Here is a 72,089-nt window from a genome sequence, read left to right as displayed (position 1 = left end):
TGTTTTACTGTGGATATAGATACTTTTGTACCTTCACAAGGTCCTTTACTGTTGTTCTGGGATTGATTTGCACTTTTCACACCAAAGTACGTTCATCTCTAGGAGACAGGAACGCATCTCCTTCCTGAGCGGTATGACGGCTGCGTGGTCCCATTGCGTACTATTGTTTGTACAGACGAACGTGGTACCTTCAGGCGTTTGGAAATTGCTCCCAAGGATGAACCAGACTTGTGGAGGTCTACAATTTTTTTCTGAGGTCTTGCCTGATTTCTTTTCATTTTCCCTTGATGTCAAGCAAAGAGGCACTGAGTTTGAAGGAAGGCACTGAAATACATCCACAGGTACACCTCCAATTGACTCAAATTATGTCAATTAGCCTAACAGAAGCTTCTAAAGCCATGACATAATTTTCTAGAATTTTCCAAGCTGTTTAAAGGCACAGTCAACTTAGTGTATGTAAACGTCTGACCCACTGGAATTGTGATACAGTGAAATAATCTGTCTGTAAACAATTGTTGGAAAAATTACTTGTGGCATGCACACAGTAGATGTCCTAACCGACTTGCCAACACTGTAGTTTGTTAACAAGAAATTTGTGGAGTGGTTGAAAAACGAGTTTTAATGACTCCAACCTAAGTGTATGTAAACAGCAGCCGAGATTTTGATATACCCACCAGATCCTACAGAGTGAAGAAAGTGTATATGAAAAATAAAATTTTATTTCCATGAATACATATATCAATATATGTCATATACCTACAGAGTAAAGAACAAGTGTACAAACCATAATATATCATTATCATTTGTTTTACCTAGTTGGCTCTGGGATTTGAACCAGCATCATGTCATTTGCTGACCCAACAGTCTTATCCACTAGGCTACCTGCCCCCTAGTACATGTCATATACTCTTTATAGACCAACCCGAAGCCCCCGCAAGGCCCCCCAGATAGTGTATGAACACGTCATAAGCCATGAACAGCCATAAAATGTATCTCAGCCTCATGGCAAAATGTGTAGAATAACAGCAACATTTTCTCTCAGCCTCATGGCAGAATGTGTGAAATAGCATGAGAGTAGTTATAAAGCTGCGCAGGGGCCCTCGCTACACTGGCTCAGTTGATTGGATAGTAACATAATTCTCCTCTGTGCCTATAAGCATTTTTCTCACGACAGACTGCCTACTCAGTAATTCACTGCCAACCATCCAGCTGACTGTGTTTGCATCCCAAATGGCCCCCTGTTCCCTATATAGTGCACTACCCTGGTCAAAAGTAATGCACTATATAGGGTGCTGTACAGGACACAACCTGTGTGAAGGAGAGGTGGAGAATTGCAGGCATCAACAATAAAGACAAGATGTCCTATAAAAGTACAAAGAGACCAGCGTGAGGATGATAGCTGTGAAGAGAGGAATGAAGAGGGGACTGGAGGAAGAGATTAGAAGGAGGAGAAGATGGAGAGAGGGATTCCTTCAGTAGTACTTGACGCTTGAAGCACAGGGAGTACTGATCTACATATAAATGTAAGAATATGATAAACTGGCTTGAGAGAGATTGCGAAACTACAGTTCCTCAAAGTGTAAGACAGACAGGTAACAATAATCATCTCTTTTGAAGATGAACAAAACTAAAATCATCACTTCTGAAGATGAATTATATAGAAAAACTAACAGGAAACAGTGAAAATCATTGTTCTCCCAGCTAGCACTGTATCCATCCATCCCTGCTTTCCATTGTTCCAACCATCTTTTATAGTAAAACCACAATATAAAATACAACACTGTATCCTAATTGAGCCTGCATAGAAACACCCTGGACTCAAAAAGAGGGCAAAACAATCAAAACGGATGCAGCAATGAAACATAACATCAACTGCTGTCTTTGTTTGCGTCCCAAATGCCACTCGTCCCAAATGCCACTCTAGTCCCTATATAGTGCACTGCATTTGTATAGAACCTTATGGGCCCTATTCTAAAGTACTGCAATATAAAGGGAATGGGGTGCCATTTGAGACGGTCCCTTTTTATGTTCTGTAATCCTCTATCTCTGCCCCGGGCTAACACAGCAAACTGGAAGTAATATCCCTAGATGCTCAAAAGACAACAAAGAGAGAGAGAGAGAGAGAGAGAGAGAGAGAGAGAGGCCTCCCTTCCCATTCAGTTTCCCTCCTTTTCATTCCCCCTCTCTATATATTAATCGTGATACTCCAAACCCATTGTGACACAAATGAGAAGAGAAAAATACAGTTATTACTGGGATAATCATCTCAAGAACAATAGTTTCAGAGAGCAGATGTTTGGAACATCCCCTAAAGTTAGAGACAGAGGATATTGTGTGCAAATCTGTGATCAAGGTCTCTCTATCGCTCCTCTCCTCTCTCTCTCTTTGTCTATATGTCTCTCTCGCTCCTCTCTCTCCCGCTCTTGCTCTGTGTGTTTGTATGTCTCTCTCTCATTCTCTATTTTTCCCTTCTCTCTCAATTCAATTCAAAGGGGCTTTATTGACATGTGAAAAATGTTTAAATCAAATCAAATGTTATGGTACATGGGCCGAAAACCCCAAGCAAAAAAAATAGTATACTTAAATGTACCAAAAAATTATAATATTATACTTCAAATACGAGATGTACTTTTCTAGTATATCTTAACTATACTATAAATATAATATCATTACACTTCAACACACTCTCAATAGCAAGGCTATGCTCACTGAGTGTGAGTACATAGTCAAGGTTTTTCTCTCTCCCTCTGCCCCCCTCTCTCTCATTCTCTTACTAAGTAATGAGCCAAGCTCTTCTCCTACAGTAACCTGTTATAATCTTCCTCTATCAGAATCTATTGTAAGGAATGACAGTGAAATCACACTTAATTCCTATGTTGTGCCATTTAGAAACGAAGCATGTCCCCAGAACAGAACAGAACAGAACAGAAGCCCTTTAGTCACATACAGTTGAAGTCGGAAGTTTACATACACTTAGGTTGGAGTCATTAAAACTCGGTTTTCAACCACTCCACACATTTCTTGTTAACAAACTATAGTTTTGGCAAGTCGGTTAGGACATCTACTTTGAGCATGACACAAGTAATTTTTCCAGCGAATTGTTTACAGACAGATTATTTCACTTATAATTCACTGTATCACAATTCCAATGGGTCAGAAGTTTAAATACACTAAGTTGACTGTGCCTTTAAACAGCTTGGAAAATTCTAGAAAATGATGTCATGGCTTTAGAAGCTTCTGATAGGCTAATTGACATAATTTGAGTCAATTGGGGGTGTACCTGTGGATGTATTTCAAAGCCTACCTTCAAACTCAGTGCCTCTTTGCTTGACATCAAGGGAAAATCAAAAGAAATCAGCCAAGACCTCAGAAAAAGAATTGTAGACCTCCGCAAGTCTGGTTCATCCTTGGGAGCAATTTCCAAATGCCTGAAGGTACCACGTTCATCTGTACAAACAATAGTACACAAGTATAAACACCATGGGACCACGCAGCCGTCATACCGCTCAGGAAGGAGATGCATTCTGTCTCCTAGAGAGGAACGTACTTTGGTGTAAAAAGTGCAAATTAATCCCAGAACAACAGCAAAGGACCTTGTGAAGATACTGGAGGAAACGGGTACGAAAATATCTATATCCACAGTTAAACGAGTCATATATCGACATAACCTGAAAGGCCGCTCAGCAAGGAAGAAGCCACTGCTCAAAGACTGCCATAAAAAAGCCAGACTACAGTTTGTAACTGCACATACTTTTTGGAAAAATGTCCTCAGGTCTGATGAAACAAAAATAGAATTGTTTGGCCATAATGACCATCGTTATGTTTGGAGGAAAAAGGGGGAGGCTTGCAAGCCGAAGAACACCATCCCAACCGTGAAGCACGGGGGTAGTAGCATCATGTCGTGGGGGTGCTTTGCTGCAGGAGGGACTGGTGCACGTCACAAAATAGATGGCATCATGAGGCAGGAAAATGATGTGGATATATTGAAGCAACATCTCAAGACATCAGTCAGGAAGTTAAAGCTTGGTCGCAAATGGGTCTTCCAAATGGACAATGACCCCAAGCATACTTCCAAAGTTGTGGCAAAATGGCTTAAGGACAACAAAGTCAAGGTATTGGAGCGGCCATCACAAAGCCCTGACCTCAATCCTATAGAACATTTGTGGGCAGAACTGAAAAAGCGTGTGCGAGCAAGGAGGCCTACAAACCTGATCCCGTTACACCAGCTCTGTCAGGAGGAATGGGCCAAAATTCGCCCAACTTATTGTGGGAAGCTTGTGGAAGGCTACCCAAAATGTTTGACCAAAGTTAAACAATTTAAAGGCAATGCTATTAAATACTAATTGAGTGTATGTAAACTTCTGACCCACTGGGAATGTGATGAAAGAAATAAAAGCTGAAATAAATAATTCTCTCTACTTTTATTCTGACATTTCACATTCTTAAAATTAAGTGGGGATCCTAACTGACCTAAAACAGTGAATTTTTACAAGGATTAAATGTCAGGAATTGTGGAAAACTGAGTTTAAATGTATTTGGCTAAGGTGTATGTAAACTTTCGACTTCAACTGTACCTATCAGTCTCTCACAGGAAACTCTTATCTCAGTTGTCAACACATTGACCTTAGGCTCTCCAAACACTAACAGAATAATGCAGATTTTAATCTGATATACATAGCACTTTGCTGCATACACAGCTGTTTTTCTAAGAATTAAGCTGTTTTGATTGGCTACAATGGCCATATAATTATTTATTGATTTGTTGATTTGATTAATAAGAACCTGATTGGTCAGCACTCAGTAATTGTGTCATTACAACCAGTTTTCAACCTGAATATATTGTCACATGGGTTGGATGTAATATGGTTGCTGACATCATTACAACCTGTTTACAACCTGAATGTATTGTCACATGGTTGGTGTTGTAACGGCTCTCTTTCGGTGAGTGAGTAGACCAAGGCGCAGCGGGTGATGAATACATAATGACTTTATTGTAAGACGAAGACAGACACGAAATACACTTGACTAAATACACAAAATAACAAAACGAACTAGACAGACCTAAACTACGAACTTACATGAAACGAAGAACACATGAACAGGAACGACTGAATGAACGAGACAAGACGAGACAGTACCGTGTGGTGCAACAAACACAGACACAGCGACAATCACCCACCAACAAACAGTGAGAACAACCTACCTTAATATGACTCTCAATTAGAGGAAAACGTAAAACACCTGCCTCTAATTAAGAGCCATACCAGGCAACCCAAAACCAACATAGAAACAGCAAACATAGACTGCCCACCCAAAACTCACGCCCTGACCATCACACACATACAAAACAACAGAAAACAGGTCAGGAACGTGACAGAACCCCCCCCTCAAGGTGCGAACGCCGGGCGCACCAGCACAAAGTCCAGGGGAGGGTCTGGGTGGGCATCTGACCACGGTGGTGGCTCAGGCTCCGGACGCTGTCCCCACACCACCATAGTCACTCCCCGCTTCTGTATCCCCCTCCCAATGACCACCCTCCAACTAAAACCACCTAAATGAAGGGGCAGCACCGGGATAAGGGGCAGCACTGGGATAAGGGGCAGCACCGGGATAAGGGGCGGCAGGTCCTGGCTGAGGAACTCTGGCAGGTCCTGGCTGAGGGACTCTGGCAGGTCCTGGCTGAGGGACTCTGGCAGGTCCTGGCTGAGGGACTCTGGCAGGTCCTGGCTGAGGGACTCTGGCAGGTCCGGGCTGAGGGACTCTGGCAGGTCCGGGCTGAGGGACTCTGGCAGGTCCGGGCTGAGGGACTCTGGCAGGTCCGGGCTGAGGGACTCTGGCAGGTCCGGGCTGTAGGGCAGCTCATGACTGTAGGGCAGCTCATGACTGTAGGGCAGCTCATGACTGTAGGGCAGCTCATGACTGTAGGGCAGCTCATGACTGTAGGGCAGCTCATGACTGTAGGGCAGCTCATGACTGTAAGGCAGCTCATGACTGTAGGGCAGCTCATGACTGTAGGGCAGCTCATGACTGTAGGGCAGCTCTGGACGCTCATGGCTGGCTGACGGCTCTGGACGCTCATGGCTCGCTGACGGCTCTGGACGGTCATGGCTCGCTGACGGCTCTGGACGGTCATGGCTCGCTGACGGCTCTGGACGGTCATGGCTCGCTGACGGCTCTGGACGGTCATGGCTCGCTGACGGCTCTGGACGGTCATGGCTCGCTGATGGCTCTGGCAGATCCTGTCTGGTTGGCGGCTCTGGCAGATCCAGTCTGGTTGGCGGCTCTGGCAGATCCTGTCTGGTTGGCGGCTCTGGCAGATCCTGTCTGGTTGGCGGCTCTGGCAGATCCTGTCTGGTTGGCGGCTCTGGCAGATCCTGTCTGGTTGGCGGCTCTGGCAGATCCTGTCTGGTTGGCGGCTCTGGCAGATCCTGTCTGGTTGGCGGCTCTGGCAGATCCTGTCTGGTTGGCGGCTCTGGCAGATCCTGTCTGGTTGGCGGCTCTGGCAGATCCTGTCTGACGAATGGCTCTAGCGGCTCCTGACTGACTATCAGCTCTGACGGCTCGGGACAGACGGGCGGCTCTAATGGCTCGGGACAGACGGATGGCTCAGATGGCGCTGGGGAGACGGATGGCTCAGATGGCGCTGGGGAGACGGATGGCTCAGATGGCGCTGGGGAGACGGATGGCTCAGATGGCGCTGGGGAGACGGATGGCTCAGATGGCGCTGGGGAGACGGATGGCTCAGATGGCGCTGCGGAGACGGATGGCTCAGATGGCGCTGCGGAGACGGATGGCTCTGGCTGATCCTGTCTGGCGGAAGGCTTTGGCTGCTCCTGTCTGGCGGAAGGCTCTAGCGGCTCCTGTCTGGCGGAAGGCTCTGTAGGCTCATGGCAGACGGGCGGCTTTGCAGGCTCATGGCAGACGGGCAGTTCATGCGGCGCTTGGCAGACGGACAGTTCAGGCGCCGTTGAGCAGACGGCAGACTCTGGCCGGCTGAGACGCACTGTAGGCCTGGTACGTGGTGCCGGAACTGGAGGCACCGGACTGGAGACACGCACCTCAAGCCTAGTGCGGGGAGCAGGGACAGGGCACACTGACCTCTCGAAGCGCACTATGGGCCTGGTGCGTGGTACCGGCACTGGTGGCACCGGGCTGAGTGCACGCACATCAGGACGAGTACGGGGACAAGGAACAGTGCGTACAGGGCTCTGGAGATGCACAGGAGGCTTAGTGCGTGTTGTCGGAACTGGAGGCACCGAACTGGATACACGCACCATAGGAAAAGTGCGTGGAGGAGGAACAGGGCTCTGGAGACGCACTGGAAACCTGGTGCGTAGTGGAGGCACTGGTGGTACTGGGCTGGGGCGGGGAGGTAGCGCCGGAAATACCGGACCGTGCAAGCGTACTGGCTCTCTTGAGCATTGAGCCTGCCCAACCTTACCTGGTTGAATGCTCCCGGTCGCCCGACCAGTGCGGGGAGGTGGAATAACCCGCACCGGGCTATGTAGGCGAACCGGGGACACCATGCGTAAGGCTGGTGCCATGTATGCCGGCCCGAGGAGACGCACTGGAGACCAGACGCGTTGAGCCGGCTTCATGACACCTGGCTCAATGCCCAATCTAGCCCTACCAGTGCGGGGAGGTGGAATAACCCGCACCGGGCTATGCACACGTACAGGAGACACCGTGCGCTCTACTGCGTAACACGGTGTCTGCCCGTACTCCCGCTCTCCACGGTTAGCCTGGGAAGTGGGCGCAGGTCTCCTACCTGCCCTTGACCCACTACCTCTTAGCCCCCCCCCAATAAATTTTTGGGTGTTACTCACGGGCTTTTCGGGCTTCCGTGCAAGACGCGTCCCCTCATAACGCCGGTTCCTCTCTCTCTTTTCCTCCGCTCTCCGAACTGCCTCCAGCTGTTCCCATGGACGGTGATTCACTTTAGCCCATGGTCCTTCTCCGTTAAATATTTGCTCCCAACTCCACAAGTCCTGTATACTTTCCCGTTGCTCGAAATTACGCTGCTTGGTTCTGGATTGGTGGGTGATTCTGTAACGGCTCTCTTTCGGTGAGTGAGTAGACCAAGGCGCAGCGGGTGATGAATACATAATGACTTTATTGTAAGACGAAGACAGACACGAAATACACTTGACTAAATACACAAAATAACAAAACGAACTAGACAGACCTAAACTACGAACTTACATGAAACGAAGAACACATGAACAGGAACGACCGAATGAACGAGACAAGACGAGACAGTACCGTGTGGTGCAACAAACACAGACACAGCGACAATCACCCACCAACAAACAGTGAGAACAACCTACCTTAATATGACTCTCAATTAGAGGAAAACGCAAAACACCTGCCTCTAATTAAGAGCCATACCAGGCAACCCAAAACCAACATAGAAACAGCAAACATAGACTGCCCACCCAAAACTCACGCCCTGACCATCACACACATACAAAACAACAGAAAACAGGTCAGGAACGTGACAGGTGTAATCTGGTTGTTGACATCTGTCGTGTCGTTGATTATCATTAAATGTGAAGACTGTATATTAACAATTCAATTCTCTGTGTAATTTAATTACGCGATTAAACTAATCATGTAACTTTATATAACTAGGAAGTTGGGGCACCATGGAAAAATGTTGTTTATAGAGTGTCAATTTCCCAAATATAACTCTTCAGATATTTTCATATCTTATAAAAACAGTTGCTTATTAATGAATTGTATTACCTCATCAGTCTCATTACTGAACGTCGCAAACCCTTGGATATCTGCACGAACCCTAGCATGGAATCATGAATCAGCGATATGCAAATTGGCTTAATTATTTTTTTACTAACTAACTTAATCAATCACAAAATTACATAAACACACACACAAATAGTTCATACATTTGTTACTACATGATACAAAGAAAAAGTTCCTAGCGTACGAAACCGATAAGACGGCATGGTAGACAAAGGAAAGGAGGTGGGGACCGCTCAAGAGCGGGAATCTCATAGAGGATTACTAAACTCATAGAAATGCTAATACTTTGAACATTAACAACTGCTCATTTGAAAATAAATTGCAATTATATATCTACGAGTGTCTGCCTTTGTTGTCCCTCTCTTCGATTGCCGGTCCGTCTGCTGGATAGTCAGTCGACAGAGAGCCTCTTGTTTGTCCACCAGAGATCAAAGTCGTAGGTTGTTGGATGGATACTTCAGAGTACCATTTGGAAATGTTCTTAGATCGAATGCGTTTACCAGACTAAAGTATTTCAACAGATGTAGTCTGAATAATTGCTCTTTAGATTGTAGATTTCTTCGCCATTTCAACGTGGGAATGATCTCCACGTTCTCTGGTCTTGTCCTTTGGTAGAGTTGTAGTTCTTAACCATTTAAACATGTTGCGTCAGCTCCAGGTTTTCTAGTCTTCTTAACCATTCGACACGTCCGGCTTACTTCTCTTTGGCACAGTTGCCAACCATTTCAACATGTAGCTACCGCTTCATGTTTTCTGATCTAATGTAAATTTTGTCTGAAGTGGGTTTCATACTTAGTAGAAGAAGGGGGCGTTCCATGACGCCTGCTGTTATGGCTGGGCTCACGGGGGTGTGGCCATTGACCAGTTAAACTTTGTATGAAAATCCATACTCTCATTTAGAAGGCTAACATCACATTTCATCTTTCACAGATAGTCTAATATGTAATCATATACGTTTCACAACATTTAGATGTAAACCCCACAATTGAGAAGTGTACGCAACCAAAGACACAGTAATGTGTGTTTCCTGTCCTTCATGAGATCACCAAATGGAACACACTCAACAGAACTGTCCCTTAAGTGTCCACAGACCATTCCCACATTCTCAAAAATATAAATATTGTTTAATTCTCCCATTTTGGGGATTAGGAGTTTTGGCAAGGAGAATGTCTTTGTTCTCCATAGGCTCTCTCCCTCTATACTGAGAGTTTCTACCAGGAATGTATGACCGTTGTGAAACCTGATGTAGGAGAGAGAGTGAGAGAGCCACGATATACACCCAAAAGGGCCACGTCGTGACACATCAATACAACCAGTTTACAAGCTGAATGTATTGTCACACGGTTGGTTGTAATCTGGTTGTTGACATCATTACAACCAGTTTACAAGCTGAATGTATTGTCACACGGTTGGTTGTAATCTGGTTGTTGACATCATTACAACCAGTTTACAAACTGAATGTATTGTCACACGGTTGGTTGTAATCTAGTTGTTGAAATCATTTCAACCAGTTTACAAACTGAATGTGTTGTCACACGGTTGGTTGTAATCATTTCAACCAGTTTTGCCCACTGGGTATGGCCTGAGTCTAAATTTCTGCCAAAATGCAGCTAGCCTGGTCAAACCAGGAAGGAATCACCTCAACAGTAAAATAGATCATCCCTCAGCTGAACTATAGACCAGACATGGTGACAGACAGTCCTATGAGGGAGGGATGCTAGATGCTCTTCATCTGATGGAATTTGAATGTGGCAGTTTGCCCATAAAGAGCTTTGTGTGTGTGTGTGTGTGTGTGTGTGTGTGTGTGTGTGTGTGTGTGTGTGTGTGTGTGTGTGTGTGTGTGTGTGTGTGTGTGTGTGAGCGTGCACGCATTTATAAAGAGTAGAGTGCCTCTGGAGCAGCCTGCCTCTATCTGTGTGGCCTTGAAAAGTGTATTTAAAACTCTGCTCTGCTCAAGTCATCTGAGACGATTCTCAATCTAAACTGCCGCAGTCACTGTGTATTTTATAGCACCTTTTACTTATGGCTGTGAGATAGACGTTAAGGCAAATACATTTCATTACACCATTTTGTGTTGAGGTCTATTCGCGTAGGGATGGATTCTGATCATGTTAACCAATTCAGATTGACATTGGGTCAGACTGGTTTGAAATGTTGCTGAGTGGTGGTGAATATGAATCCAGATGGGTAATAATGATTGCAAAATCCTGCTTCCTAGCATAGAATGGAAACGAGAAGAATAAGGAGGAGAGTGAAAGAGAGAGCATGAGAGGAGACAGAGAACGAGAGAGAGAGGAATAACTGTAATACCTCTCTTTTCCCTGGCAATAATTAATGGTGGATATTAGTACAGCACATTTCAATTTCAACACCATGCAAACTGCACAGTGGTAATCAGAGGACATTGGGCTACATTAAGGGAGGGAGGGGGCCTGAGGGGGGATGGAAAGAGAGAGAGAAGCAGAAAGAGAGAGGGAGAAAGCGAGACAGGAGTCTTGAGAAGGGGCTATTCAGAGGCTATATACTTTATATTAATCCAGGTCAACAGAGAACATATCGGAGCTAAAATAAAATCCTGTTTAATAAATCCTCAGCGGTCAAGACAAAACCAGCCCAGAAGTGCTGTGAACATAGCCTATTCCCAGATCTGTTTGTGTTGAATATGGAACTCCTGTGGTTATTGGCATGATAACGACTATATACGAGTTGGTGAGAGCACAAACAGATCTGGGACCAGGCTACTATGCATCACCTTCCCCAAGTCATCCCCCACATGCCTCTGTCTTTAGGTGGCCTTTCATACAGATCAATCAGAATGTCTATCGTGATTCCTCACCTCCAAGTTGTAATACACCTGCAATATACCTCAGAATGGATAAAGGGTAATAATTCACAGATTTTCACCCCCATCAGCAGCTCTATTTATTGGTACTCTAATTACCAGACACTGCCCCCCTCCCCCGCCCCCCTCACATACACACACACATGGGCATACACGCGCACACACACATGGGCGTACACACGCGCACACATGGACACACACACCTGCAGTCACAAACACACACACACACACACATGCGATGGGGCAGCCAAAGCGTGAACTGTGAACGCTGTGTGATGAAAACAGAAGGCTCATTTCACTCAGAGGGCTTATATTCACAAGCCCCGATGGGCCCGGTCAAAAGTAGTGGACTATATAGGGAACATGGTGCCATTTGGGATACAGAAGTCCTCGCTAAGCCCTCCCTTTCGCACGTCTCCAGATAAGCTGAATCTACAAACCAATCAGTAAACATACACATTCAGAAGGAGTTATTCACACAATGTCCTCCCCTACAAAACTATTGGAGTACAAGAAAGTAAATATTTGTTCTCGTTGTATAAAATCCATCAGAGAGAGCAATGTCTAGACAAAATACATGTAATAGTCAGCAGGTTATGTGTAATTGTGCGGCAGAGCTACAGCTACAGACAACATGTGAAAAGCAATTGCAACCAAACAATGTTAGAATTGGTCAATAAGCAAAGAAATGACCACCACCATATTAGATAAAAGGAAATCGGATCCGGTATCAAATTGACAGATGCAGCAAATAAACAATTAGCCTTTTCTTTCAAAACACTGCATTTAACTTGATTAGAACCATATGGCGAACATCCACAAAGACATCAGCGTTATTAACACACCACATCATGGAATCATTTGACCATACTCTTAAGGCAATATTATCATCTCCAGTCTACAACTTCCCACAAGAGTCAACCTGATAAAATTTAAACTACAGTGAAAACAAATAGCTCTGCAGCTCTACCGAATCTCAGAACACTCGGTGGCAATCCTCTACAGCGCTCCATTTCATATGTGTCCCAAATGGCAAAAGTAGTTCACTGTAGGAAATAGGGTGCCATTTTGGACACACGTTTGTTTCTGGAGAAGGGACAATCCACAACTAAGTTAGCGAGGTGTCTGTCTTCCATGTCTCACCAGGACTTAAATACTTGTGTGAGGAAAATATGAATTCATCCAAAACCACACCAGAGAGAAAAAACAACATCAGATTACACAATGTTCTTCTGGGGGAGTTGTCTTTGGCTGCATGGTGCCAGTGACTCAGTGTCAATGAGCACAGCGGTGTGTTATGTCTGGGAGTCTGGATGTCCCAACATGCTGTTTCAGCCTATAGACCTAAGAGGAGCAGGAGAAGGCACTTCCCTGAGGAATGGAGGTCTCTCTCTTCTTTCAAAAAGGACATCAGATTTCTAATGCCCTTTCACTTTTTAATTATTTTAAGAAAGGACAATTGGAAGTTACAGAGATAGAGTAGACAGAGTAATCAGAAAGGGCGCTCAAACCCCCATCACCATGGGGAGACGTGGTTCGGAGTCTGCAGCACTTCTACTACACTCTTAGAAACAAGCGTTCTTCAGCTGTCCCCATAGGAGAACCCTTTTTGGTTCCTGGTAGAACCCTTTTTGGTTCCGAGTAGAACTATTTTGGGTTTCATGTAGATAGCACTTTTTTTTCCTAAGAGTGTAGACCAGACTGACGCACTAGTGGCTCTATCTACACTCAGTACTAGACAGAGGGCACCTTCACAAAGATGGAATATACACTTCCTCCTCTCTGATTATCGGACCTTATTGACTCGTATCGTCTACACACACATAGTCAGCTCACTCATGGCAAGGACTTCCATATCAACATTAAAGGTACAGTATAAGAGAGGTGGAAAGCTTAATTGACCCAATAAACTAAGTTCAAATATAGACATCCCCGATACACAAACACTCTTAGTAAATATCATGAATAAAAAACAAACAAACATCAGGTCCTACCGTTGGACAAACCGCTACCACCAGAAATACACACAGACAGCACTGGAAGGGGAAGTTCAGTTTTTAAGAGCAACGTTCCAGTCCAGACACAGTCGGTCTGCACTTGAAGTGCTTGTTGTGAATCTCTGTCCTGTCTACTGTAGTTGTTTCCCTGGGGTGGATGGAAAAAGAGACAGACAGACAGACAGACAGACAGACAGACAGACAGACAGACAGACAGACATCTGTGTGATGAAATATTAATGTCCATTTCCTCTGCTTTCTGTGTGCTGACAGTCTAATTAAGAACCCATTATTAATATTAAAGCAGGACAATCATTTTAGGGTCCTGGCAATTCCTAAATGTACTCTCATTTAAAAGAGCCACAAGGTACATTGCTTTTATTTATAGTGGCTTTGTAACTGTGTGTGTGTGTGTGTGTGTGTGTGTGTGTGTGTGTGTGTGTGTGTGTGTGTGTGTGTGTGTGTGTGTGTGTGTGTGTGTGTGTGTGTGTGTGTGTGTGTGTGTGTGTGTGTGTGTGTGTGTGTGTGTGTGTGTGTGTGTATTCACGTGCCTGTGCCTGTGTGTGTATGTGGGCGAATGAATTACTGGCTCTCTTGTAAATGCAAACCCATTGTCTTTAGAGTAGCTCTCATATTAGTTTCTATGAGTTACTTTAGTCCATCTTCCTATCGTTCACACCAAAGGCTTTAAAACACTTGAGTATAGCATTTTATGGTTTGAAAAATGCAGTTGGCTGATTATGATCAGAAATATATAGCGGTACAGTGATTTTTCTCTGTTATCATAAGGGCTTTTTCAGTTGGCAATAAAGTGTTACTACACTCATATCATGGATGAGTGATGAAGGACATCCTGCAGCTTTTAGTAAAATGCAGGTGCATTATGTTCCATTACTTTGCATACTTTTGAAAAAGGAGCTTGACCGCTTCAGTTAAGCTTAAAAGAGTTAAATCAACTGGAAGTTGGATGTAGACAGAACACGAATGATAACATTGCAGATAACTGTATCAGTTGACCTACTGATTCATTCAAAGACATTCCTACCTTTATTTACCTTGAGGTATTATTCATGAATAATTAATATTATGAATAGCACATATTCCTCTCGCTAAGGGGAAGGGAAGCGATTACAACAAAGATACAATAAACCAAGGACTTACTGCCCTACTTCCTTTCGCTTTTATATTCTACACAATAATGAATACCAACCCATTTTTCACTCTGTTGATATATGCCCTCCAGAGATGTATCTATTCTCTCCCTACTGTACATTTGATTCATATCATGGCTGAGTACAGCCTTGTAATTCACTTTCATCACATCTATTAGAAAACTCTGTTTTCCTTTCCTTTCCTTTCCCTGCTGTCAGTGAGCTGTCACAGACGATAAGGCCCAGACGTCAGGCACTCGCTCTCTCCTCTCCTCTCCTCTCCTCTCCTCTCCTCTCCTCTCCTCTCCTCTCCTCTCCTCTCCTCTCCTCTCCTCTCCTCTCCTCTCCTCTCCTCTCCTCTCCTCTCCTCTCCTCTCCTCTCCTCTCCTCTTGGGAGCTAGCCACACAGCCAAACTAAATGATCTTCCTTTCTGATTTCACCTCTAGATTCTGTGAAGGAGCCATCACAACGTATTGTAGCTGATTCTGAATCCTACACTAATCAATGGTGGCATTTCTACAATCTTTTTATCACAATGGTATGACAAGAACTTGGCAAATAATTTACTGATAATGTGTTCCCCCCTCTATCAATCAACTATGTGGTCATCTGCTGGGTGTCACAAGTTGCAACTAATCCTCCTGTTTGCACATGTATCCTGTGGAAGCTGCTGAAGTAGCAACAGTTTCAACTCTTTTCCCTCTGAGTAAGTGGCTGACATCTGTACATTCCAACCTGCCACAACAGTTTATGACTTATTTCTGACTCCTGTGTTCTTCATGTTAACACCCTGTCAAGCTGTCATGGCATTCCTTTGAATGGGTGTAGTGCAGAGAGGTAGGACTATTCATAAGCAAATGTTTGTGGTTGTTGGATATTCTTTCATAGCCTGGCTGTCTCGACTCACGTGGAAGCCAGGAGGACTTCAAGTTAGGTGTCAGCCAGACTAATTATTTCATGCTTCCGCCGTCAACCTTTAAATATCTCATACTACACCTGGGTAACCTGGCCTTGGAGACAGTGCCCATTCAAGACCCAGCAATAGTTTACTATATCACACAGTTAACACAGGTGCTTTATTTGCCTTTGAATTAATGAATCAAATAACTAATGGATGGATGAATGAATGAAAGAATGAATACAGCACTAGTAAAGTGCTGTGAGAAGCAATCAATAGAACTGTACCTACTGCAAGCCTATTCAAATAAGATCAGTTCAATTCAATTATCCAATTATGATAAACATTTAAAATTAATTCAATGAAGATATTATAGGATATGAATTATTAACATATAATGTAAAATATATACATGTTCCGTTATAGAAAAACAAATGCAGAAGGTAATACATATGTTATAAATTCAGAAGTATTTGGCAATCTTCAACTTGTTCCCAAAGGGATACATTATAGCTTTGTCTATATACAATGGATCCGTTCTCGTTCCGTGCACAGCTGCAGTCAAGGCAATCATCACAGAAAACTTCCACAAGGCAACATTGTATCCAACTGTAGTGACACATAACAAGCGTTGTTCAAACCTGTATTATGTATTCCCCTCCGCTGTTTTGAAGCCCCCAAAACAACAAAATAATAGTCCTACATATGCTCCTTCACTCAGAGGACTGCAAGTAGTGACAGCCAGTAAATTTCCTGCTGTTTGCTCCATGACCATCGTTTGGAGGTGAGAGTGAAACAGATCCCCCTGTCTCAATCTCAATAGACCCAAAGCAACGATTGACTCACTCGCTCTGCAGCGCCACCTGTCTCTTCTAAGTAATGCAGCACCTCCTCTCCTTCCGATTCTCCAATGTTCACAGCTTGGCCGGAGCTCGTCGTCTTCCCGGCTACAATTCCACCGGATTTTTAACACTCCTACCCGGCCTAAATCAGGACGAGACCACGCTAAAGGTAAAGAACAAGCTCCAAGGACCCGGGAGAGTCTAGTTTAGGTGGAGAAAGATCGTCCTTTCTTGTTTTTTTCAGCGCTGTCGTGTTAGAGGGAGCTTGCTCAGAACTGACTTCATGCATCAGTTGACTTGGTACACCATGCTGATACTGGAGTCTCCTACCATAACAAACCTTGCCGATCTACAAAGGACTCTAAGGTCGGATTCGAAACATGTACTGATCCTTAGAATGCGTCAATTGACTTATAGTCGATATGCTCCTATTCGTCGGGTATAGACGTATAATAATGGTCTCCTAAAGTGAGAGAAACATGCTATGTTTTATTTAGCTCGCCTGCCTGTCTTGCGAGCCCCCTTGCTGCAAATAGGTGCAATTATGCTTTCCTTGCAGCTCTTCATTCCTATTCTCCAAACCAATATTTGTCTGATGGTGGCTATGTTGTAGGCTAGGAGTGTTTTGTATCATTGTTTTCTATTGCTTGGCTTTTGACAGCTAAATCATTCGGGAACTCACCCTAAAACGAAGGTATAGTACCCTGGTCATTAGTCACAAGGATTGAATCCGAGCCTTCTTTTATTACCGACCACAAGGCTTCAAATACACTGCGATAATGTAACAATATTTGCACGCGTGTTATGGGTCTATAAGGGGATTATTAAAAGCCAATTGTATCGAGCTAATGGAATGATTTGGTGACCCTTATCTAACCATATAGCTTGATATAGACGTGTGGTGTGACCATTATGGATTATGGAATCATAAAGAACATCGTTTGTCCATCAAAATTACAGTGATTTAAATAAAGTACTCTAATGGATATTATGTATAAATAGTTTAAAGCTTTTGTTTCTAAATAACTTTTGATGAATACTCAGTAATGCTCAACATCCAACCATCAAATTGACAGACAGGACATAGGCCTGAATAGGCCTACTCATGTAGGTTACAAACCAACCCACAAAGGGGTCTACCAGTCCAGTGAGTTATGTAAAGTTGAGGAGCTAACCTACAAGTCTGATGATGAGCAACACCTATCTCTCTCGGCTGGATATCAATAATCACAGCTACAATAACATCATGCGTAGATTCAATGCAGTTATCGATTAGCTGTAGCCTATGACCATGTTATTATCCAAAGTTATGATGTAGGTATCCCAGTTATTGAAACAGTGCATAACTTTTCTGTTCTTTCTTCATAGGGGGAATCAAAATGTCCAGTGAAAGACAAGGGCGGTCAGATGATGAGAGTCCAAGCACCAGCAGTGGTAGTTCTGATGCGGACCAGAGAGACCCGGCGGTGCCGGAGCCTGAGAGAAAACAGCAGCCCGCCACACCCCCTCAGCAACAGAAGAAACCCACCAAATTATCCAACAAGACTACCGCCAAGTTGTCCACTAGTGCTAAAAGGTGATGTCTTCATTATCACTGTCTTCTTCCAATTTGGAATAATTCATAATTACTGTAGCCTACATCCTTCTGCTAAACTGAGTAGCCTAATGTAAGAATTATGGTTAATTTATAATGCTTTAATCCTTTGAGTCACAAATCCTATTATGATAGGAGCCATTTCTTTTAATCTATTATTCATGTACCAAATAAGATTATTAAAAACTACAGCCATTGTACTACATTATCATATGTAGTAAAGGCTTTATTATTAAGTTGTTTGATCAAGGTTTCGTGAAGTATTGATAGTGACCTATTCTCCTTATCATGTCACAATATTTCATGTTGTGTGAGAGGAAGATAGCCACTTTAACATACATAAATGTTTAGCACTTTTCAATCTAATCTGAACTTCAAAAATAAACAGAATCATCTACACCATAGCCCTTAAAGTGTCAATCAGCAGTTGAAACGGCGGCAGGTAGGCTAGTGGTTAGAGCGTTGGACTAGTAACCGAAAGGATCCCCGAGGATCCCCGATCTAAAAATCTGTCGTTCTGCCCCTGAACAAGGCAGTTAACCCACTGTTCCTAGGCCGTCATTGAAAATAAGAATTTGTTCTTAACTGACTTGCCTAGTTAAATAAAGGTAAAATAAATTTAAAAAACACAATAATCAAGCCTTAACCCCGCCCCTGTTTCATTCAAAAGCTGAGGAATGGGGCTGGAGAAATGGAATCACTTTCAAATTCAAGGACAGCGCTATGGATGCACACGGACTGACCATCCATGATATTGAAATGATAGTTTCAACCATGTTTTAAGGTTATATAGTGTTTGTTTACATTTAAGTTGTTTACAAACAATGGAGTTGTGTTCTTCAAAAATCAGTGGGAACATATCATTAATTTATAAGTCCTAAAATGGATGTAGCAACTGCAGATTGCCCCTTTAGTATATGTATCAAACACTAACAGTAGACCAGAATAGAAATGTATTTAAAGGCAAGTATGTCAAAATCCTCCCCTTTTTCTCCCTTACGAACTGTTAATAATGCTTTAGTAACAGCCCCCTACGCAGCTCTCTCTGGTTTAAAGCCCTTGTCAAATATACCCAAGGTCCTCCCCCCTCCCTCTCCCTCTTTGCCTCATTTGCATATAAGCTTTAAAAGAAAATCTTTTGTGCTTAATGTGACTGGAACGGGTGGATGAGTGGCGGGGTTGGAGGTGAGGGGAGCTAGCTTTGTGCTGGGGGTGAGAGTGTTGTTTTGGGGTGAACGGATGGGAAGAAACGAAGGAGAGAAAGTTTTGCTGTTTTGGGCTTCGGGTTCTGCCTGGGAGAACAAAGAGGAAGCAGCCATGTTAGCTGAGCAGAGAGAGAGAGAGAGAGAGGGAGGGAGAGATATATAGAGAGAGAGAGAGCCGTGCAGTTAGAGCTACATTGGTAGAGGGCAGTGTAAGTCCCTAGTCTACATGGCTACTCTAGTTTAGTGCTGTAAAATCTCTTCTCTTCTCCTCTCTCATTTCTCTCTCTCTCTGACAGCGAGGTCCACAATAGAAACAAGTCTGTTGACTTTGCTGTGTTTTTATCCTTGGTAATTTTTTTTGTGTGTATTGTTCATCCCTATAGGGCTGCTCTCGTCTAGTGCTGTTGAGTCTCTTCTCTCACAGCCCTCTTCTCATAGCTCCAACACATGTATCATTTATTTCCCACAGAATCCAGAAGGAGCTTGCTGAGATCACTCTGGATCCACCACCTAACTGCAGGTATCGCAAAGATTTCATATTCATTTTTATTCTGTTTATGCTCTTTTTTGGATGAGGCTGAAGGCTGTCAGTTATGTGTTCTGCTGTCACACAAAACTGTTGCAGATATTTATTTGAACTTGTTGTATTACTTGTCTTATTAAAATGTTTTAAAAGGACATTCATATTATTTCAATGCCTGGCTTCAAAGCAGAGACGAAGAGGATGGTCTGGTTTGATGGTTTTTGACGTGTTAAATAATTGATGTTTAGCTATGGTTTTTGCACTGTCATGTTTTCAATAATGCAACAGATGCTGCATTTATGCAGACTGTCTTTGATTCAGCGATTCCATCCTACATGCTGTTGATCTCTGTCCATTTAGATTCCATCTGTTGTAACGAGTTTGACATAGATATGCCTTTATAACGGAGTTGACACAAATACGCGTTTATGACAGAGTTGACAGTTATGTGTTTATAACAGAGTTGGCATAGATACAGTATGTGTTTATAACGGAGTTGACATAGATATGTGTCTATAACAGAGTTGACATAGATATGTGTTCATAACGGAGTTGACATAGATATGTGTCTATAACAGAGTTGACATAGATATGTGTCTATAACAGAGTTGACATAGATATGTGTCTATAACAGAGTTGACATAGATATGTGTCTATAACAGAGTTGACATAGATATGTGTCTATAACAGAGTTGACATAGATATGTGTCTATAACAGAGTTGACATGGATATGTTTTTATAAAGCAGATGGGATGCTGCAGATTCAGTTAAATTAGAGAATGTATGATTTTATGTTTTTGGATGACCGCTGAATAATTTTGCTTCATACTTTTTAGCTGTTAAACAAGTCTTACTGTTTGCTGTTAAACAACTGTTTGCTGTTAAACAACTGTTTGCTGTTATACAAGTCTTTTGGAGAGAGAAAAAATTGTCTGTTTAGATTCTTGAATGCCCTTTTGTCATCCTTGAGTCTTCTGAAATTCAATTGCAGTCATGCGATTTGATAAACGTACAATACTTTGCTTACTGGGGTGTGCAAATGTTCTTTATCCAAACCACTATTGCACAGATACTGACAGTTGTATTTTCATAATTTTTGTTGTTGTTGCATTTGAAATGTCTTCAACCAAGGAGAAATTACAGACAGAGTTTGAGTTATGCCTCTGAAATTGGGTTTCATTCTGTCATTAAGTGTATTGGCTCTAATGACTTTGACCCCAGCCCGGTAATGTCCTTCTAGAACATATTCATGAAGTGGCACTATGACATATGGTCTTTGTTTTGTTCTCTAGACCCAGGACTTAAATGGGGGTTCTGGCATTCTTCAGACTAGCCCCTTCACCCCTCTATTGGGCTGCAACCATTCATTATTTCCTGCTAAACAAACCTCACCGTGCCCACTGCCTCTTTGAAAGCCCCTCTCTTATATAGAGATGATTCACGTTACACCAATATTTCACTGTCATGTATTTTATGTTTAAGTGGACCCCAGTAAGAGTAGCTGCTGCATGTGTGACAGCAAATGTGGATCCTAATAAACTAAACTTAAAACTAACCTCCGACATGAATTCCTTTGACTCCAGGTTTGTGGTTTTAGAATAGAATCACTTACTGTGGTGTCATAGGGGTTGATGTAGAGCCCGCTACCTTTAGTCAAGAGACATTTATAAGAAACGTCTTTGGACAAACATTCTGGGGTGTAATTAGTCCAAAACGTTTCGCAATGGAAACGGTTTACTCCAAACGTAAAAAGTTTTGCAACCGAAACAAGAGTTTCTATTGGAAATATTCAGGTAGGTGCCTCCCTAAATCGTTCCATTTGCTTCTGTTTGCTTCTGTTTGGTTCCTCGTGAATACACCCCTGTTTTCTAAAATGCTGATGTTGCATGTATGCATAGGTTAAGTTAACCTTCGCCATGCAAGACTGCCTCACTGAGATGTACATTAGATCACTGTGTCCCTGTGAACATGTGGTCGTGGATCATGGACCACAGATCAGCATGATGTGGGTGAATGTGTGCTCCTCCTCTGCCTGTTGTGTTGATGCGGTAGTGGTGAGCTCCAGCCCACACCGTGTCTTCTGAATTGAAACGGGGATCGATATCCTGCCCTGGCACAACTAGGGCATTCCTGAGACAACCTTTGATAATGGTAATTGACAATGTAGGACCTTTCTCGGTCTTATCCTTCACTCTGTGCTGTGCACTTTGAGTAGGAGTGCTGATATAGGATCAGTTTTTCCTTTTAGATTATAACAAATATGATTAAATGGACAAGGGAGACCTGATCCTAGATCAGCACTGCTGTCATGGTGTGTGCATGCGTGGCTCATGAATCCCCTTTCAGTCAATTGGACAGTCAGTCTCTGGTTGTGTTCCAAATAGCACGCTGTTCCCTATACAGTGCACACATTTACCTGGAGGCTGCCTGGGACACACATCCCCAGTGGCCAGTGCATTTACCTGGAGGCTGCCTGGGACATTACAGTGGTTTGATGGTAATGCATCACATTTCGGCTCACTGCCTTGATAGTGCCTTGGCCCACAACTTGGCTCTAATTTCAGTTGGTTTAGATAGCCTAGTTCATTGTTGTTGGTTTTGGTTGCAGTATCAACTATCAAATATTTTCCTTGTTCTTTCACCTTAGGCCCTTGTGAACTCCAAATTGACACACACACACACACACCACACACACACACCACACACACACACACACACACACACACACACACACACACACACACACACACACACACACACACACACACACACACACACACACACACACACACACACACACACACACACACACACACACACACACACACACACACACACACACACACACACACACTAATCCACGGGCAAGCTCTCCTGCAATTTGATGCTAAGAATTACAGACTTAATGGAGCTGAATGCCATTCTTAAACAGATGAATTAAAACATGACCTCTGTGATGCTGGTCCACCCAGTGTAGTGATGTTCCCTCTAGGAACCTATTCTAGTCTATTCATATTCAGTAACCTGATCGATGATGGTTTTAATGTTTATGCCGATGCTATTGGATAGTAATGCAGAGAAGCACTGCTATTGATGAAACACCATGCAGACCTGTCTGACCAAACATAAACACACATGTTTATGAGCAAAGGACATATATGGGGATGTATACTCCTTTAGAAAAGGAGACACATCTACATGACTACATGACTAAATGAATTAAAGCTACTATAAAGTACATCAACTGTACAGTCTAGTCTGCTCTGTTTGTAATGTACCTGGCATGCGATCCTTCCCGCGCCTGTCTTCCTGGTATTGGTTTACAACGTGCGCTCTGCTCACTTCTTCTTCAAAAGGACAAAGTGCTAATAGCCATGGAATTTCTAGTGAGAGTGAACACATTGTAGCAGAGGACTTCTGCATCTGCACTGCATATCCAGTCAGGGCTTACTTGAAACAGACATGTCAATCTCAATGTGACTTCCTTTGTTATATACAAGATACAATTTTTTGATTTTTAGATACAATACATTTTTAGATACAATACATTTTTAGATACAATACATTTTTAGATACAATACATTGGAGCCGTTCTTCTTGTTAGCTTGCATTGTGTATTGATAGTTTATTCTGCGTGGCAGGTTCAATTTCACCGTCTGGCCGCACCTACCTCTACTCTTGTTAGAAGACAGCGGGTAGAATTCATCCTTTTCATCATCTGGTTTCTAGAGGGATACTGTTGAAGAATCATTTAGACAAATTATGAAAAGGCCTTCTCCATCTTATTTATACATGTTCCATTCATTTATTCAAACAATCTCATTTGTATATAATTGGTAGATTAGTTCAGTAATTGGTGATTATTTTCTGCATATAGTCTAGTTCAGAAACAGATCAGGAAGGAAGCAATGTTAGTGTGTATCACTATAGAACAGGCTCAACCAGAGAAACTCTACACACATTGTACCCTTCAGCTGTATTCTATGTATCTTGTCATTATTACACCTAAAGCAAGCAGTGCATGTAGAATGGGCCATGAAGAAATATAATGCTGATTTCTCTGCCCTGTTCATCCAAGCTGATCTACCTTGAATAAACATTTAAAGAAAGCTCTACACTCTTAGAAGAAAAGGTGCTATCTTCGGCTGTCCGCATAGGAGAACCCTTAGAAGCACCCTTTTTGGTTCCAGGTAGAACCCTTTTGGGATCCATGTAGAACCCTTTCCAAAGAGGGTTCTACTTAGAACCCAAAATGGTTCTACCTGAAACCAAGAAGGGTTCTCCTATTGGGACAGCTGAAGAACCCTTTTGGAACCCTTTAGGCTGGAACGTGTCATTAAGGTTTGATGCACAGATCTGATATGAACCAGAGTTAGTTGGTAATCGCCTGCTGCTGGCAGTCCGTCAGTTACTGCCTGATCTGTGTCAGCTGTGGTAGGCGTCTTGGACATTCTACCCTGCATTACTGTGGGGTCACACAGTGTAAGACTGTCCCCACTGCCACGTACACATAGGCCAAAGAGTCACCCCCTCTATCCCCCTTCTCACCCCTTCAATCCCCCCTCCCCGCTTCACTCCCCCCTGTCTCCCTCACCCCCAGGACAGTGAAAATGTTGTTCTGTCCTGTCATAGCACGCAGGTTAGCATTTTTCTTGTCCTGGAAGCAACTCTGCAGAGTGATCACTAGTTGGCACAGACAAATTCCTCAAATCTGATTTTAAACCTAACCCTAACCTTAACCACACTGCTAACCCTAATGCATGACCCAAACTTAAATTTAGACCAAAAAGCTAATTTTAGTTTTCAGGAATTTTTACAATATAGCCAATTTTGACTTTGCAGTTGGCCTATCTAAGAGTTCTGCCCCCAGGACAAGACTCATGACAATAAACGTCAACCTGCACTCTATACCTGTCATGCTTTGTGTGGCTTTATGTGTTCAATCCCCTCAGGAATCGTATACTCATATTTCAATAGAAGCTATGGCATGTGTTGTTAGTTTATTATTATCTGTCAGTACCACCAGTTCCTTCTTAAGGTTAAACTGCTGTCCACTTCCTTCTTAAGGTTAAACTGCTGTCCACTTCCTTCTTAAGGTTAAACTGCTGTCCACTCCCTTCTTAAGGTTAAACTGCTGTCCACTCCCTTCTTAAGGTTAAACTGCTGTCCACTCCCTTCTTAAGGTAAAACTGCTGTCCACTCCCTTCTTAAGGTAAAACTGCTGTCCACTTCCTTCTTAATGTAAAACTGCTGTCCACTTCCTTCTTAAGGTTAAACTGCTGTCCACTCCCTTCTTAAGGTTAAACTGCTGTCCACTCCCTTCTTAAGGTTAAACTGCTGTCCACTCCCTTCTTAAGGTTAAACTGCTGTCCACTCCCTTCTTAAGGTAAAACTGCTGTCCACTTCCTTCTTAAGGTTAAACTGCTGTCCACTTCCTTCTTAAGGTAAAACTGCTGTCCACTCCCTTCTTAAGGTAAAACTGCTGTCCACTTCCTTCTTAAGGTAAAACTGCTGTCCACTTCCTTCTTAAGGTAAAACTGCTGTCCACTTCCTTCTTAAGGTAAAACTGCTGTCCACTTCCTTCTTAAGGTAAAACTGCTGTCCACTTCCTTCTTAAGGTAAAACTGCTGTCCACTTCCTTCTTAAGGTTAAACTGCTGTCCACTCCCTTCTTAAGGTAAAACTGCTGTCCACTTCCTTCTTAAGGTTAAACTGCTGTCCACTTCCTTCTTAAAGTAAAACTGCTGTCCACTCCCTTCTTAAGGTAAAACTGCTGTCCACTTCCTTCTTAAGGTAAAACTGCTGTCCACTCCCTTCTTAAGGTTAAACTGCTGTCCACTCCCTTCTTAAGGTTAAACTGCTGTCCACTCCCTTCTTAAGGTAAAACTGCTGTCCACTTCCTTCTTAAGGTAAAACTGCTGTCCACTTCCTTCTTAAGGTAAAACTGCTGTCCACTTCCTTCTTAAGGTTAAACTGCTGTCCACTTCCTTCTTAAGGTTAAACTGCTGTCCACTCCCTTCTTAAAGTTAAACTGCTGTCCACTCCCTTCTTAAGGTTAAACTGCTGTCCACTCCCTTCTTAAGGTTAAACTGCTGTCCACTTCCTTCTTAAGGTAAAACTGCTGTCCACTCCCTTCTTAAGGTAAAACTGCTGTCCACTTCCTTCTTAAGGTACAACTGCTGTCCACTTCCTTCTTAAGGTAAAACTGCTGTCCACTTCCTTCTTAAGGTAAAACTGCTGTCCACTCCCTTCTTAAGGTAAAACTGCTGTCCACTTCCTTCTTAAGGTAAAACTGCTGTCCACTTCCTTCTTAAGGTTAAACTGCTGTCCACTCCCTTCTTAAGGTTAAACTGCTGTCCACTCCCTTCTTAAGGTTAAACTGCTGTCCACTCCCTTCTTAAGGTTAAACTGCTGTCCACTCCCTTCTTAAGGTAAAACTGCTGTCCACTCCCTTCTTAAGGTTAAACTGCTGTCCACTCCCTTCTTAAGGTTAAACTGCTGTCCACTTCCTTCTTAAGGTTAAACTGCTGTCCACTCCCTTCTTAAGGTTAAACTGCTGTCCACTCCCTTCTTAAGGTTAAACTGCTGTCCACTTCCTTCTTAAGGTTAAACTGCTGTCCACTTCCTTCTTAAGGTTAAACTGCTGTCCACTTCCTTCTTAAGGTAAAACTGCTATCCACTTCCTTCTTAAGGTTAAACTGCTGTCCACTTCCTTCTTAAGGTTAAACTGCTGTCCACTTCCTTCTTAAGGTAAAACTGCTGTCCTAACAGTTTTATAAACTTTAGAGTGTTTTCTATCCAAATCTACCAATTATATGCATATCCTAGCTTCTGGGCCTGAGTAACAGACAGTTTACTTTGGGCACGCTTTTCATCCGGACGTCAAAATACTGCCCCCTAGCCCAAAGAGGTTTTAAGGTAAAACTACTGTCCACTCCCTTCTTAAGGTAAAACTGCTGTCCACTTCCTTCTTAAGGTAAAACTGCTGTCCACTCCAGTCCCTTCCTAAGGTAAAACTGCTGTCCACTTCAGTTCCTTTGTAATGTAAAACTGCTGTCCACTCCAGTCCCTTCCTAAGGTAAGACTGCTGTCCACTTCAGTCCCTTTATAATGTAAAAGTGCTGTCCAATCCAGTCCATTCCTAAGGTAAAGCTAGTACAATGAAATGCATGCTCTTCAACCAATCTCTTCCCTCACCCGCCCGCCCAACTAGCATCACTACTCTGGACGGTTCTGACTTAGAATATGTGGACAACTATAAATACCTAGGTGTCTGGCTAGACTGTAAACTCTCCTTCCAGACTCATATTAAACATCTCCAATCCAAAGTTAAATCTAGAATCGGCTTCCTATTTCACAACAAAGCCTCCTTCACTCATGCTGCCAAACATACCCTCGTAAAACTGACTTTCCTACCAATCCTTGACTTTGGCGATGTCATTTACAAAATAGCCTCCAACACTCTACTCAGCAAATTGGATGCAGTCTATCACAGTGCCATCCGTTTTGTCACCAAAGCCCCATATACTACCCACCACTGCGACCTGTATGCTCTCGTTGGCTGGTCCTCGCTACATATTCGTCGCCAAACCCACTGGCTCCAGGTCATCTGTAAGTCTTTGCTAGGTCTCAGCTATCTCAGCTCACTGGTCACCATAGCAACACCCACCCGTAGCACGTGCTCCAGCAGGTATATTTCACTGGTCATCCCCAAAGCCAACACCTCCTTATAGGCCGCCTTTCCTTCCAGTTCTCTGCTGCCAGTGACTGGAACGAATTGTAAGAATCACTGAAGTTGGAGACTTATATCTCCCTAACTAACTTTAAGCGTCAGCTGTCAGAGCAGCTTACCGATCGCTGCAGCTGTACACAGCCCATCTGTAAATAGCCCATCCAACCAACTACCTACCTCATCCCCATATTTGTTTTTGTTTTTCTGCTCTTTTGCACACCAGTATTTCTACTTTCTACTTTCTACATCATCTGTACATATATCACTCCAGTGTAAATTGCTAAATTGTAATTACTTTGCCACTATTGGCCTATTTATTGCCTTACCTCCTTACTTAATTTGCACACACTGTATACACATTTTTCTATTGTGTTATTGACTGTATGTTTGTTTATCCCATGTGTAACTGTGTTGTTTTTGTCGCACTCTTTTGCTTTATCTTGGCCAGGTCGCAGTTGTAAATGAGAACTTGTTCTCAACTGGCCTACCTGGTTAAATAAAGATGAAATAAAAATAACAAATAAATAAATAAAAACTGCTGTCCACTCCAGACCTTTTGTAAGGTACAACTGATGTCCACTCCAGTCCCTTCCTAAAGTAAAACCGCTGTCCACTCCAGTCCCTTCCTAAAGTAAAACTGCTGTCCACTCCAGTCCCTTGCTAAGGTAAAACTGCTGTCCACTCCAGTCCCTTTGTAAGGTAAAACTGCTGTCCACTCCAGTCCCTTCCTAAAGTAAAACTGCTGTCCACTCCATTCCCTTCCTAAAGTAAAACTGCTGTCCACTCCAGTCCCTTCCTAAAGTAAAACTGCTGTCCACTCCATTCTCTTCCTAAAGTAAAACTGCTGTCCACTCCAGTCCCTTCCTAAAGTAAAACTGCTGTCCACTCCATTCCCTTCCTAAAGTAAAACTGCTGTCCACTCCAGTCCCTTCCTAAAGTAAAACTGCTGTCCACTCCATTCCCTTCCTAAAGTAAAACTGCTGTCCACTCCAGTCCCTTCCTAAAGTAAAACTGCTGTCCACTCCATTCCCTTCCTAAAGTAAAACTGCTGTCCACTCCATTCCCTTCCTAAAGTAAAACTGCTGTCCACTCCATTCCCTTCCTAAAGTAAAACTGCTGTCCACTCCAGTCCCTTCCTAAAGTAAAACTGCTGTCCACTCCATTCCCTTCCTAAAGTAAAACTGCTGTCCACTCCAGTCCCTTCCTAAAGTAAAACTGCTGTCCACTCCATTCCCTTCCTAAAGTAAAACTGCTGTCCACTCCAGTCCCTTCCTAAAGTAAAACTGCTGTCCACTCCATTCCCTTCCTAAAGTAAAACTGCTGTCCACTCCAGTCCCTTCCTAAAGTAAAACTGCTGTCCATACCTTCCACTTGTCCCTTCCTAAAGTAAAACTGCTGTCCACTCCATTCCCTTCCTAAAGTAAAACTGCTGTCCACTCCATTCCCTTCCTAAAGTAAAACTGCTGTCCACTCCATTCCCTTCCTAAAGTAAAACTGCTGTCCACTCCATTCCCTTCCTAAAGTAAAACTGATGTCCACTCCATTCCCTTCCTAAAGTAAAACTGCTGTCCACTCTAGTCCCTTCCTAAAGTAAAACTGCTGTCCACTCCATTCCCTTCCTAAGGTAAAACTGCTGTCCACTCCAGTCCCTTTGTAAGGTAAAACTGCTGTCCACTCCAGTCCCTTCCTAAAGTAAAACTGCTGTCCACTCCATTCCCTTCCTAAAGTAAGACTGCTGTCCACTCCAGTCCCTTCCTAAAGTAAAACTGATGTCCACTCCAGTCCCTTTGTAAGGTAAAACTGCTGTCCACTCCATTCCCTTCCTAAGGTAAAACTGCTGTCCCTCCAGTCCCTTTGTAAGGTAAAACTGCTGTCCACTCCATTCCCTTCCTAAAGTAAAACTGCTGTCCCTCCAGTCCCTTTGTAATGTAAAACTGCTGTCCACTCCATTCCCTTCCTAAGGTAAAACTGCTGTCCCTCCAGTCCCTTTGTAAGGTAAAACTGCTGTCCACTCCATTCCCTTCCTAAAGTAAAACTGCTGTCCACTCCAGTCCCTTTGTAAGGTAAAACTGCTGTCCACTCCATTCCCTTCCTAAAGTAAAATTGCTGTCCACTCCAGTCCCGGCTCTTCCTTCCTCTCTGTAGTCTTTCTACATTCTCTGTGCTGACTGCCTTTCAAACACACATTTACTCCTGAGATGACAGTAATACTATTTATCTGGCTGGACCTGCCCTGGCTGGCTGCTATCAGAGTCCCACTGGGGTTTGCTGTGGCACAAAATTACCCAGCAGAAACACACACACACCCTGTCTGCCCCTGTGCCCCATCAAACTGCCCTCTGCCCTTCCCACACCTCTCTATAGGGCGTTTCTCCACCTCCCCCCATTAATTATCACACACTTGATGTGTTGTTGAAGTGTGTTATGTTGTCTTTGTTGCCTCTGATCTGAGTGATTCATTCAGCGTATTAGCGTCACCTGTGTGAGGCCTTGCTTTGCCTCTAATTAATTGTTTGTGAATGAATTACCCTTAGCTTGTCCCACAGGGGGACGAGGGTGTTTTACATTACAGTCTGACCTTCTGGCGAATGTCCTGTAGTCTGGGCCTGACTGTGACTGGACACTGGACAGGACTACAATCTGGATCCCTATTATCCACACGTCTTCTGAAGTGGGCACCTACACACTTCCTCTCATTGACTTACAAATGGTGGAAACTCCTTCCAGCCAATACTTACACCAATCCTATACTTTTAAATCGATGATGGGGAGGGAGTGTGCAACTGCACACTTCAGGGGAAGGGTGTAGTATGAGGACCTAGCCTGGGTCAGTCACTTGCAGTAGCTCACCAACCTCTATCTCTCTTGTTAGTGTTACTGGATGACATCATCCTGTTTTAAAGGCTTACAAAAAGAGACTATCTAACCTGCATAATATAAATGAGTGAATCCTGATTGCTGTTTGGGGAATGTAATATGAAAGCCTGGGTTTTTCTTAAAGATAGATTCTTACTACTGCCTTGGATGGTATGTGAAGCCGGTCCGGCATTAGTTCCCCCAGACATGGTAAATATAGATAATGATTCTTTATCTCTATCATGCTTGTGCTCCCCCGCCCTTTAATCCCAATGGAGTATATCCCTAATGTAATTTGCTAGGCGGCTGGCCCCTTGCTCTGTCTGAATCCAGTGTCTCAGGAGTAGGCTTTCGGCTGGCTGTTCCTGGCTGCTCCTCTCCCTCCGCCCTCCCTACCCCCTCTACAGGGTCTCCTGAGTGAGCTGGCTGTCCCAGTATGATTCCCTCCCCCCTCCTCTGCTCAGAGCCCATTACTCTGATAAAACACGGAATAGAAGCCTTGTCATGCCATTGTCATTGGGTGCAGAGATGTAGCGGAGGCAGGCGCAGGACACAGGTTAGAGCAAAACAACTGAGTTTACTCAAATAAAACAAACAAGCAATATTCCAATAAGGAAAATACATACAAACTAGCACCTACAACAAGGAGAGGGGCCGACTTCGGCGGAAGTCATGACAGTACCCCCCCTTGACGCACGGCTCCAGCAGCGCGCCGACACCGGCCTCAGGGACGACCCGGAGGACGGGACGCAGGGCGATCCGGGTGGAGACGGTGAAACTCCTGTAGCAATGAAGGATCTAGGATGTCCTCCACCGGTACCCAGCATCTCTCCTCCGGGCCGTACCCCTTCCACTCCACGAGGTGAGTCCATGATGGCTCGTACGGTATACGCCGGGACCCCCTCGATGTCCAGAGGGGGCGGAGGAACCTCCCGCACCTCAGACTGCTGGAGCGGACCAGCCACCACCGGCCTGAGGAGAGACACGTGGAACGAGGGGTTAATACAATAATCAGGGGGGAGTTGTAACCTATAACAAACCTCGTTCAGTCTCCTCAGGACTTTAAATGGCCCCACAAACCGCGGACCCAGCTTCCGGCAGGGCAGGTGAAGGGGCAGGTTTCGGGTCGAGAGCCAGACCCGATCGGGGCCTCACTGCGGTGGCGGTCGGCACTCGCCTTTTGCCTCCTGACGGCCCGTTGTAGCCGCACATGGGCAGCGTTCCATGTCTCCGCCGAGTGCCGAAACCATTCATCCACCGCAGGAGCCTCGATCTGGCTCTGATGCCATGGTGCCAGGACCGGCTGATAACCCAGCACACACTGAAACGGTGATAGGTTGGTAGAGGAGTGGCGGAGGGAGTTTTGGGCCATCTCCGCCCAGGGGATGTAAACCGTCCACTCCCCCGGCCGGTCCTGGCAATAGGACCGCAGAAACCTACCCACATCCTGGTTGACTCTCTCCACCTGACCGTTACTCTCGGGGTGGAAACCTGAGGTAAGGCTGACCGAGACCCCCAGGCGTTCCATAAACGCCCTCCAGACTCTAGACGTAAATTGGGGACCCCGATCAGAAACTATATCCTCAGGCACCCCGTAGTGCCGGAATACGTGGGTGAACAGGGCCTCCGCAGTCTGTAGAGCCGTAGGGAGACCGGGCAAAGGAAGGAGATGGCAGGACTTAGAAAACCGATCCACAATGACCAGGATCGTGGTGTTACCCCGCGACGGGGGAAGATCCGTCACGAAATCCATCGATAGGTGTGACCACGGTCGTTGTGGAACGGGAAGGGGTTGTAATTTCCCTCTGGGCAGATGACCAGAGGAGGGTGACATGTGAGCCCAACAGATCAAACGATCGCGGACATCAAACGGAACGTACAGACGCCCAGCTGGACACTCAGGGGGAGTGGGCTCTGCACGTGACGCCTGCTCGATGTCCGCGTCCACCTCCCATACCACCGGTGCCACCAGGCGAGAAGCTGGAATTATGGGAGTGGGATCCGTGGACCGCTCCTCTGTATCATACAGCCGGGACAGTGCGTCTGCCTTAACGTTCTGGGAACCTGGTTTGTAGGATAGGGTGAAAACGAAGCGGGTGAAAAACATGGCCCACCTTGCCTGGCGAGGGTTCATTCTCTTCGCCGCCCGGATGTACTCCAGATTGCGGTGGTCAGTCCAAATGAGGAAAGGGTGTTTAGCCACCTCAAGCAAATGCCTTCACGCCTTCAGATCCTTGACAACAGCCAACAGCTCCCGGTCCCCCACATCATAGCTTCGCTCCGCCGGGCTGAGCTTCTTCGAAAAGAAAGCACAGGGGCAGAGCTTCGGTGGCGTACCCGAGCGCTGAGACAGCACAGCTCCTATCCCAGCCTCGGATGCGTCCACCTCTACTATGAATGCCAAGGAGGGATCAGGATGAGCCAGTACGGGAGCCGAGGTAAACAGAGCCTTCAGGTGACCAAAAGCCCTGTCCGCCCCAGCTGACCACTGCAGTCGCACCGGTCCCCCCTTCAGCAAGGAGGTAATGGGAGCCGCTACCTGACCAAAGCCCCGGATAAACCTCCGGTAGTAGTTGGCAAACCCTAAGAACTGCTGCACCTCCTTTACCGTGGTTGGAGTCGGCCAATTACGCACGGCTGAAATGCGGTCATTTTCCATCTCCACCCCTGATGCGGAAAAGCGGTACCCTAGGAAGGAGACGGACTGTTGGAAGAACAGACATTTCTCCGCCTTGACGTATAGGTCACGCTCCAACAGTCGACCAAGCACCCTGCGCACAAGGGACACATGCTCGGCACGGGTAGTGGAGTATATTAGAATGTCATCTATATACACCACTACACCCTGCCTGTGCAGGTCCCTGAAAATCTCATCCACAAAGGATTGGAAGACTGATGGAGCATTCATTAACCCATACGGCATGACGAGGTACTCATAGTGCCCAGAAGTGGTACTAAATGCCGTCTTCCACTCATTCCCTCCCCGGATACGCACCAGGTTGTAAGCCCTCCTGAGGTCCAATTTAGTGAAGAAGCGCGCCCCGTGCAATGACTCTGTCATACTGGCGATGAGAGGTAGCGGGTAACTGTATTTTACCGTAATCTGATTTAAACCTCGATAGTCAATACACGGGCGTAAACCTCCATCCTTCTTCTTCACAAAAAAGAAACTCGAGGAGACAGGTGAAGTGGAAGGCCGAATGTATCCCTGTCCCAGAGATTCGGCGACATATGTTTCCATAGCCGCTGTCTCCTCCTGTGACAGAGGATACACGTGACTCCTGGGAAGTGCAGCGCCTACTTGGAGATTTATCGCACAATCCCCCTGTCGATGGGATGGTAATTGAGTCGCCTTCTTTTTACAAAAGGCGAGTGCCAACTCGGCATATTCGGGGGGAATGTGCATGGTGGAAACCTGGTTTGGACTTTCCACCGTAGTGGCACCTAAGGAAACACCTACACACCTCCCTGAACACTGACAGGACCATCACTTGAGAGCCCTCTGTTGCCACGAAATAATAGGATCATGAGAGGCCAACCAGGGAAGGCCCAACACAACAGGAAAAGCAGGAGAGTTGATCAGGAAGAGACTAATTCTCTCCTCGTGACCCCCCTGCGTTATCATAGTAATGGGAGCTGTGACCTCCCTAATTAGCCCCGACCCCAAAGGACGACTATCTAAGGCATGTACAGGTAAGGGAACATCCACAGGAACAATAGGGATCCCTAATCTATGTGCCAAGGAGCAGTCAATAAAGTTCCCAGCTGCGCCTGAATCTACTAGCGCCTTATGCTGGGAATGCGGGGAAAACTCAGGAAATTCTATAGGTAACCACATGTGTGCAACAGGGGGCTCTGGGTGAGTTGTGTGCCTACTCACCTGGGATGACCCACCAGTGCTCCGCCTGCTACCTCGACTTCCTGGAGAACCACCCCAGCACCGACCAGCAGTGTTCCCTCTGCGGCCACAGCTGGTGCAGGGAATGGTCCCCCCTCCGGCCCCCCTCATAGCAGCCCCTCCCAACTCCATCGGTGTTGGATCCAAGGTGCTGGGAAATGGAACGGACGGACCCCGATCTAGACGTCCGTGGGAGGCCAACAGGTTATCCAGCCGGATAGACAAGTCCACCAGCTGGTCCAGGTTGAGAGTGGTGTCCCTGCAGGCTAGCTCCCTACGAACGTCCTCTCGTAAACTACACCTGTAGTGGTCGATCAGGGCCCGCTCATTCCATCCCGCACCAGCGGCCAGAGTTCTGAAGTCCAGTGCGAACTCCTGAGCGCTCCTCATCCCCTGTCTCAAATGGATCAATCGCTCTCCCGCCGCTCTCCCTTCAGGTGGATGATCAAAAACTGAGAAGTCCTCGTAGTCATCCAGAGTCGGGCCTTCTCTTCCCCAGATGGCGTTGGCCCACTCCAGGGCTTTTCCAGTCAGGCAGGAGATGAAGGCGCTCACTCTCTCGCGTCCCGAAGGGGCCGGCTGAACAGCTGCCAGGTAGAGCTCCAGCTGGAGTAGGAACCCCTAGCACCCGGCAGCTGCTCCGTCATACGCTCCCGGGAGCGAGAGCCGAATCCCACTGGGTCCTGACGACGGAGGGGTGGACATTGGTGTTGAGGTGCGGGCGGAGGTGATGATGTTGGATTTACAGGAAAGCCTCCTCTCTCCCATCTGTCCATTGTTTGCAGCATGCGATCCATGGCTGTCCCGAGACTTTGTAACATGGTCGCGTGCTGCTGGACACGCTCCTCTACTGGGAGAGAAGGGCTGGATGCACCTGCTGACTCCATTTGAAAGGTCCGTGATTCTGTCAGCGATTGGGTGCAGAGATGTAGCGGAGTCAGGCGCAGGACACAGGTTAGAGCAAAACAACTGAGTTTACTCAAATAAAACAAACAAGCAATATTCCAATAAGGAAAATACATACAAACTAACACCTACAACAACCACTAAGACACCAACAATCACGGACAGAACAGAAAGGTATGCCAGAGGGTTAAATAAGGAACATGATATGGGAATTGAAACCAGGTGTGTGTAATACAGACAAAACAAAACGAAAATGAAACATGGATCGGTGGTGACTAGAAAGCCGGTGACGTCGACCGCCGAACAAGGAGAGGGACCGACTTCGGCGGAAGTCGTGACACACACACACACACACACACACACACACACACACACACACACACACACACACACACACACACACACACACACACACACACACACACACACACACACACACACACACACACACACACACACATAACCACCACAGTGCCCCTTCATGTCACAATGCCACTATGTGAGGGATAGGAAGGATAAAACGCTCATCACTTTGATCACAGCGATTTTCCCACCTTCACCTACTTGTGGCGTGTCTCATTTTCATTTAAAGGGACTATTAAAGGGACTATCAAGGCAAAACATTTGTGTTCCTTTTATAATCACTCTCTCCCCTCTCGGCTGCTTCCATGGAAGCCCAACCTTGTTAGCCTATTAGTTTGGGTTTAGAGGTCAGGCCACACAGCACTTGGTAATGTTCTGTTGTTGATTTGTGTTAAAATGTTTCACTCACTGGTATTTTTCTTCTGTAATCAGGGTCCGTATTCACACAGCATCTCAGAGTAGGAGGGCTGATCCAGGATTAGTTTTGTCTTTCAGATCATAATAAATATGATTAAATAGACATGGAGGACCTGATCCTAGATCAGCATTCATACTCTGAGACGCTTTATAAATATGGGCTAAGATCTGCTTTATACCTCTACTGACTGTGTTGCTGTGCTCTGATAAGGCTCAGGCTGTCAGAGAGTGCACGCTATGTCTGCCTGACGAATCCATCTGTTTTGAGTCCCAAATCCACCTGTTTTGAGTCCCAAATCCACCTGTTTTGAGTCCCACGCACACACACACACACACACACACACACACACACACACACACACACACACACACACACACACACACACACACACACACACACACACACACACAGAAAGGGAAGACCAGCTACACAACGCGCCAGTCCAATTTGGTTAACCGTTTTTTTACTGCCTCGGTCCCTTTGAACCAGACAAAAGAGTCCTCATCCTGTCAAAGTGGCCTGTCAACAAGCTGCTCTCCACATCAGGCACTTGTTTTTGTCAGCAAAGCCTGCCCGTTTCCTAGATTAGCATTTCTCTTCTGGCTGTGTCCCAAATAGCACCCTATTCCCTATGTAGTGCACAACTTTTGACCTGGGCCCATTTGGGACGCAGGCTCCTCCCTCTCTGCCCCTGGCCCAGGAGATGCTGAGCTAGCTGACTCTAATCACAGACCCCCAGTAGGGATGCAGGCCTGTGGGTCGCGTCTGTCTCATCACAGTGTACCCGTCAATAGACCTGGGATGTGGTGGTGGTGTTGTTTGTATTTTAATCAGCAGTGGTTTGTCTTGTATGACATGCGCTCTGTGCTGTGCCCAACAAAAAGAGCTTCTGTATATCTGTCATTCCTGTTGTTTGCAAACACTGGTTTGGATACTCACCCCCTCTCCTTGTGTTGATGAGCTATATCTTCTCTCTGCTGTTTTCCTGTTAAGAGTGCATGAGACATGTTATTCTAGCAATATCTCATGAGTCAGAAATGACCTTGTCTTACAGAAAAGCATCTCATTCACAACAGATACAGTACTCTGTGTAAACTTTTCTTTTCATGTTATTGTGTCTATTTTGGATGAAGAGTAGGGCCAGGTTTGAAAAAGGACTTGGCATCTGTCAGAAACAGAAATGTCACAGTCTGCTTACTGATTTTAAAATGTTTTCATGAGAGTTGTAACAAGTAGAAATTACATTTTCCTCCTGAAATAAATGGACATCTTCATAGATGGTGGAGAGGAGAGAAGAGCTGTTACAGGATACATTGTGGTTTGTCCTCCACCTTCTTTGTTGAAATCAGAGTTTTATTAGGAATTTATAAACACAACACCACAAGAAGCGTTTCATTTGTGTAAACATCCATGTCAGGCCTCAAACAGAACAGTGTTTTGAAGTGCTGCGTTTCTCCACTTTGTAGTATCTCTCTCTCTCTCTCTCTCTCTCTCTCTCTCTCTCTCTCTCTCTCTCTCTCTCTCTCTCTCTCTCTCTCTCTCTCTCTCTCTCTCTCTCGTTGTATCATAGTCAGAGGAGATGAATAGAGCTGCTCTCTTTCATGACTGTCTGCCTTGTCATAATCCACAATTAAATGTCTTGGCAGATCCCTTAGCAACAGGTCTTACCAGAGAGAGAGAGAAAGGGCAGCTTTGTAGCCCAGCTACACACATGCATGCACACACACACAAACACACACACAAAGGCAATACCTCGTCAGGGATGATTCATCTCTCAGTTGGTCTCCTCCGCTCCTCTGCAGATCCCACCTCCTCAGTCCTCTCCTGGGACATATATTATAGAAGCACTGCTATCCTAGTCTTCAATGTCCTGGTTGTCTAGTGGTTAAAAGCGTTGGGCCAGTAACCAAAAGGTTGCTGGTTTGAATCCCGGAGCCGGTTAGGCGGAAATCTGCCGGTGTGCCCTTGAGCAAGGCACTTCATCTTAATTGCTCCTGTAAGTGGCTCTGGATAAGTGCGTTAGCTAAAATGTAAATGTAATGGTGTGATTTGATTGTGTATAGGTTTATCTTGTAGTAGTGGATGTATGACAAATCATAATCATGAATGTATTACTCTCCCAGGGCTTTTTAAAAAGGGTTCATGTTTACTTAAAAGCATGAAACTGTGTTGTGTTTGTTGACTAGTGTGTGATTGTACTGTATCGTGTTGTTCTGGGCTGGCATGATGCTCTCAGCATAACTTAAAGCTCTACTATAATACACCACATACAATGCTTATTTTTCTCTCTCTGCACTAAATACTCTGTCACTGCAGAGAGACAGCCACCTCAGAAACCACTTCCTGCTTTGTGTTTCAGAATAGCACCAGACAGTGTTGCTCATTCACCATGTTTGTAACTGGAAGGATCTGGGTTGTAGAGCAAAGTGTTAGAGGTAATAACAGAGATTTTGCACCATGCTTTGTAAGATTGACTATGCTTGAAGAATTCCCCTAAGACCCACTTCAGAATTTACACCTTTCCTACGCACTTCTCAGTAGTTAGTACTCAGACTTACCTTATGATGGTGCATAACGGACTTTGCAGGCTGAATACATTTATTTAAACCACTGAAAAGAGAGAGAGAGAGAGAGAGAGAGAGAGAGAGAGAGAGAGAGAGAGAGAGAGAGAGAGAGAGAGAGAGAGAGAGAGAGAGAGAGAGAGAGAGAGAGAGAGAGAGAGAGAGAGAGAGAGAGAGGGAGAGGGAGAGGGAGAGCGAGATGTGGTGCTGATGTTTAGACCGAGGTAGGTATAAGGTGTCTAGATGAAATTTATTCAGATTACACCTGCTCACTTTCGGTTGTTTGAAAAGGAAATAATATCCAAAATATCATTATTTTTTAAACAAGCCTTAGAAATTTGGTTGCAATTTCAGTTTAATCCACCTGAAAAGACAGAACAAATAATACAACAAATATTGTGGTTAAACTCAAATATACTAATTGATAAAAAAAAACATATTTCTCGAAGAAAAAAAAGAAGAAAAAAATATAATAATTTTAGTGTCTGGAAATGTCTGCTATAACCAAAATTACAACCAATTAATTGCAGCATTACCACAAAAATGGAAGAGGCAAGTAGAAGGGGAAAAAAGTAAGGAACTTGTATGTCGGCCATGTATTAAAGAAGATAAATGGTTAAAGAAAAGTGTGATAAATAAAAACATATACCAATTTCATTTAAGGACCAAAAAACTTGACAGCTGTGCCATATAAATTGCAAAATAGTTGTGAAGAGATTTTCGATGTACCCATTCCATGGCACATGGTTTATGAGTTGATACGCAAAACAATGCCGGATTCAAAACTTCAAATTTTTCAATTTAAATTACTATACATAATTCTTGCAACCAATAGAATGTTATATATGGGGGATACAATATTCCCAGCTCTGCAGCAGCTTCCCAGCTCCTCATTTTGCTGTGAGGAGGCAGAGTCATTAGATCATTTATTTTGGTATTGTCCATTTGTAGCTCGTTTTTGGTCACAGGTCCAGGTATGGCTGAAGAATTGCAACATTTGCCTAGAACTAACGCTGCAGATAGCAATACTGGGTGATTTGAAAAGCCATAGTCAATCAATCAATAATATAATAATTATTTTAGCAAAAATGTTTATTTTTAATTTACAGTCTAAAGAAGCTATGAGAATAGAAAGGTTCAGTACTTTTGTGAAGCATCACAGCACAGTTGAAAAATATATGGCAAATAGAAATCCAAAATGGATGATGTTGAGAGATAGATGGGAGGGGTTGAATGGAGCTGAAGGGTGGGACTAATAACAAGATAACCAATGTTGTCACGTTCGCTGGAATAAATATCGGACCAAGGCGCAGTGGATGTTGAGTTCCACATCATTTATTAAAGTGAAAACTTAGAACAAATCAAATAAAGAAACAAACAACGAACCGTGACTACAGAGATGCTACGTGCACTAACTCAAAACAATATCCCATCAAACACAGGTGGAAAAAATGCTACTTAAATATGACCCCCAATTAGAGACAACGATTACCAGCTGCCTCTAATTGGGAATCATACAAAATCACCAACATAGAAAAACAAACCTAGAACCCCACATAGAAATAATAAACTAGACTAACCCCCCAGTCACGCCCTGACCTACTCCATCATAGAAAATAAGGACTCTCTATGGTCAGGACGTGACAGTACCCCCCCCCCCCCCCCCCAAAGGTGGCGGCTCTGGAGCGGGCCGAAGAACCCGCTCATCCAGCCATGGACCCGGGCTGAACACTGTGCCTGGACTGGACCTCGGTGTCAAGGAAGGCTCCTGTCATGGAGCGGGACTGGACACCAGATCTGGACTGGACATCAGTGCAGAGGAAGGCTCCTGCCATGGATCAGGACTGGACGCTGTATCTGGACTGAGGACCGGCGCAGGAGAACGCTCCGGCCATGGAGCTGGACTGGACGCTGTGCCTGGACTGGGCACCAACGCAGAAGAAGACTCCGGCCATGGAGCTGGACCGGATGCTGTGCCTGGACTAGGCATCGGCGCAGGGGAAGGCTCCCGCCATGGAGCGGGACTGGACGCTGTGCCTGGACTGGGCACCAACGCAGAAGAAGACTCTGGCCTTAGAGCTGGACTGGACGCCGTGCTTAGACTGGGCATCGGCGCAGGGGAATGCTCCGGCCATGGAGCTGGAGGTTTTGGACCGTTGACCGTCTCAGGAGGTTCCGGACCGTGGACCGTCTCAGGAGATTCCGGACCGTGGACCGTCTCAGGAGGTTCCGGACTGTGGACCATCTCAGGCGGTTCTGGACTGTGGACCGTCTCAGGCGGTTCTGGACTGTGGACCGTCTCAGGCGGTTCCGGACTGTGGACCGTCTCAGGAAGTTCCTGACTGTGGACCGTCGTTGGAGGCTCCGGGACTGTGGACCGTCGTTGGAGGTTCCGGACTGTGAAACGTCGCCGGAAGCTCTGGACTGGGAACTGTCGCCGGAAGCTCTGGACTGGGAACCGTCGCCGGAAGCTCTGGACTGGGAACCGTCGCCGGAAGCTCTGGACTGGGAACTGTTGCCGGAAGTTCTGGACTGGGAACCGTCGCCGGAAGCTCTGGACTGGGAACTGTCGCCGGAAGCTCTGGACTGGGAACTGTCGCCGGAAGCTCTGGACTGGGAACCGTCGCAGGAAGCTCTGGACTGGGAACTGTCGCCGGAAGCTCTGGACTGGGAACTGTCGCCGGAAGCTCTGGACTGGGAACTGTCGCCGGAAGCTCTGGACTGGGAACTGTCGCCGGAAGCTCTGGACTGGGAACCGTCGCCGGAAGCTCTGGACTGGGAACCGTCGCCGGAAGCTCTGGACTGGGAACCGTCGCCGGAAGCTCTGGACTGGGAACTGTCGCCGGAAGCTCTGGACTGGGAACTGTCGCCGGAAGCTCTGGACTGGGAACTGTCGCCGGAAGCTCTGGACTGGGAACTGTCGCCGGAAGCTCTGGCCTGGGAACCGTCGCCGGAAGCTCTGGACTGGGAAACGTCGCCGGAAGCTCTGGACTGGGAACCGTCGCCAGAAGCTCTGGACTGGGAACTGTTGCCGGAAGCTCTGGACTGGGAACTGTCGCCAGAAGCTCTGGACTGGGAACTGTCAAGTTAAACAATTTAAGTTAAACAATTTAAAGGCAATGCTACCAAGTACTAATTGAGTGTATGTAAACTTCTGACCCACTGGGAATGTGATGAAAGAAATAAAAGCTGAAATAAATCATTCTCTCTACTATTATTCTGACATTTCACATTCTTAAAATAATGTGGTGATCCTAACTGACCTAAGACAGGGAATTTTTACTAGGAATAAATGTCAGGAATTGTGAAAAACTGAGTTTAAATGTATTTGGCTAAGGTGTATGTAAACTTCCGACTTCAACTGTATATAAAAAATAAAAATCCCTGTCTTAGGTCAGTTAGGATCACCACATCATTTTAAGATTGTGAAATGTCAGAATAATTTAGAGAGAATGATTTATTTCAGCTTTTTATTCATAGCCTATCAGAAGCTTCTAAAGCAATGACAGCATTTTCTGGAATTTTCCAAGCTTTTTAAAGGCACAGTCAACTTAGTGTATGTAAACTTCTGACCCACTGGAATTGTGATACAGTGAATTATAAGTGAAATAATCTGTCTGTAAACAATTGTTGGAAAAATGACTTGTGTCATGCACAAAGTAGATGTCCTAACCGACTTGCCAAAGCTATAGTTTGTTAACATGACATTTGTGGAGTGGTTGAACAACGAGTTTTAATGACTCCAACCTAAGTGTATGTAAACTTCCGACTTCAATTGTATATCTATATATCTCAAGGCTACTGACAGACATGTTGGTGGAGTGTGTGTGTGCATGTGTACGTGAGAGCATGCTCGTGTGTGATGTCTTTTTATCACATGGTAATGGAGCTGAGGGTGAGGAGTGAGGACAGTGTAGATAAGTGTCTGTCAGCTCAAGGCAGCATCCACTAGGGCTGTGGTGGTCATGAAATTTTGTTAGCCGGTGATTGTCAAGCAAATAACTCACAGTCTCACGGTAATTGCCTGTTAATTAACATAAACACATTTAGCATCTCCTGGCCTCCATGCATAGCCTACAAGCCGATGATGCTGACCTTTGGAACATCAACATTTAAAAGTCTAATAAATCCATGTAATATAGCCTACACCTTCACAATAAATCCATTATTTCTTTTAGACAGGTCTGAAGAAACATATGAAGAAAATGTTGTCTATTTCAGAAGGACAGAATAGTATACTCTAAGTTATCCTTATGTTAAGCCCTGTTCTGGCAATGCCATATGGTTGTGGGCTGCACTAGTTCATTTAGCAGACAAGATTTGCTTAGAATTCTGTGGCATTATTTTATAGTATGAAGAATACAATTGAACAAAGCTGAATAAAATAGAAAGGATATTTTCTCCAAACTATTTGAGGGATTGCGCTCATGCGGCTGTTCTGTGTTGAGCAGTTAACAAAGAAACAGGTCCTCCTATAGAGTTATTTATGCAACTTTAGTTGTGATACAAATGTTGGGCTATTTGTTTTTGATTTTTCATACATTCTAAGGCTTCTTGTCGAATTCCGAGGCGCATATTGAAGATGTTGACAGCCCATCCCAGCCTTGTGCAGGTCTACAATTTTATCCCTGATGTCCTTACACAGCTCTCTGGTCTTGGCCATTGTGGAGAGATTGGAGTCTGTTTGATTGAGTGTGTGTACAGGTGTCTTTTATACAGGTAACAAGTTCAAACAGGTGCAGTTAATACAGGTAATGAGTGGAGAACAGGAGGGCTTCTAAAAGAAAAACTAACAGGTCTGTGAGAGCCGGAATTCTTACTGGTTGGTAGGTGATCAAATACTTATGTCACGCAATAAAATGCAAATTAATTACTTAAAAATCATACAATGTGATTTTCTGGATTTTTGTTTTAGATTCCGTCTCTCACAGTTGAAGTGTACCTATGATAAAAATTACAGACCTCTACATGCTTTGTAAGTAGGAAAACCTTCAAAATCGGCAGTGTATCAAATACTTGTTCTCCCCACTGTATATTGAAGAACTGTCCAGATTTACTTTTCGTCAACCAACAAGATGAGCAAGCCTAATGAACGGCAAAAGCACTAGCCTATGTCAATCTACTATTCCCCACGGTAAAGAAAAGTTGGCCTATTCTATTCTGTGATAGGAACACATATTTCAAACATAGTCTGGGACAGTTGTGGGATGCGATAGATCCCAAATTAATACAACCACTAGCGTCAATTGTTTTTAAAAAAGCAATGAGGCTGACGCGACAGATCAGAACATTTAGCTTAAAATGTTGATAAACTATTATGCTATTTCTTCACATTATAAGAACAGCAATGCGCACATGGTAGTAGCCTATAAGCGCGAATGTTCCAAAATGTAATCAATTAGCGGGAAACACCATTCTCAAAAGTGACTGCAAATGCTGTTATGCATGTAATGCTTTTATTATAAAGGTGCATTTTTATGGTGGAAATGATCTTCCCCAAACTTGAAACTCACGCGGGCAAGCTGGGCATCATTCACAAGTGATAATATATAATTCACAAGTGATAGGCTAATATTGTCACCCATCAGACAATTCTTGATTTAATCTTGTCTTTATATATACAAAATCTGTATATGAGAAATTCGTTTTGATATAGAATTGACAATTATCATGCACCTGTCTCGAAACAGGGGCTGGGGGAAAAAGTCATCTACTGTATGCACTTAAATAGAGAATGGAGGACGCTTGTCCCATGGTTCATTTTTATGCCAGCCAGGTAGGCTATACCCCTGTTGTAAATATAAGCTATGTGCTTAATATTAGGAGAATGAGAAATATGATAAATAAATATAGTAGGCCTAGCCTATAGAAAGCTGATGGGATCCTCCTCTTTTTAATAGACTGCCTTCATGACTCTTGAACGCCAGTGTGGTGGTAATACAGTCACCGTAACAGCCCTAGCCTCCACCCCCTCATTCACCTAGGTGCTACATTAACACATAGCTATCTCTCCTGCTTCTACAGCCTATTCAGGCAGAGCCTTGCACCTCTTACTCTCCCCTTTATATCAATTTAAAAGGGCCTGGAGGAGTGATGGGGGTCTCTAACTGAGGAACTGAGGTGTAATAGGTAGCAACAGGGTACAAAAAGTCAAGTTACGAAAAAAAAGATACCTGCACACTATTGAAAAGTTCCAAAGTTTTATTGAGTGCAACGTTTATACCTGAAAGTCAAAAATAATAAAGTGTTTCACTCACTCTGTGCTGTTGTCTTTGTTTGTTTGCAGTGCGGGACCCAAAGGAGACAACATCTATGAATGGAGATCCACCATCCTAGGACCACCAGGCTCTGTGTACGAGGGAGGGGTCTTCTTCTTAGATATCACCTTCTCATCCGACTACCCCTTCAAGCCACCAAAGGTACTGTATACTTTAATCACTTGCTTTATAGGTTTAGAGGTTGGAGTATTAACGGTTAACAGCTCAGTAACATGGCCCACATGGCTCTTTTCAAAAGTAGTGCACTAAGTAGGGAATAGGGTGTAATTTGGTATGCAGGCTCTGTCTGCAGCTAGTCCTCTATCGTTCTTCATGGAGGTAGAGCAGTTTGCTGAGGTCATCAGTTGAAACCTTGAGGCTGATAAACATGATGTCTTGTCTTGTGTTTGTTGACTAACTGTGGCGGCGCCCGGCCATCATCTCCTTGAGGCTATTATGCACTACACAGTAGCAGTAACACTACAGCACTCTGCTCTACTGTCATATGACTGTGGAGACCAGGGGACCAGAATAACCCTGAACCATTTAACACAATGCTGCTATTGAGAGAGAGACAGGCAGCAGTGGTGGTTTCAGTCTCGGTCAGACGTGGCTTTGTGGCTGTGTGATACTGGGCACTAAGGGAGAAGGCTCAGGTCAAACGTAGTGTACTATTTAGGGAATAGGGTGCCGTTTGGGATGTAGACTCTGTGTTATAGGCACTGCAGGGGCTCCTCTTTTTTAGAGCCATTTACTGAGTTTACAGCATATATTCTCATTAACCTTTTCACACGTGAGTTCCAAATATCTCTAACGGTCACCCCAGCGTGAGTTATTTTATGCACGTAATGTCAGAATGAACTCAATGTTCCAAAATGTGATTGTTACGCAACAGGACAGTTAACCCGCGCTGCTCTCAAACCAATGCATGCTGCCTGTCAATTATCTATAGGCTATGTTTAAATTAGTCAATTTCAAATTATTTTCTAACAAGTTTTATTTTCTAATAACAGTTTGAATTAAGATGTGTTCTGCCTCCTCATTAATTCACATAAAATGTAGCCCATTTCACTGTTGCGGACAATTTATGTTTGAGGCTCTACTGAGTCAGACAAACTTCTCTCTTTGACAAGAGCCCAAGCACTTCGCCAGATCATATATGAAGACATTGTGCATCTCTAGTCAGAACAGGCATTGCGCAAATCCTTCCCCCCTGGCCTTCATTGATGTTTTTCTTACAAATAATGGACATGGACATGTGTGCGTTCCTATCAAAGTAAGTCCCTTATTTTCTGTATATCTTGTTGTTGTTTCTACTGTAGCACACCGTATGTATATATGGAGCATAATGTATTTACTGTTTTATTCACATGTTTTCAAGTACTGGTGACAAACCATGTATTCCTATTCTTGCATATATTGTAATGGACACATATGATGTTTGTAAAATACTTTTTTGAAGGTTGTACTGATTATGATGAGATAATGCTAAGCTATTTGCCAGCTATGTGTGGCGCCATGTTTGTTGACATCATACAATGCATTCTGGTTGTCTAGTAAGCATCTGTCAGACCTAAGATGTTATAACAAAGGGAGGTGAAGGGATACCCGACTGACTCACACGCTGACCAGATCGCACACTCGCCCGCCATCGCGCCCATGTTGATTTTGTCCACCCATCAAAATAAACTCTGAACCAACTGTATTAATTTGGGGACAGCTCGAAAAGCATTAAACATTCATGTCAATTTAGCTGGCTAGCTTGCTGTTGCTAGCTAATTTGTCCTGGTATATAAACATTGGGATGCTATTTTACCTGAAATGCACAAGGTCCACCCCCCGACAATTAATCCACAGATAAAACGGTAAACCGAGTTAGATCCTAGTAATCGCTCCTCCTTCAGGCTTCTTCTTTGGACTTTCTATAGCGTTAGGCAACAAACTTTAAGCTGCATTACCACTTCCAATTAGACTGGAGTGTGGACCTCAGTTCATCTTTCAATCACCCACGTGGGTATATGCTCCTAAAAACCAATGAGGAGATGGAAGAGGCGGGACTTGCAGCACATCAAGCGTCACAAATAGAACCAAGTTCTATTTTAGCGCCTGGCTACACAGACGCTTGCGAGCAGTGTGGGTGCAGTGATTGAATAACATATATGTGCACATTTATTTTGCAATGCTTGCGCACGCGACACAAGTGTGCTTTCAAGACAATTGGGAACTCTGAAAAATACAAGGTCAAATCATGATGTCAGTGATATTTAGGTCGGAAAGTTGGAGCTCTAGAAAGAGGCCCCAGTTCCCGAGTTGGAGGATTTTTTCCCAGTCTAAGCTCCCAGTTGTCTTGAACGCACTGAAGTCGGACGTTGGAGATGTTAGGTCGCTAACTTATGTTTTGTTTTTTGTCAGCGCAACCTGTTTTTAGACTGGTTTATGGAATGAGTTGTTGCTACTTGTTGCTACTGTTCCAATCAAATATTTGCGATGGCTCGCTGCAGGGACCACGTACATGTCAAAGGGTTAATACAGACTTCTAACAGAAGGCTATACTGTTTATTATGTTTCTGAAAAAACTTTACAGGATCTGGATTTAATCTGGATCATAATTGCTTTCTGGGAGTGGAGGGGAACTAGCTACTATGGTTATTTCTACCCCATTTCACATAAAAACAAACAGACAAAAACATTTAGGAGAAATTAGCCATGGAACATAATGTTTTACCACTCTACACGGGTCATGATATGTTTGCTCTGTCCAGCAGTTATAGTACTAAACACAAATCCCCAGTGATGGGATTAGCCTTTACAGTGGTTATGGGAATAAAATACATTCTTTATTAACATGACATATAGATGGCACAAACAGTTTAGAGAGAGAGAGAGCGAGAGAGAAAGAGAGAGAGCTACTGATTACCCTCCTCTCTATCTCTGTCTTTCAATTCAATTTAAGGGGCTTTATTGGCATGGGGAAGATATGTTTACCTTGCCAAAGCAAGTGAAATAGATCATAAATAAAAGTGAAATAAACAATACAAAATTCACAGTCACAAAAGTTCCAAAAGAATGAAGACAGTCGATTTGTTTTCGAATTCTTTGTGGGTCTGTGTAATCTGAAGGAAATATGTGTCTCTAATATGGTCATACATTTGGCAGGAGGTTAGGAAGTGCAGCTCAGTTTCCACCTCATTTTGTGGGCAGTGTGCACATAGCCTGTCTTCTCTTCAGAGCCAGGTCTGCCTTCAGCGGCCTTTCTCAATAGCAAGGCTATGCTCACTGAGTCTGTACATAGTCAAAGATTTCCTTAATTTTGGGTCAGTCACAGTAGTTAGGTATTCTGCCACTGTGTACTCTCTGTTTAGGGTCAAATAGCATTCTATTTTGCTCAGTTTTTTTGTCAATTTTTTTCAGTGTCAAGTAATTTTTTGTTTTTGTTTTCTCATGATTTGGTTGGGTCTCAGAGCCCCAGGACCAGCTTACTTAGGGTGCTCTTCTCCAGGTTAATTTTTCTGTAGGTGATGGAAGGTTTGGGAATCGCTTCCTTTTAGGGTGGTTGTAGAATTTAACGGCTCTTTTCTAGAATTTGCGGGTATTGGCCTAATTCTGCTGTGCATGCATTATTTGGTGTTTTACGTCATACACTGAGGATATTTTTGCAGAATTCTGCATGCAGAGCCTCAATTTGGTGTTTGTCCCATTTTGTGAATTCTTGGTTGGTGAGTGAATCCCAGACCTCGCAACTGTGAAGGGCAATGGGTTCTATTCATTTCTATATTAATTTCAAGCCATATGTAAAATGTTCCTGTTTTGACTAATTTAATAGAGTGGATTAGGTCTGCTCTATACCAAGTTAGCATACCCCCTGAGTCGCTTCCCTGTTTCACACCTGGTAGTTTAGTGGATGGGACTACCAGCTCTCTGTAATCTAGAGAGCAACCAGTGGGCCAGTCTCCTTTATACCATGTTTCTTGTAGGATGACAATGGCTGTATTTCCAACTTCTTTGATGAAGTTGGGTTTCTGCTCTTTAGGCCAAAGGCAGATGACTTCAGACCTTGTATATTCTCTCTCGCTCTCGCTCTCGCTCTCTCTCTCTCTCTCTCTCTCTCTCTCTCTCTCTCTCTCTCTCTCTCTCTCTCTCTCTCTCTCTCTCTCTCTCTCTCTCTCTCTCTCTCTCTCTCTCTCTCTCTCTCTCTCTCTCTCCTCCCTTTATCTCTCTCTCTCTCCTCCCTTTCTCTCTCTGTCTCTCTAATGTCAAAGGCATAAACAGCCAGTGGTATCATTAAGATCATCCTCCGTGCCTGGTCTAATTGGTTTTCCTTGCATTAAGGACTTTGTCCCAAATGACACCCTATTCCCTATATAACGCACTACTATTGACAAGTAGTGCACTACATAGGGAATAGTGTGTTATTTTATTTGGGACGCAGACAAGGTCTGCTCAGAGGGAGAAGGCCTCAATGGGATGTTAAGAGTCCAAGCTTAAGCATATGTCACCGACCATGGCCCTACTTGAGATTGGATGGAAAGGTCAATAGATGTTCACACACCATTTGCTCCTGGCCTGGGATCACCCTGTCTCTCATCTATGGTGTCTTAATGATGTTTTTCTGTTTTATAAGGGCAAATGTTGGGACATGGTGAAATGTTAAGGATGTGTGGTTTAGCTTTGTGAGGTTTAGGTGAGTATAGTATCTGTATCACAACCGGCCGTGATTGGAAGTCCCATAGGGCGGCGCACAATTGGCCCAGCGTCTTCCGGGTAGGGTTTGGTCGGGGTAGGTCGTCATTGTAAATAAGAATTTGTTCTTAACTAACTTGCCTAGTGATATTTTTTGAATTTCGCGCTCTGCCTTTTCAGCAGATTGTTGTGGGTGTTCCGCTAGCGGAACCCCTGGGCTAGAAAGGTTAAATAAAAATCTGCAGACTGGGAGGAGTGGATTGGGAATGTTCTAGCTCCTTTGACACAATGCTTCTTGTCGACTGGAAACAGTTAAAGGTTTTGCTGGTGAATTACAGTAACCGTAATCCTTGCATGCTTTATCGTTGACCCCATTGTTAACACTGTAGCTTATTTTACCTGCCTGGCTGGCTGATAAGGCCTGAATGTGTTTCATGATTTCTTCCTTTTCCACAGGTCAATTTCCATTCGAGGAATTACAACAGTAAAACACCAATCAGGGAGTACTGAGCTGTCTGTCTGGGTTGTTTCCTAGCCAGGATCTACTTCCTGTGGTCTCTTAGGTTACGTCCCACACTAGGTTCTACGACTATAGCATCAACAGTCGGGGGGATCTGTCTGTGATCTTGATCTACTTTGTGTTGTTTCCTAGGTGATGTTAGATCTACTTTTTGATTTTTCCTAGGTGACGTTCCGCACCAGGATCTACCACTGTAACATCAACAGCCAGGGGGTGATCTGCCTGGATATCCTGAAAGACAACTGGAGCCCCGCCCTCACCATATCCAAGGTGCTGCTGTCCATCTGCTCCCTGCTCACAGACTGCAACCCTGGTGAGTGACGCAACGGTCAACCAATCAGACATACAGTAGATATACTGTACACATGTTAGACTGTAACCCTGGTGAGTGACACGGGTTCTCTATGGCAGGGATTCAAACCAAATACATTACACTGCAATTTACTTTTAGAATGTTTGTGCTGTGTCAGACGTGGACAGCCATAAAATATTACTCTACCTTGATGCATGCTTTAATTTCTACTTGAATGAAGTCGTTTCTAAACATTTTATAACTAAGTAGTCCTGTTTGCCTGCCTTGAGAGACTTGGTTATCTAAGGTCACCCTCGTACCAATGACTGTACACCTGTAACGAGTGCGCTGAGAGTCGGGAAGCAAGTTCAGGGAGTGAGTGTTTTAATAAATAAACGTAACATAATACAAAACAAGAAGTCACGAACAACGCACAGACATGACACAGAAACAGAAACAGAAACAATGACGCCTGGGGAAGGAACCGAAGGGAGTGACATATATAGGGCAGGTAATCAAGGAAGTGATGGAGTCCAGGTTACAAAGTTTTAGAGTCCCTGGCCAATTTTCAGCTTAGAACTTTTTTAACTTCTCATTATATTCTTACTGAGCACCAATCAGGTTTTAGACCAGGACATAGCACTGCACCAGTCTGGTTTTAGACCTGGACATAGCACTGCACCAGTCTGGTTTTAGACCTGGACATAGCACTGCACCAGTCTGGTTTAAGACCTGGACATAGCACTGCACCAATCAGGTTGAAGACCTGGACATAGCACTGCACCAGTCTGGTTTTAGACCTGGACATAACACTGCACCAGTCTGGTTTTAGACATGGACATAGCACTGCACCAGTCTGGTTTTAGACCTGGACATAGCACTGCACCAGTCTGGTTTTAGACCTGGACATAGCACTGCACCAGTCTGGTTTCAGACCAGGACATAGCACTGCACCAGTCTGGTTTTAGACCAGGACATAGCACTGCACCAGTCTGGTTTTAGACCTGAACATAGCACTGCACCAGTCTGGTTTTAGACCTGGACATAGCACTGCACCAGTCTGGTTTAAGACCTGGACATAGCACTGCACCAATCAGGTTGAAGACCTGGACATAGCACTGCACCAGTCTGGTTTTAGACCTGGACATAACACTGCACCAGTCTGGTTTTAGACCTGGACATAGCACTGCACCAGTCTGGTTTTAGACCTGGACATAGCACTGCACCAGTCTGGTTTTAGACCTGGACATAGCACTGCACCAGTCTGGTTTAAGACCTGGACATAGCACTGCACCAGTCTGGTTTTAGACCTGAACATAGCACTGCACCAGTCTGGTTTTAGACCTGGACATAGCACTGCACCAGTCTGGTTTAAGACCTGGACATAGCACTGCACCAGTCTGGTTTTAGACCTGGACATAGCACTGTACCAGTCTGGTTTAAGACCAGGACATAGCACTGTACCAGTCTGGTTTTAGACCTGGACATAACACTGTACCAGTCTGGTTTTAGACCTGGACATAGCACTGCACCAGTCTGGTTTTAGACCTCAACATAGTACTGCACCAGTCTGGTTTTAGACCTGGACATAGCACTGCACCAGTCTTGTTTCAGACCTGGACATAGTATTGCACCAGTCTGGTTTTAGACCTGGACATAGCACTGCACCAGTCTGGTTTTAGACCTGAACATAGCACTGCACCAGTCTGGTTTTAGACCTGGACATAGCACTGCACCAGTCTGGTTTAAGACCTGGACATAGCACTGCACCAATCAGGTTATTATTATTATTTATTTATTTAATTTTTTTCCTTGGGTCACTATATCTATTTTGCCAATTTGGATTGATCCCCTCTACCACACGGAACCCCACTACACGGAACCCCACTAACCTACCGACGGAAACGCACGAGGTATCTACAAACAGACCTCCATCCTATGCTGCTACCGATAGCCATATACCCGGCCAGCTGTCTGGATCGCCACGACCCCAACCAACCTCTACTCACTGGACCCTTATTGATCACTCGATTAGCATGCCTCTCCTTAATGTAAATATGCCTTGTCCATTGCTGTTCTGGTTAGTGTTTATTGGCTTATTTCACTGTAGAGATTCTAGCCCTGCTCTCTATACCATATCCAACCTCTCAGTTCCACCACCCACATATGCGATGACATCACCTGGTTTCAATGATGTTTCTAGAGACAATATCTCTCTCATCATCACTCAATACCTAGGTTTACCTCCACTGTATTCACATCCTACCATACCTTTGTCTGTACATTATTCCTTTAAACTATTTTATCGCCCCCAGAAACCTCCTTTTACTCTCTGCTCTAGTAGCTCTAGGCGACCAATTCTCATAGCTTTTAGCCGTACCCTTATCCTACTCCTCCTCTGTTCCTCTGGTGATGTAGAGGTGAATCCAGGCCCTGCAGTACCTGGCTCCACTCCTATTCCCCAGGCGCTCTCTTTTGATGACTTCTGTAACCGTAATAGCCTTGGCTTCATGCATGTTAACATTAGAAGCCTCCTCCCTAAGTTTGTTTTGTTCACTGCTTTAGCACACTCTGCCAACCCGGATGTTTTAGCCGTGTCTGAATCCTGGCTTAGAAAGACCACCAAAAATTCAGACATTTTCATCCCCAATTACAAGATTTTCAGACAAGATAGAACGGCCAAAGGGGGCGGTGTTGCAATCTACTGCAAAGACTGCCTGCAGAGTTCTGTTATACTATCCAGGTCTGTTCCCAAACAATTTGAACTTCTACTTTTAAAAATCCACCTCTCTAAAAACAAGTCTCTCACCGTTGCCGCCTGCTATAGACCACCCTCTGCCCCCAGCTGTGCTCTGGACACTATATGTGAACTGATTGCCCCCCATCTATCTTCAGAGCTCGTGCTGCTAGGCGACCTAAATTTGAACATGCTCAACACCCCAGCCACCCTACAATCTAAGCTTGATGCCCTCAATCTCACACAAATTATCAATGAACCTACCAGGTACCACCCCAATTCCGTAAACACGGGTACCCTCATAGATATCATCCTAACAAACTTGCCCTCCAAATACACCTCTGCTGTTTTCAACCAAGATCTCAGCGATCACTGCCTCATTGCCTGCATCCGTAATGGGTCAGCGGTCAAACGACCTCCACTCATCACTGTCAAACGCTCCCTGAAACACTTCAGCGAGCAGGCCTTTCTAATCGACCTGGCCGGGGTATCCTGGAAGGATATTGATCTCATCCCGTCAGTAGAGGATGCCTGGTCATTTTTAAAAAATGCCTTCCTCACCATCTTGAATAAGCATGCCCCATTCAAGAAATTTAGAACCAGGAACAGATATAGCCCTTGGTTCTCTCCTGACCTGACTGCCCTTAACCAACAGAAAAACATCCTATGGCGTTCTGCATTAGCATCGAACAGCCCCCGTGATATGCAACTTTTCAGGGAAGCCAGAAACCAATATACACAGGCAGTTAGAACAGCCAAGGCTAGCTATTTCAAGCAGAAATTTGCTTCCTGCAACACAAATTCAAAAAAGTTCTGGGACACCGTAAAGTCCATGGAGAATAAGAACACCTCCTCCCAGCTTCCAACCGCTCTGAAGATAGGAAACACTGTCACCACCGACAAATCCACTATAATTGAGAATTTCAATAAGCATTTTTCTACGGCTGGCCATGCTTTCCACCTGGCTACCCCTACCCCGGACAACAGCACTGCCCTCCCCTCTGCTACTCGCCCAAGCCTTCCCCATTTCTCTTTCTCCCAAATACAGTCAGCTGATGTTCTAAATGAGCTGCAAAATCTGGACCCTTACAAATCAGCCGGGCTAGATAATCTGGACCCTTTCTTTCTAAAACTATCTGCTGAAATTGTTGCCACCCCTATTACTAGCCTCTTCAACCTCTCTTTCGTGTCGTCTGAGATCCCCAAAGATTGGAAAGCAGCTGCGGTTATCCCCCTCTTCAAAGGGGGGGACACCCTTGACCCTAACTGCTACAGACCTATATCTATCCTACCCTGCCTTTCTAAGGTCTTCGAAAGCCAAGTCAACAAACAGATTACCGACCATTTCGAATCCCACCACACCTTCTCCGCAATGCAATCTGGTTTCAGAGCTGGTCATGGGTGCACCTCAGCCACGCTCAAGGTCATAAACGATATCGTAACCGCCATCGATAGGAAACAATACTGTGCAGCCGTATTCATTGACCTGGCCAAGGCCTTTGACTCTGTCAATCACCACATCCTCATTGGCAGACTCGACAGCCTTGGTTTCTCTAATGATTGCCTCGCCTGGTTCACCAACTACTTCTCTGATCGAGTTCAGTGTGTCAAATCGGAGGGTCTGTTGTCCGGGCCTCTGGCAGTCTCTATGGGGGTGCCACAGGGTTCAATTCTTGGACCGACTCTCTTCTCTGTTTACATCAATGATGTCGCTCTTGCTGCTGGTGATTCTCTGATCCACCTCTACGCAGACGACACTATTCTGTATACTTCTGGCCCTTCTTTTGACACTGTGTTAACAACCCTCCAGGCGAGCTTCAATGCCATACAACTCTCCTTCCGTGGCCTCCAACTGCTCTTAAATACAAGTAAAACCAAATGCATGCTCTTCAACCGATCGCTGCCTGCTCCTGCCCGCCTGTCCAACATCACTACTTTGGACGGCTCTGACTTAGAATATGTGGACACCTACAAATACCTAGGTGTCTGGTTAGACTGTAAACTCTCCTTCCAGACTCACATCAAACATCTCCAATCCAAAGTCAAATCTAGAATTGGCTTCCTATTCCGCAACAAAGCATCCTTTACTCATGCTGCCAAACATACCCTTGTAAAACTGACCATCCTACCAATCCTCGACTTCGGTGATGTCATTTACAAAATAGCCTCCAAAACCCTACTCAATAAATTGGATGCAGTCTATCACAGTGCCATCCGTTTTGTCACCAAAGCCCCATATACTACCCACCACTGCGACCTGTACACTCTCGTTGGCTGGCCCTCGCTTCATACTCGTCGCCAAACCCACTGGTTCCAGGTCATCTACAAGACCCTGCTAGGTAAAGTCCCCCCTTATCTCAGCTCGCTGGTCACCATAGCAGCACCTACCTGTAGCACGCGCTCCAGCAGGTATATCTCTCTAGTCACCCCCAAAACCAATTCTTCCTTTGGACGCCTCTCCTTCCAGTTCTCTGCTGCCAATGACTGGAACGAACTACAAAAATCTCTGAAACTGGAAACACCTATCTCCCTCACTAGCTTTAAGCACCAGCTGTCAGAGCAGCTCATAGATTACTGCACCTGTACATAACCCATCTACAATTTAGCCCAAACAACTACCTCTTTACCTACTGTATTTATTAATTTATTTTGCTCCTTTGCACCCCATTATTTCTGTCTCTACTTTGCACTTTCTTCCACTGCAAACCAACCATTCCATTGTTTTTTTAGTTTTTATTTTACTTGCTGTGTTGTACTCACTTCGCCTCCATGGCCTTTTATATTTTTATTTATTTATACATATATTTGTTTGCCTTCACCTCCCTTATCTCACCTCACTTGCTCACATTGTATATAGACTTATTTTTTTTTTCACTGTATTATTGACTATATGTTTGTTTTACTCCATGTGTAACTATGTGTTGTTGTATGTGTCGAACTGCTTTGCTTTATCTTGGCCAGGTCGCAATTGTAAATGAGAACGTGTTCTCAATTTGCCTACCTGGTTAAATAAAGGTTAAATAAAAAATAAAAAAATAAAAAGGTTGAAGACCCGGACATAGCACTGCACCAGTCTGGTTTTAGACCTGGACATAACACTGCACCAGTCTGGTTTTAGACCTGGACATAGCACTGCACCAGTCTGGTTTTAGACCTGGACATAGCACTGCACCAGTCTGGTTTTAGACCTGGACATAGCACTGCACCAGTCTGGTTTTAGACCTGGACATAGCACTGCACCAGTCTGGTTTTAGACCTGGACAAAGCACTGCACCAGTCTGGTTTTAGACCTGGACATAGCACTGCACCAGTCTGGTTTTAGACCTGGACATAGCACTGCACCAGTCTGGTTTAAGACCTGGACATAGCACTGCACCAGTCTGGTTTTAGACCTGAACATAGCACTGCACCAGTCTGGTTTAAGACCAGGACATAGCACTGTACCAGTCTGGTTTTAGACCTGGACATAACACTGTACCAGTCTGGTTTTAGACCTGGACATAGCACTGCACCAGTCTGGTTTTAGACCTGGACATAGTACTGCACCAGTCTGGTTTTAGACCTGGACATAGCACTGCACCAGTCTGGTTTTAGACCTGGACATAGTACTGCACCAGTCTGGTTTTAGACCTGGACATAGCACTGCACCAGTCTGGTTTTAGACCTGGACATAGCACTGCACCAGTCTGGTTTAAGACCTGGACATAGCACTGTACCAGTCTGGTTTTAGACCTGGACATAGCACTGCACCAGTCTGGTTTTAGACCTGGACATAGTACTGCACCAGTCTGGTTTTAGACCTGGACATAGCACTGCACCAGTCTGGTTTTAGACCCGGACATAGCACTGTACCAGTCTGGTTTTAGACCTGGACATAGCACTGCACCAGTCTGGTTTTAGACCTGGACATAGTACTGCACCAGTCTGGTTTTAGACCTGGACATAGCACTGCACCAGTCTGGTTTTAGACCTGAACATAGCACTGCACCAGTCTGGTTTTAGACCTGGACATAGTACTGCACCAGTCTGGTTTTAGACCAGAACATAGCACTGCACCAGTCTGGTTTTAGACCAGAACATAGCACTGCACCAGTCTGGTTTTAGACCAGAACATAGCACTGCACCAGTCTGGTTTTGGACCTGGACATAGCACTGCACCAGTCTGGTTTTAGACCTGGACATAGCACTGCACCAGTCTGGTTTTAGACCTGGACATAGCACTGCACCAGTCTGGTTTAAGAACTGGACATAGCACTGCACCAGTCTGGTTTTAGACCTGAACATAGCACTGCACCAGTCTGGTTTTAGACCTGGACATAGCACTGCACCAGTGTGGTTTAAGACCTGGACATAGCACTGCACCAGTCTGGTTTTAGACCTGGACATAGCACTGTACCAGTCTGGTTTAAGACCAGGACATAGCACTGTACCAGTCTGGTTTTAGACCTGGACATAACACTGTACCAGTCTGGTTTTAGACCTGGACATAGCACTGCACCAGTCTGGTTTTAGACCTGGACATAGCACTGTACCAGTCTGGTTTCAGACCTGGACATAGCACTGCACCAGTCTGGTTTTAGACCTGGACATAGTACTGCACCAGTCTGGTTTTAGACCTGGACATAGCACTGCACCAGTCTGGTTTCAGACCTGGACATAGCACTGCACCAGTCTGGTTTTAGACCTGGACATAGCACTGCACCAGTCTGGTTTCAGACCTGGGTATAACACTGCACCAGTCTGGTTTTAGACCTGGACATAGCACTGCACCAGTCTGGTTTTAGACCTGAACATAGCACTGCACCAGTCTGGTTTTAGACCTGGACATAGCACTGCACCAGTCTGGTTTAAGACCTGGACATAGCACTGCACCAGTCTGGTTTTAGACCTGAACATAGCACTGCACCAGTCTGGTTTTAGACCTGGACATAGCACTGCACCAGTCTGGTTTAAGACCTGGACATAGCACTGCACCAGTCTGGTTTTAGACCTGGACATAGCACTGTACCAGTCTCGTTTAAGACCAGGACATAGCACTGTACCAGTCTGGTTTTAGACCTGGACATAACACTGTACCAGTCTGGTTTTAGACCTGGACATAGCACTGCACCAGTCTGGTTTTAGACCTGGACATAGTACTGCACCAGTCTGGTTTTAGACCTGGACATAGCACTGCACCAGTTTGGTTTTAGACCTGGACATAGTACTGCACCAGTCTGGTTTAAGACCTGGACATAGCACTGTACCAGTCTGGTTTTAGACCTGGACATAGCACTGCACCAGTCTGGTTTTAGACCTGGACATAGTACTGCACCAGTCTGGTTTTAGACCTGGACATAGCACTGTACCAGTCTGGTTTTAGACCTGGACATAGCACTGCACCAGTCTGGTTTTAGACCTGGACATAGCACTGCACCAGTCTGGTTTTAGACCTGGACATAGTACTGCACCAGTCTGGTTTTAGACCTGGACATAGCACTGTACCAGTCTGGTTTTAGACCTGGACATAGCACTGCACCAGTCTGGTTTTAGACCTGGACATAGCACTGCACCAGTCTGGTTTTAGACCTGGACATAGTACTGCACCAGTCTGGTTTTAGACCTGGACATAGCACTGTACCAGTCTGGTTTTAGACCTGGACATAGCACTGCACCAGTCTGGTTTTAGACCTGGACATAGCACTGCACCAGTCTGGTTTTAGACCTGGACATAGTACTGCACCAGTCTGGTTTTAGACCAGAACATAGCACTGCACCAGTCTGGTTTTAGAACAGAACATAGCACTGCACCAGTCTGGTTTTAGACCAGAACATAGCACTGCACCAGTCTGGTTTTAGACCTGAACATAGCACTGCACCAGTCTGGTTTTAGACCTGGACATACTACTGCACCAGTCTGGTTTTAGACCAGAACATAGCACTGCACCAGTCTGGTTTTAGACCTGGACATAGTACTGCACCAGTCTGGTTTTAGACCAGAACATAGCACTGCACCAGTCTGGTTTAAGACCAGGACATAGCACTGTACCAGTCTGGTTTAAGACCAGGACATAGCACTGTACCAGTCTGGTTTTAGACCTGGACATAACACTGTACCAGTCTGGTTTTAGACCTGGACATAGCACTGCACCAGTCTGGTTTTAGACCTGGACATAGTACTGCACCAGTCTGGTTTTAGACCTGGACATAGCACTGCACCAGTTTGGTTTTAGACCTGGACATAGTACTGCACCAGTCTGGTTTAAGACCTGAACATAGCACTGCACCAGTCTGGTTTTAGACCTGGACATAGCACTGCACCAGTGTGGTTTAAGACCTGGACATAGCACTGCACCAGTCTGGTTTTAGACCTGGACATAGCACTGTACCAGTCTGGTTTAAGACCAGGACATAGCACTGTACCAGTCTGGTTTTAGACCTGGACATAACACTGTACCAGTCTGGTTTTAGACCTGGACATAGCACTGCACCAGTCTGGTTTTAGACCTGGACATAGCACTGTACCAGTCTGGTTTCAGACCTGGACATAGCACTGCACCAGTCTGGTTTTAGACCTGGACATAGTACTGCACCAGTCTGGTTTTAGACCTGGACATAGCACTGCACCAGTCTGGTTTCAGACCTGGACATAGCACTGCACCAGTCTGGTTTTAGACCTGGACATAGCACTGCACCAGTCTGGTTTCAGACCTGGACATAACACTGCACCAGTCTGGTTTTAGACCTGGACATAGCACTGCACCAGTCTGGTTTTAGACCTGAACATAGCACTGCACCAGTCTGGTTTTAGACCTGGACATAGCACTGCACCAGTCTGGTTTAAGACCTGGACATAGCACTGCACCAGTCTGGTTTTAGACCTGAACATAGCACTGCACCAGTCTGGTTTTAGACCTGGACATAGCACTGCACCAGTCTGGTTTAAGACCTGGACATAGCACTGCACCAGTCTGGTTTTAGACCTGGACATAGCACTGTACCAGTCTGGTTTAAGACCAGGACATAGCACTGTACCAGTCTGGTTTTAGACCTGGACATAACACTGTACCAGTCTGGTTTTAGACCTGGACATAGCACTGCACCAGTCTGGTTTTAGACCTGGACATAGTACTGCACCAGTCTGGTTTTAGACCTGGACATAGCACTGCACCAGTTTGGTTTTAGACCTGGACATAGTACTGCACCAGTCTGGTTTAAGACTTGGACATAGCACTGTACCAGTCTGGTTTTAGACCTGGACATAGCACTGCACCAGTCTGGTTTTAGACCTGGACATAGTACTGCACCAGTCTGGTTTTAGACCTGGACATAGCACTGTACCAGTCTGGTTTTAGACCTGGACATAGCACTGCACCAGTCTGGTTTTAGACCTGGACATAGCACTGCACCAGTCTGGTTTTAGACCTGGACATAGTACTGCACCAGTCTGGTTTTAGACCTGGACATAGCACTGTACCAGTCTGGTTTTAGACCTGGACATAGCACTGCACCAGTCTGGTTTTAGACCTGGACATAGCACTGCACCAGTCTGGTTTTAGACCTGGACATAGTACTGCACCAGTCTGGTTTTAGACCTGGACATAGCACTGTACCAGTCTGGTTTTAGACCTGGACATAGCACTGCACCAGTCTGGTTTTAGACCTGGACATAGCACTGCACCAGTCTGGTTTTAGACCTGGACATAGTACTGCACCAGTCTGGTTTTAGACCAGAACATAGCACTGCACCAGTCTGGTTTTAGAACAGAACATAGCACTGCACCAGTCTGGTTTTAGACCAGAACATAGCACTGCACCAGTCTGGTTTTAGACCTGAACATAGCACTGCACCAGTCTGGTTTTAGACCTGGACATACTACTGCACCAGTCTGGTTTTAGACCAGAACATAGCACTGCACCAGTCTGGTTTTAGACCTGGACATAGTACTGCACCAGTCTGGTTTTAGACCAGAACATAGCACTGCACCAGTCTGGTTTTAGACCAGAACATAGCACTGCACCAGTCTGGTTTTAGACCTGGACATAGTACTGCACCAGTCTGGTTTTAGACCTGGACATAGCACTGCACCAGTCTGGTTTAAGACCAGGACATAGCACTGTACCAGTCTGGTTTTAGACCAGGACATAGCACTGCACCAGTCTGGTTTTAGACCAGAACATAGCACTGCACCAGTCTGGTTTTAGACCTGGACATAGCACTGCACCAGTCTGGTTTAAGACCTGGACATAGCACTGTACCAGTCTGGTTTAAGACCTGGACATAGCACTGTACCAGTCTGGTTTTAGACCTGGACATAGTACTGCACCAGTCTGGTTTTAGACCTGGACATAGCACTGCACCAGTCTGGTTTTAGACCTGGACATAGCACTGTACCAGTCTGGTTTTAGACCTGGACATAGCACTGCACCAGTCTGGTTTTAGACCTGGACATAGCACTGTACCAGTCTGGTTTTAGACCTGGACATAGTACTGCACCAGTCTGGTTTAAGACCAGGACATAGCACTGCACCAGTCTGGTTTTAGACCAGGACATAGCACTGCACCAGTCTGGTTTTAGACCAGGAAATAGCACTGCACCAGTCTGGTTTTAGACCAGAACATAGCACTGCCCCAGTCTGGTTTTAGACCAGAACATAGCACTGCACCAGTCTGGTTTTAGACCAGGACATAGCACTGCACGAGTCTGGTTTTAGACCAGGACATAGCACTGCACCAGTCTGGTTTTAGACCAGGACATAGCACTGCACCAGTCTGGTTTTAGACCAGAACATAGCACTGCACCAGTCTGGTTTTAGACCAGAACATAGCACTGCACCAGTCTGGTTTTAGACCTGGACATAGCACTGCACCAGTCTGGTTTTAGACCTGGACATAGCACTGTACCAGTCTGGTTTTATACCTGGACATAGCACTGCACCAGTCTGGTTTTAGACCTGGACATAGCACTGCACCAGTCTGGTTTTAGACCTGGACATAGTACTGCACCAGTCTGGTTTTAGACCTGGACATAGCACTGCACCAGTTTGGTTTTAGACCTGGACATAGTACTGCACCAGTCTGGTTTAAGACCTGGACATAGCACTGTACCAGTCTGGTTTTAGACCTGGACATAGCACTGCACCAGTCTGGTTTTAGACCTGGACATAGTACTGCACCAGTCTGGTTTTAGACCTGGACATAGCACTGTACCAGTCTGGTTTTAGACCTGGACATAGCACTGCACCAGTCTGGTTTTAGACCTGGACATAGCACTGCACCAGTCTGGTTTTAGACCTGGACATAGTACTGCACCAGTCTGGTTTTAGACCTGGACATAGCACTGTACCAGTCTGGTTTTAGACCTGGACATAGCACTGCACCAGTCTGGTTTTAGACCTGGACATAGCACTGCACCAGTCTGGTTTTAGACCTGGACATAGTACTGCACCAGTCTGGTTTTAGACCTGGACATAGCACTGTACCAGTCTGGTTTTAGACCTAGACATAGCACTGCACCAGTCTGGTTTTAGACCTGGACATAGCACTGCACCAGTCTGGTTTTAGACCTGGACATAGTACTGCACCAGTCTGGTTTTAGACCAGAACATAGCACTGCACCAGTCTGGTTTTAGAACAGAACATAGCACTGCACCAGTCTGGTTTTAGACCAGAACATAGCACTGCACCAGTCTGGTTTTAGACCTGAACATAGCACTGCACCAGTCTGGTTTTAGACCTGGACATACTACTGCACCAGTCTGGTTTTAGACCAGAACATAGCACTGCACCAGTCTGGTTTTAGACCTGGACATAGTACTGCACCAGTCTGGTTTTAGACCAGAACATAGCACTGCACCAGTCTGGTTTAAGACCAGGACATAGCACTGTACCAGTCTGGTTTAAGACCAGGACATAGCACTGTACCAGTCTGGTTTTAGACCTGGACATAACACTGTACCAGTCTGGTTTTAGACCTGGACATAGCACTGCACCAGTCTGGTTTTAGACCTGGACATAGTACTGCACCAGTCTGGTTTTAGACCTGGACATAGCACTGCACCAGTTTGGTTTTAGACCTGGACATAGTACTGCACCAGTCTGGTTTAAGACCTGAACATAGCACTGCACCAGTCTGGTTTTAGACCTGGACATAGCACTGCACCAGTGTGGTTTAAGACCTGGACATAGCACTGCACCAGTCTGGTTTTAGACCTGGACATAGCACTGTACCAGTCTGGTTTAAGACCAGGACATAGCACTGTACCAGTCTGGTTTTAGACCTGGACATAACACTGTACCAGTCTGGTTTTAGACCTGGACATAGCACTGCACCAGTCTGGTTTTAGACCTGGACATAGCACTGTACCAGTCTGGTTTCAGACCTGGACATAGCACTGCACCAGTCTGGTTTTAGACCTGGACATAGTACTGCACCAGTCTGGTTTTAGACCTGGACATAGCACTGCACCAGTCTGGTTTCAGACCTGGACATAGCACTGCACCAGTCTGGTTTTAGACCTGGACATAGCACTGCACCAGTCTGGTTTCAGACCTGGACATAACACTGCACCAGTCTGGTTTTAGACCTGGACATAGCACTGCACCAGTCTGGTTTTAGACCTGAACATAGCACTGCACCAGTCTGGTTTTAGACCTGGACATAGCACTGCACCAGTCTGGTTTAAGACCTGGACATAGCACTGCACCAGTCTGGTTTTAGACCTGAACATAGCACTGCACCAGTCTGGTTTTAGACCTGGACATAGCACTGCACCAGTCTGGTTTAAGACCTGGACATAGCACTGCACCAGTCTGGTTTTAGACCTGGACATAGCACTGTACCAGTCTGGTTTAAGACCAGGACATAGCACTGTACCAGTCTGGTTTTAGACCTGGACATAACACTGTACCAGTCTGGTTTTAGACCTGGACATAGCACTGCACCAGTCTGGTTTTAGACCTGGACATAGTACTGCACCAGTCTGGTTTTAGACCTGGACATAGCACTGCACCAGTTTGGTTTTAGACCTGGACATAGTACTGCACCAGTCTGGTTTAAGACTTGGACATAGCACTGTACCAGTCTGGTTTTAGACCTGGACATAGCACTGCACCAGTCTGGTTTTAGACCTGGACATAGTACTGCACCAGTCTGGTTTTAGACCTGGACATAGCACTGTACCAGTCTGGTTTTAGACCTGGACATAGCACTGCACCAGTCTGGTTTTAGACCTGGACATAGCACTGCACCAGTCTGGTTTTAGACCTGGACATAGTACTGCACCAGTCTGGTTTTAGACCTGGACATAGCACTGTACCAGTCTGGTTTTAGACCTGGACATAGCACTGCACCAGTCTGGTTTTAGACCTGGACATAGCACTGCACCAGTCTGGTTTTAGACCTGGACATAGTACTGCACCAGTCTGGTTTTAGACCTGGACATAGCACTGTACCAGTCTGGTTTTAGACCTGGACATAGCACTGCACCAGTCTGGTTTTAGACCTGGACATAGCACTGCACCAGTCTGGTTTTAGACCTGGACATAGTACTGCACCAGTCTGGTTTTAGACCAGAACATAGCACTGCACCAGTCTGGTTTTAGAACAGAACATAGCACTGCACCAGTCTGGTTTTAGACCAGAACATAGCACTGCACCAGTCTGGTTTTAGACCTGAACATAGCACTGCACCAGTCTGGTTTTAGACCTGGACATACTACTGCACCAGTCTGGTTTTAGACCAGAACATAGCACTGCACCAGTCTGGTTTTAGACCTGGACATAGTACTGCACCAGTCTGGTTTTAGACCAGAACATAGCACTGCACCAGTCTGGTTTTAGACCAGAACATAGCACTGCACCAGTCTGGTTTTAGACCTGGACATAGTACTGCACCAGTCTGGTTTTAGACCTGGACATAGCACTGCACCAGTCTGGTTTAAGACCAGGACATAGCACTGTACCAGTCTGGTTTTAGACCAGGACATAGCACTGCACCAGTCTGGTTTTAGACCAGAACATAGCACTGCACCAGTCTGGTTTTAGACCTGGACATAGCACTGCACCAGTCTGGTTTAAGACCTGGACATAGCACTGTACCAGTCTGGTTTAAGACCTGGACATAGCACTGTACCAGTCTGGTTTTAGACCTGGACATAGTACTGCACCAGTCTGGTTTTAGACCTGGACATAGCACTGCACCAGTCTGGTTTTAGACCTGGACATAGCACTGTACCAGTCTGGTTTAAGACCTGGACATAGCACTGTACCAGTCTGGTTTTAGACCTGGACATAGTACTGCACCAGTCTGGTTTAAGACCAGGACATAGCACTGCACCAGTCTGGTTTTAGACCAGGACATAGCACTGCACCAGTCTGGTTTTAGACCAGGAAATAGCACTGCACCAGTCTGGTTTTAGACCAGAACATAGCACTGCCCCAGTCTGGTTTTAGACCAGAACATAGCACTGCACCAGTCTGGTTTTAGACCAGGACATAGCACTGCACGAGTCTGGTTTTAGACCAGGACATAGCACTGCACCAGTCTGGTTTTAGACCAGGACATAGCACTGCACCAGTCTGGTTTTAGACCAGAACATAGCACTGCACCAGTCTGGTTTTAGACCAGAACATAGCACTGCACCAGTCTGGTTTTAGACCTGGACATAGCACTGCACCAGTCTGGTTTTAGACCTGGACATAGCACTGTACCAGTCTGGTTTTATACCTGGACATAGCACTGCACCAGTCTGGTTTTAGACCTGGACATAGCACTGCACCAGTCTGGTTTTAGACCTGGACATAACACTGTACCAGTCTGGTTTTAGACCTGGACATAGCACTGCACCAGTCTGGTTTAAGACCTGGACATAGCACTGCACCAGTCTGGTTTAAGACCTGGACATAGCACTGCACCAGTCTGGTTTTAGACCTGGACATAACACTGCACCAGTCTGGTTTTAGACCTGGACATAGCACTGCACCAGTCTGGTTTTAGACCTGGACATAACACTGCACCAGTCTGGTTTTAGACCTGGACATAACACTGCACCAGTCTGGTTATAGACCAGAACATAGCACAGTTACAGCAGCTTGTCTAAGATGATGTGCTATGTTGTTTTGAACAGTGGTTCCCAAACTTTTTATTGTCCCGTACCCCTTCAAACATTCAACCTCCATCTGTGTACCCCCTCTAGCACACTGTACGCTACATTTATTAAACATGAGTGTGAGTTTTTGTCACAACTCGGCTCGTGGGAAGTAAAAAAGAGCTCTTATAGGACCAGGGCACAAATAGTAATATAATAATAATCAATAATTTTGCTCTTTATTTAGCCATCTTACATATAAAACCTTATTTGTTCATCAAAAAATGAAAAGGGTATGCTTGAAAGGATGCACATAACTCTGCAATGTTGGGTTGTATTGGAGAGTGTCTCAGTCTTAAATCATTTTCCACACACAGTCTGTGCCTGTATTTAGTTTTCATGCTAGTGAGGGCCGAGAATCCACTCTCAAATATGTACGTGGTTGCAAAGGGCATCAGTGTCTTAACAGCACGATTTGCCAAGGCAAGAAACTCTGAGCGCAGCCCTATCCAGAAATCTGGCAGTGGCTTCTGATTAAATAACATTTTCACAGAACCGCTTGTTGCAATTTCGATGAGGCTCTCTTGTTCAGATATCGGTAAGTGAACTGGAGGCAGGGCATGAAAGGGATAATGAATCGAGTTGTTTGTGTTGTCCGTTTCGGGAAAGTACCTGCGTAATTGCGCACCCAACTCACTCAGGTGCTTCGCTATATCACATTTGACATTGTCCGTAAGCTTGAGTTCATTTGCACACAAAAAATCATACAATGATGGAAAGACCTGTGTGTTGTCCTTGTTAATGCAGACAGAAAAGAGCTCCAACTTCTTAATCATAGCCTCAATTTTGTCCCACACATTGAATATAGTTGCGGAGAGTCCCTGTAATAATAGATTCAGATCATTCAGGCGAATAAAAACATCACCTAGATAGGCCAGTCGTGTGAGAAACTCATCATCATGCAAGCGGTCAGACAAGTGAAAATGATGGTCAGTAAAGAAAACTTTCAGCTCGTCTCTCAATAAAAAAAACGTGTCAATACTTTGCCCCTTGATAACCAGCGCACTTCTGTATGTTGTAAAAGCGTAACATGGTCGCTGCCCATATCATTGCATAATGCAAAAAATACACGAGAGTTCAGGGGCCTTGCTTTAACAAAGTTAACCATTTTCACTGTAGTGTCCAAAGCGTCTTTCAAGCTGTCAGGCATTCCCTTGGCAGCAAGAGCCTCTCGGTGGATGCTGCACTGTACCCAAGTGGCGTCGGGGGCAACTGCTTGCACGCGTGTTACCACTCCACTATGTCTCCCTGTCATGGCTTTTGCGCCATCAGTACAGATACCAACATGAGCAGCAGCTACGTTTGGCTACATATGGAACATTATTGGAATTCCCGCGAGAGAGTAACGGTTCATGTGATTGGATGTTAATTATTTGACTAGGCTACCTGTATTTGACATTGTGTTGTTATTTCGCTGAACACTAAATGGTTTAATTTTATTTTTGGCAGTGAAACGAGGCTACTCAGGCGAGAAAGAAATCTCACCCAAGTGTATAGCCCCGTTGGAAAATATAAATGAACTATTTGAAAATGTGAAGAATTATTTATTTTCTAAAAATGTGAATCACATTTTTGTTTGGCGTACCCCCGATGGCTTTGCGCGTGTTTGGGAATACCTGGTTTAGACCATAAAAATCATTGGGCTTCCTTATTTATTGACCTGTTGAAGGGCATTTGATATGGTTGACCATCTCTTACTTGTTCAAAGGTTGTCTGAAATAGGCCTAGATCAGGCATCTTACAATTGGTTCAAGAACTGTCTAACAGACAGGACTCAATGTCTGCTTACGGACAGTATCAAATCTAGTTTCCTCAATATTACGAAAGGTGTGCCGCAGGGGACGATTTTGGGCCATGTTTGCTTCACTATTTATATAAATAATATTGGTCTGTCTGTTAAAACGTGTAACATTGATATCTTTACACATATGATACAGTTGTTTCCTCCTGTGCCCTCTCAGTACAGCAGGCCATTCGTGACCTTCAGCCAGCATGGTTTTGAATCAGATCAAAAATCGCTTACTGATCTTAAACTAGTCCTAAATGCTAATAAAATGAAGTTTATGTTGTTTTCTAGGCCTCGTAATATTGACCCTAAGGACCTGCATATTTGCACATTGAAGGGAGCCCAAATTGAGCAAGTTGGTTTCTTTCGCTTTGGAAAGTAGAAGTAAGATTGTTCAAGCAACACTTCTCCCCAGTGGTGGATTTAGGTATAGGAGTCAGGAGCCGCCCAGGGAGGCATCTTGCCGGGGGGGGGGGGGGGGGGGGGGGGGCACGGGGCGTCCGTACAAAAAAATTAGAAATGGTGACATTTTCACAATCGGTTTTCTATCGCTCATTTGCACATCACGTCAATGATATCACGTCACCGTGTGGGATTGTGGGTCAATTAACCTTGTCGGAGTGGGCGCCCTGATTGTAGTTTGTGAGCTAGGCAGGCTACTGCCTGGGAAGGTCTCCCACTCAGAAGTACAAGATGGGGAGGGGGCGGGGGTAGGTTGACCTCAGGTCTCCCCACTGGAAGCCCGATGTAGGGGGAGTGGGGGAATCTATCAAATAGCGCACCTCTAACTTTGTACAGTACTAATGCAATTAGAAAAATCTGTCACACTTCGAAATGCTACCAAATAAACCAAAATTCAATCAGAATACTGTGTATTTATAGTTTCACAGACATATTGTGGCATTTTTTTTCTGGTTTGTGCGAAATCATTAAGAATAATATAAAACCAGTCTGCACACCACCAAGGTAAATTGGTTTAGTCTTGACTCTTGGTTGACAGTGTTGGGGGATGGGTAATGTATTGCTGCTCGAGTGCCAAATCAACACAAATCTGTTTCTATTTGTCTTTGTTACTTCTTTTAGATTTTTATGAGTCTTATTTTTGCTTATATTTTATATTTTTAAATGTTATGATTATTTATTTGTGATGTTCCAAATGTGTGTGGGGGGGGGGGGGGGGGGGGAAGGGGGGGTCCGCCCAGGGAGCCATACAAGCCAGAACCGCCACTGCTTATGCGGCAGCCTCTGCTTTAAAACCTTTAGATTCAGTCTATCACTCAGCACTGCTTTTTATCACTGGGGACAATTTCCGTACACATCACTGCATTTTGTATAGTTCTGTTGGCTGGATGTCTCTGACTACCAGAAGGGCCCAGCATTGGCAAATGTTTGTATATAAGCGGTTCTTTAGAGACTCCCCCACTACCTCTCGTATTAACTGGAGATCCAGACATTTTCAGACCCGCTCTCTGGACTGGCTGCTTATGGAGGTCCCACAGGTCTCCACTGACCTGGGGACAAATGTTTTTATTTTTAATGCCCCCAGCTCATGGAATAGCCTTCAGGCCACCTTGAAATTAGACTCGCTGGTCTCCATTGGACAGCTTAGATCGTGTTTAAAGGAGGTGATGTGTGAGAGTTGTGTTTGTTTTGATCTGGTTGTATTTTTTGTATTGATATGATTTATTGTATGTTCATGTTCACAGGGCTCCCTTGCAAATGAGACCCTGGTCTCAATGGTGACCCACCCTGTATAAATAAAAGTTCAATAAAATAAAATGTTAGACTTAGGCAGCCCTCGTACTAATGCATTGCTCATCTCTCCTCCTGTCTTCTCCCTCTCCTCTCCTCTCTTCAGCGGACCCTCTGGTTGGTAGCATTGCCACTCAGTACCTGACCAACAGAGCCGAGCATGACAGGATAGCCCGACAGTGGACCAAGAGATACGCCACATAGAGGTCACGACTCCTGACCCCGTCCTGTCTGACCCCCCGTCCCCCCAGCCCCTCTGCCTGCAGTGTGAAGGTCCCGGAGGCGACGTCACATTGTGCAACAAATCTTTATAGCCTTTACAATATGGACTTCTGTGTATCTGTCTGATTACTGATTCTACTCCTCCACATTTTACCCTGCTATGAGGACTGGGTCTGAAGAGAGACAGAGAGATAAGCAGACCCCAACAGGCATTGTCTCACGTCAGATAGCGCAGCTGCGTCTCCGTCTGCACTGATAGTTCATGGCAACACAGAGCGTTAGAATGACGCCATCTGTCGGAAGACAATGCCCAATAACAGGTAAATGGATATTGGAGTAGAATTTTGTAGCTGTAGATTTTAGCTATGTTTAAATGCCTCTACTTGCAAGTCTTGCTTCTTTGGGATATTAAAAAATAAAATGTATTTTGTGATGTAATAAAGGAAACTATTCCTCAACCAAATATTATGGTGCATTTTAGCCTTCTCCATTATCTGTATGAAGTTAAAGAAGAAAAAACAACTAGCTGTTGTAGATTATTAGAGAAGATGATGTCATTTACATGAAAGCCAGACACCCATTTCCACTTATGTAGTTACATTATACTGTTGTGACTGTTTTACCTTTGTCAATTTGTAATGAAAACGAGATTTCATTTAAACCTTTTTGTAGTGCAGCAAAAGATGAGCCACCACTGTAACATCCCCAAAACACAATAAACTTGTCCCAAGGGTTGAGTTGTACAGTGTAAACTATTGGATGATCGACATTGGCAGCTGGCATTCAATAACCTGGGCTGCATCCAGAATGGCACCATATTCCCTATATAGTGCACTTCTTTTGACCAAAGCCCTATGTGCCCTGGTAAAAAAATAAGTGAATTTGGGATGCAGACAAAAGCTCAATTTGTTCAGGCCCAGTATGCATAAGGAGAGGACCCGTCCCCGGGAAATGAACAGGACATTGTCATTATGTTGCATAGAGATACAGTAGTCACTCAGAACTACTGATATGCAAACTGCCGTACTGTTATCTCTTGGGATGTATAATGTCATACTGATTCTACTCCTTTTACCCTACGAGGACTGATGTCTGTAGGAAAAGACAGTGCTCAAATCGACCTAGACTTAAAGTGCAGCTAAAATGGCAGATTCACATTGGTGGGGAACAGACGCAGCTCTCTCTTGAAGATCAATCCTATGAGGATAAAAAAGAAATACATTTAGGGCTGGAAAGAGAGAGAAACTGATAAATGCTATTGAAGTAGAAGTTAGTAGCTATAGTAGATTTAGTATGTACCCTGTAGCTATACTGTTATCTGTATATTAGCTATCAGTCTCTTCGCTCTGTACACAAAGGCACAGGTTTCTGGTTTATTTATGTGTGTTTTTTCTGTATTCTCTCTCGATCTCAGACTTGTTTGATGTGTGGTTTGAGAGTTGGTCTTTGAAGAGTAGCTGCTGTCAGTGTTCAGGCAAATTTTCCTCTTTTCACGGTCTAACCTCAACAGTGCAGTGAGAGGTCGATGTCCTCTGGCCTGGATTATAATGTGTCATATTGATATTCTGAAGATGGATGGGAGAATTCCTGGTATAGGAGTAAGGCCAAGTTAACCCTAGATGTTGGTCTGGGGTCAGTTGTGTGTTTTGCCGCAATGGTTGAGGTTAGGATGTGGGTAGGGCAAGCTGATCCTAGATCTGTATCGAGAGGCAGCTTCACCCCACGGTGGTGCTTTACCCCTCTCAAAGTTAGACCGCCCCTTGTGGTTGTTTCTTTGAACTACACACATACAGTGCCTTTGGAAAGTATTCAGACCCCTTGACTTTTTCCAAATTTTGTTCCATTACAGCCTTATTCTAAAATTGATTAATAAAAAAAATCCTCAGCAATCTACACACCATACCCCATAATGGCAAAGCGAAATACGAAAAAACAGAAATACCTTATTTACATAAGTATTCAGACCCTTTGCTATGAGACACGAAATTGAGCTCAAGTGCATCCTGTTTCCATTGATCATCCTTGAGATGTTTCTACAACTTGATTGGAGTCCATCTGTGGTAAATTAAATTGATTGGACATGATTTGGAAAGGCACACATCTCTCTATATAAGGTCCCACAGTTGACAGTGCATGTCAGAGCATAAACCAAGCCATGAGGTCG

At 44.9% G+C, this 72,089-nt stretch overlaps 1 protein-coding gene across 2 annotated transcripts; it reads left to right on the top strand.

The window, feature by feature from the left end:
- The first annotated feature begins 16,407 nt into the window (after positions 1–16,407).
- Positions 16,408–70,658, top strand: LOC139546611 (ubiquitin-conjugating enzyme E2 E3-like). 2 transcript variants are annotated; one of them, XM_071355192.1, is made up of 6 exons: positions 16,408–16,663; positions 17,863–18,070; positions 19,763–19,813; positions 44,837–44,969; positions 50,173–50,320; positions 69,810–70,658. In XM_071355192.1, the coding sequence occupies exons 2-6, from the start codon at positions 17,874–17,876 to the stop codon at positions 69,905–69,907; spliced, it is 627 nt and encodes a 208-aa protein (XP_071211293.1). In that variant the 5' UTR covers positions 16,408–16,663; positions 17,863–17,873; the 3' UTR covers positions 69,908–70,658. The 2 variants fall into 2 exon arrangements, with proteins under 2 accessions (XP_071211293.1, XP_071211294.1); XM_071355193.1 differs by having other exon boundaries at positions 16,554–16,860.
- Positions 70,659–72,089: the final 1,431 nt, after the last annotated feature.

The sequence above is a fragment of the Salvelinus alpinus genome, chromosome 20, assembly GCF_045679555.1.
Source record: "Salvelinus alpinus chromosome 20, SLU_Salpinus.1, whole genome shotgun sequence".
In the NCBI taxonomy this organism is placed as follows: Eukaryota; Metazoa; Chordata; class Actinopteri; order Salmoniformes; family Salmonidae; genus Salvelinus; species Salvelinus alpinus.
The sequence above is the reverse complement of the archived record's forward strand: the minus strand, read 5'-3'. Positions and strand labels throughout refer to the sequence as shown.

Excerpts from the sequence above, each read along its gene's own strand:
- LOC139546611 (XM_071355192.1), top strand. The coding sequence starts at position 17,874 with ATGTCCAGTGAAAGACAAGGGCGGTCAGATGATGAGAGTCCAAGCACC. Across the intron at positions 18,071-19,762 it reads TTGTCCACTAGTGCTAAAAG|AATCCAGAAGGAGCTTGCTG; the intron begins GTGATGTCTTCA and ends TATTTCCCACAG. Across the intron at positions 50,321-69,809 it reads GCTCACAGACTGCAACCCTG|CGGACCCTCTGGTTGGTAGC; the intron begins GTGAGTGACGCA and ends TCCTCTCTTCAG.